This window comes from Lagopus leucura, unplaced genomic scaffold (genome assembly GCF_019238085.1).
Source record: "Lagopus leucura isolate 7727_CA_CO unplaced genomic scaffold, USGS_WTPT01 Super-Scaffold_100001, whole genome shotgun sequence".
Lineage (NCBI taxonomy): Eukaryota > Metazoa > Chordata > Aves > Galliformes > Phasianidae > Lagopus > Lagopus leucura.
Genome location: NW_024962262.1, coordinates 3,446,215 through 3,518,303, shown reverse-complemented (window position 1 = coordinate 3,518,303; position 72,089 = coordinate 3,446,215). Strand labels below are relative to the sequence as shown.

The 72,089-nt window shown below is 39.2% G+C and overlaps 2 protein-coding genes and 1 non-coding gene across 4 annotated transcripts in view; 2 read left to right on the top strand and 1 right to left on the bottom strand.

The window, feature by feature from the left end:
• Positions 1-163, top strand: part of LOC122177588 (mitochondrial intermediate peptidase) — a 67,327-nt gene extending 67,164 nt beyond the window's left edge. The window contains exon 19 of the mRNA XM_042867137.1: positions 1-163. This exon is cut by the window's left edge and continues 89 nt beyond it. Coding sequence (XP_042723071.1) covers positions 1-6 — 6 coding nt within the window. The 3' untranslated portion in view covers positions 7-163.
• A 9,459-nt stretch (positions 164-9,622) lies between these two features.
• LOC122178435 lies at positions 9,623-9,724 on the top strand. The gene has a single exon (XR_006178327.1). It is a non-coding gene; the product is annotated as a U6 spliceosomal RNA (small nuclear RNA).
• A 5,290-nt stretch (positions 9,725-15,014) lies between these two features.
• On the bottom strand, positions 15,015-71,197 carry TNFRSF19 (TNF receptor superfamily member 19). 2 transcript variants are annotated; one of them, XM_042868319.1, is made up of 11 exons: positions 71,182-71,197; positions 70,944-71,031; positions 59,189-59,269; positions 58,381-58,491; positions 48,661-48,839; positions 46,597-46,682; positions 23,571-23,735; positions 22,477-22,602; positions 21,586-21,688; positions 19,354-19,757; positions 15,015-17,342 (listed from the first exon to the last, which is right to left on the bottom strand). In XM_042868319.1, exons 3-10 carry the CDS (start codon positions 59,252-59,254, stop codon positions 19,361-19,363), a joined length of 1,233 nt encoding a protein of 410 aa, XP_042724253.1. In that variant the 5' UTR covers positions 59,255-59,269; positions 70,944-71,031; positions 71,182-71,197; the 3' UTR covers positions 15,015-17,342; positions 19,354-19,360. The 2 variants fall into 2 exon arrangements, with proteins under 2 accessions (XP_042724253.1, XP_042724254.1); XM_042868320.1 differs by lacking the exons at positions 70,944-71,031; positions 71,182-71,197 and adding an exon at positions 66,407-66,463.
• Between the last annotated feature and the right edge of the window lie 892 nt (positions 71,198-72,089).

Sequence of the window (72,089 nt, the reverse complement as noted above, 5' to 3'; positions counted from 1 at the left end):
TCGTGAAGTATTGAACTGTATTCTTTAATGGGAGATAACATATATCTTTATAATTGTGTTTACAATGTTGTTGTGACTGGTTTTGCTTCTTGGTAAACACTTGTATGTGTTTCAATATTCACGTTGGTGGAACAGGAATAAAAAATTTTATTGGATGATGTGATTTTGTTTATGAAGATGATGGCTTTCCATTCCTTAAGCACAGAATTTGAGACAATAAATACTCCAGTACATACTGTTAGAAAATCTGATCTTGTAGCAGCAGATGGGTAAGAGGGAAGTGAACTCATCCTCAGGGTTGGTGGAGTGGCATCTTTCATTACATGCACTGGTTTAGTGTTAGCATAGTGTTAGCACATAACCATCAAATGTCACCCAGAACTGGTTGCATGGGTCCTTCTTACATGGCAATGGATATTCTTTAAAATCTTTTATTCCTTGTGGTGCTTCTGAATTGGGGAAAAGCAAATTATGTTTGCAGTGGAGAAGAGAAACCTGAAAGAAAGCTGTAAATTGCAATTGAAAATTAGGAAGTATCTAAGAGAGGAAACAAAAAGATGGAAGAAGAAAAGCTGTGGTTAAACGGGTGTGTGAAGGAAAATGTTAGGATGAGGGGGAAAGAAATACCGCGCAACATGAGAAAGAGGCAGCGGAGTAGAAGAGGAAGCTTGTAAGTGCTTCGCAGTGAAAGATGACATGGAAAGTAGTCGTGCTATGATGATCCAGTCAGTATAAAAATAAGTAAAAATAAAAGTGAAAATAAAGATACAGACACCTAAGAGGAAGAAAAATGAATGTCTGGGAAGAGACCAGTAAAGATGAGACTTGTTCAGGTGGTCGGGGCCCATTTTTTAACAGAATTTGTGCTGTCAGATATTTTTTTATAACTTACACTCTCTTGCCATCTTTTCCCTTTGTTTTTCCATAGGGGGGATTTATCTTTTGTGATTAGCACTGCCATTCTATTAGATCTGATTTTGGACATTTTTAGATATGTTTTGACTGTAGGCAAACAGACCTATTTTCAGATGTGCCACAATTAAGCCTCCATGTTGTGTCTGACTGACTGCGTTCTGCAGCTGCTCTTGGATCCTAAGAGGAAAGAGTGTAACAAGTGAGGTGGGTATTTCCCTATAAAGAAATACATTTAATTTTAGACAGGAGTGAAAACACCTTGTGAAGATGGTAGTTCTCAAGAGGAAACAATAACTTGTGAATGTAAGCTTAGCAGCATCTTATATTCAGTAGAAGTGTGGGAATTAAAGGGTGTCACCAAGGGAGTTTTGTGTTAGTTGCATTTTTTTTGTACTAAGCAAACAGCCAATAATGTTTATCTGGAGTTGGCATGTGTTAAAAGATTCACTGAGACAAAAAGAACTTAGGAAAAGGAAATCCTAATGCTAACACGAACCTTGGAGCATTACTGTAAAGAAAATAGAACATGACTATTGGTGGAATAAGAGCATTTTAAATTAAGAGATTGCCCGTAGGTTTTAATTTGAAAGAAACTGATGTTGATTGTATAATTTACATACTTTATCAAAATGTACACAGTAGTCATTGGTTTATGCCTGTGGCCTCTGTTGCTTCCTTAATTTGCTCTCTCATGAGATCCTCCTGTAAATAGCAGTCCTTGCAAGCTCTTGTCAGAGTGGCAGCAAACAACATCTTCCTCATACTGGAATCCATGCAGACAAAGAAATGAAGAAAACTTTGTCTTTTTCCAGAGTGAAGTGGACTTTAGCTTGTTGTCACAGCTTCATAGCTGTGGGATTTGGGGACATTTGGCAAAGATGGGAGCTGATAGGAGAAGAAATGTAACTCCAAATGACAGTTTCAGGGTTTTTTTGTGAAGAAATGGTGTGGACGCCACTGATTTTTGTTTTACAAAATATCCTCTGAGCATTGAACAGTAGACATCATTAAGCCTCTGGAGAGCCTATTGTATCACCGCTACGATGCTTACTACAGAAAGGGAAATATTATTCTAAATGATTTTTTTTTCTCCTGTTTCGTAGTTTCTGAAAATGCTTCCAGCTGTTCAAATGTCTGATGCTTTTTTCTTTCTTTTTTTTTTTTCTTATTCTTTTTTTTTCTTTGGAGAGACTCTTATTTTTCAGCAAATATGTGTGCCTTCAGTAACGTGAGATCTCTCTTGTGACCGGCAGCGTAGCTCTTCTTAAATGTGCTTGTGTTAAATTCTTAAATGTAAAAACCACTGCAGCCCTTTTCCAGCATTCCTGATGTTCCCAATGGGGCTGCTGAACTGGCTGCCTAAAAGCAGCTTTAGAGCCATTCCGTGTAACTCTGTGTCTTGCTTTTAATCTGAAAGCATACTATTATTTAGATTTCAGCTGCTATAGAAAATAAGTAGCAAACATCTTTAGAGAAAATTATAGCCTTATGCAATTTGGAGATAATAACATGCAATTAAGATATATCGGAAGAAGCACACATGGATTACATTTGATAGTCCAAGGTGTCAGCTGTGCTTTTTTTCATATTGGATGTGATTGTTTTCCTGATTCACCTACTGTAGACTGAAATAACACCTAATAATTGCTTTCTGGTGGAGTAAATGCAACTGGTGTGGCAGCTGAGTAAAGAAGGCAGGGAAGGGAATGGAAATAGAGCAAGGAAATGTTGAACATAAGTTAGAAACCAAGCATGAAAAATAGTTGATGCAGAAGCAAAATGACGTCTGGGTTAGAAGCAGGGAGACTACATTGGGGAGTGTTTCTTCCACGTGTATTCACAGTCTAATGTGGAAGTTACAGCACTGTTGCTAACAAAAAGGTGTTCAGGAAGATTTCTGCTTTGTGTGCAGTGAAAAGCCAGGTGGAAGAACTCAAGCTACATGTTGATAAAATACTGATTCTAAGATGTCGAGTAGCACCTTGTACCGTGGGTCAAGTATAAATCAGCGTGCAAAATTAACAAGGAATGTCATCAAAGTAATGGAGCTTAGTACCATGGATGATAGTGAGCTGTAAGTGAAGAGTGTGAATCACCGTAACAGTAGTGTTGATGGCTCAGCAAGGATGTATTACAGATTACCAGATGATTAAAATACCTAAATCGTGTTACAGAGTTTGAAAGGTTGAACATTGGTTTTGTGAATAAGAGTCTAATGAGCTGATAGGTGAGATTAGACACATTTACTCCCTAGTTTTCTTTTTTGACAGCAGGAACAACTGAGCACTGCAACACATGCAAAGGACTGTGCTGGTTGATCAGCATGAGACATGTCCATCCAAACTGGACAGTTTTCCTCAGAAACATGCCAGAGTTCGGGTTAATTCACAGAAGCCCCAGAGCCTCAGTTCCAAGTGGGCAGTCATCTTTCCTGGTCCTGGGGGCTATAGATGGAGTTTTTGGAAGGACCGCTCGCTGGGTTGCCGTCCTGCTCACAGCTTTGTGGCTATGAAAGGGTTGATGAGAGCTGGAAAAGCAGTGGGAGCCAAAGTGCTTCCTTGCTGCTTGTTAAGTGGGAGGCTCTGCGCATATGGCATTTCAGAGTGCTTCTGGGCAAAGTTGTGGAGATTTTCTTTTCCCAGAGCCAGGGATTTATTTACATGGTGTTGGGAACATGTTCAAGTGAGTGCTTTACCCTGGCATATTTGCTGTACGCCAAAAGAGGAATATTACATTAAAATGAGAAGACAACTTGAGAGCCTAAAATGAACAACTGCAGAAAGTGAACTCACGGGTTTCCCGGTGAGAAGCACCGTGGGAGCACTGCTGGTGTGCTGGGGGCGAGGGGAGGAGATAAAAGATAAGGCTGTATAAATCAGCACGGCAGGACAACAGCGGCCCTTCTGATCTGCCCCGGCTGAGATTTGTTTGTCTTTCACGTTTCTGTGGCTGCTCTTCCCCCCATGGCTCCTGAAGAGCAGCTCTGGAGGTGTAGGAAATCACTGCAGCTTGTTATTCACAGGAAGTATCCAAAAAATCTGTTAAAACCAAAATGCTTAAACCAGAAGCAAAGTGCTGATAAAGATCTGTTTGGTGCTTTGCTGGTCTGTAGTTTCAAAGACAGGGGAATGTTAGTGGGATTTCTGCTGCCATACAGTTGCCTGTAAGCCTGTAGCCTATGGAGCACCTTGCAGATGGCTGAAGTTCACCATCTGGTGTTCTTTGTAACTGAAAGGATGGACCACCCTGCTCATGGCAGTTCTTGCTCCAGAACATAAACTGACAGAATACAAATTTAAAGGCATCCTTTAAATTCAAAGCACCTGGGAGCACCAAACTTATTTTGAAGGTTCCATTTTTCATTCATTTTTTTCCGGTCTGTCACATGTGACTGAGTTTATACATTAATAAATAGTATCATGTAGCTCTATTAAAATGGTTACAGAAGGTGTTCTTAATTAATCTTCAGGACGTCTTAGGTTTTAGGAAGTGGCTTTTGGCAGCTGTCCCTCTGATTCCTTCCTTTACTCCTCAGCCACCACTGAATGCCCCACTTCTCCTCTGTGAGCAGGAGAGGAGCTGCTGGGGCCGTGGCCAGGACCTGGAGGTTTTAACAGTGTCAAAGAGAAGGCAAAATGGCAGGTGGAACATTCTTCCCACCCTGCTCATAACTGGCACGTGCCCACGCAGCCTGAGGTGAATCTCTTGGTGGGAGGCAAGAGTGGGAGAGCTGGGACTTTGGAGGAACTGTCCCAAAAGTCACCTGCTGAGAAGGCAAAGCACTGCCAAGTTGGTCAGAGCCGCCTGATGTTGCGTGCTGTGGGACAGCGGCTGCCAGTGAGGTGTAGGCAGCTGCGTCTGATAACAGTAGTAGTTTATTGAGTTGGCATTTGTGATTGTTGGCCCGTGTTTGGTGGATGCAGCAACCCATAACACAGGGTTGTGCAGGCACATTGACAGTACATGCTGCTACGTACCCTAGTATCTACTGAATCACAGACTCATAGAATCATGGAGTGGTTTGAGTTGGAAGGGACTTCAAAGGCCATCCAGTGCCAGGCTGTGCCATGGGCCTTCCTCGCCAGACCATGGTACCCAAACCTGAAGGTGGAATCCAACTAGCTCACCTTGCCCTTCTTATCATGAAGCCAAGTGTTCACCCACAATACATTTCCACTGTTCCACTGAAGTTAAGGACCTGCACTATTATGGCTGTTGAGCACTCTCTCCTGAGGCTCTTTGAAGGTACCTAGCTCCCAGGAGCTGAGCTGCAGGATGGGCTCAGGACAGCGATTAGACACACAGAGGCATCTCATTGAGCATATGGGAGGAAATGAAAAGTGATCTCATTTCTTCCCATGGGTTTTAGAAATAAGAAAGACAGCAAAATTGACTTGAATGTTAAAATGCCTCTCTTCACATCCAGAAGAATACAGTCATAGCAAAGTCATTTTATAAGAGAGCCCTAGGGGGTACAAGTGATACGGCAAATTTTATAACACTCTAAAACATCTATAAAACTAATTATACATGTTATCAAAATGATTCATACTAGCCGTGGTAAATCCCATTCATTACAAGTGAGAGTTTAAGTCGCAGTTTGCTGCCTCTTAACAGCTGCACAAATAGTGCACTGTCGCCATGGGGTTGAAAAAGGGATAGCGTGTCACCTTTCAAATTTCGTAAGAATGTGAGATGTAATTGCATGCTTCGAGACAGAGGCAGTACTTCTGGGATCTGTAACCCAGCTCAGTTGTCAGAGACGGGAAAACAAATAAGCAGAACATAAAAAAGCCTCCTGTGTTAAGAGATGTCTTTAACCACAGAGGCTTTCTGATCAGACCTGTTTCCTCGCCATCCTCCTTATTTTCCCATAACTTGAAAAATAAATAAGGTTAATTTTTGCCTTTGCCTGGCCTGCTGCCAGCCTGCTGAGCATGTCCCTGGAGCAGAGGGGAACTGCATGTCTGCTGTACGGCTCTGCTGAACCCAGCTAACACCGCGGGTCGCCTGCTCAGCACAGAGCTGGCTTGCTGGCGGTGTTTTTCTTAAATAGGGATTAAGATAACTTGTTCTACTTAATCAAATTAGTTATCTTTGATTCAATCGGGTTTTTAAGCCAAATTCCCAGGACAAGGTGGTTTTAGTAGTTTGTTTGGTTTGTAATCTGTTTTCCAACGTAATCTGCTTAATTCTTCTTCTGCATTTGGTTTCTGGCTGACTCAAATGTATGTGTAAAAAGGATATTGGCGGGCTTAATACAGGGAAATAGCTAACTTAGCATCCAATCTCTTGACAGTTCCTCACTCCATCAGTAAGTCATTCCGTCTTCCAAGTCTCTCTCTGGGTCATTCAGGAGTACCAGTCTAGCTGCTCTGAGGGCTGTGTTTCATTGGATTTATTCCTGTTCTTTTCTTCTTCTGCTTCACATTTGTTTCTCTCACCTCCAGCTTTATCTGCTTCATCTCCCATGTGAGGAAAGGCTGAGTAACCTGGGTCTGTTCAGCCTGGGGAAAAAAAGATTGGGGAGAAATCTGTTTGGTGTTCATAAATATCTGAAAGGAGGTGAGAAGCAAATAGATGAGGCCAGGCTCTTCTCAGTAGCGTGTAGCATGGAACAAGGAGCAATGGCCTAAAACATTAGCATAGAAGTTCCATACTAACATGCAGAACTTATTTACAGTGAAGCTGACGGAGCACTGGAACAGGCTGCCCAGGGAGGTTGTGGAGTCGCCTTCTATGGAGACACTGCAGACTCGTCTTGACACCTACCTGGGCAACCTGCAGTAAGGAAGCTGGTTTAGCAGGGGGTTGGACTCGATGATCTCTTGAGGTCCCTTCCAACCTCTGCAATTCTGTAATTTTGTAAAATAAAAAAAGAAAAGAAAATTCAGTTTTTTTTCTGCCTATCACCTACCAATGCAGCTGCCCTTCTGGACACGTTCCTGGGCACCCAGCTCTGGGTGTCCTGCAGGAGGGGGTTGGACCAGGTGACCTCCAGAAGTCCCTTCCAACCCCAACCACCCTGAAAGTCTGTAAAAGCTCAAGTCTTATCACAGCTCTTTCTCTCTTTATCGGGACCCTTTATGCCAACTGAAAGCATTTCAAATTCCAGCCACCACATCCTAGATAACAGGTTGTTTCTGTGTAACTAGTTCAGAAAGGCAGGCCTTGTTTAAATAAACAGGACCTTTGAGCATTCCTCTTACCTTTTCATTGCTCCCCTAGGTTTTTAGGCTGGTTTGCAGCAAAAATGGGACATGCGGCCATGCTTTACCTCAGTTTCCTCCAATATTTTTTGAATCCATTCTTTCAAAGAGATAAAAGTCGTAAAGATGCTGATGGATCTTTGGAGAGAGGAGATGGAGGCATTCCCTCATGCTGTGAACTCCTCTTCGCCAGAAGACCTGGGGGGAGTGATGACCTTTTGGTGCTACAGCTCCCCACATAAGGGGCTTCATCCATGCTCTCAGCCAAGCAATAGACCGTACGTTTACATTTCATTAGCCCTGGTGCTCTGATGAAGTTTTCAAGGGCCAACATTAGTAAGGCACTGGCTTTTCCCGGGAGCTGTTAGAGGTGAGATCTACACAAACAACTGCTTCATTGAGGCCTGAAACGGCGACAGCACTGCGCACATGGAAGTGGGAGACATACATAGGTGGAGCTGGTGGTTTGGCTGCAATCCCAGAATCTTATTTCATCTCTCTCTAAATGCTGGGTAAATGATTGAGTGGGTGAGAAGCTTTGCTTTCCTGCCTGTCTGTCGGAGAAAAGCCCCCCTCGTGCCAAATCCCCTGAGCTGCTGCTTCTAGGGCCCTCCCTTTTAATCTGTTGCTGCCTTCACTTTCACTGACCTGAAATCTGATTTTGTTAATCCTTTAGGTTACCTTCGAATATATTTTCTTTGTTTTCCTTTCAGGATCCAGAAAAGGATTTGAGTCCTCCCTGCCCAGGAATACTCAGCTCAGAAGAAATCCCCAGGATAAGTTCGTCATTAGGAAAAACTTCTCCAAAAATGTGGTTGGGCAATGGAACAAACTGCCCAGGGAAGTGGTGGAGTCTCTGCCTCTGGGGATGTGCGAGAAACTTGTAGATGTAATACTTAGGGCCAAAGCTGAGTGGGCAGTAGTGGTGGTAGGTGGACAGTTGGACTAGGTAATTGTAGAGGCCTTTTCCAACCTTAACGATTCTATGCTTATAGGTTCAGGCTGACCTATCCTAAAGAGAAATCCCACCTGGAAAGCAACCAGTGCTGTCATTCCCATTGTAAATTGTGTCTGTTTAGCCAGTGTGTTTGTGTCTGCCCTTTTGGTACACTGCTATGGGAAGTACATAGGTCTTGGCAAGCTGGTGACCAATTGGGTGACCTAGATAAGTCTGTCAGGGCTGATGTGCCTCTGTCTGTAGCCTCTCTTTTTTTTTTGTTAGTACTGTTCTGGTGCTGTTAGCACCATTAAAAATGTTAAACAAGCAATATGCAGAATACTAAAAGAATTTACACCTGTAATCTGACTTTCAGAAATGCCACAGGTGCTCCAGAGCACAGGAGGTTGGTGTGTTGAGTGTCATTATGAGACTTCAGGGATCCCCAGTATCCCATTCTGGGAAATGGTTGGATTTCAATGGCGAGGATCAAGTCTGGATATTTGATTGTGAGGGCATTGCAGATGTTGTTCTCTGACTGCTACTCGATTTGCATTACAGTCTGTGCTTGATGGAGCGAGAAGCAGCTCCATTTTTATGGAAGCACGTGGGATGATACGTGTTGGAATTTCACTTCAGTGGCTGTTATATGGGTGTTCAGAAGTGCGTAGAAGCATTTGCAGCCAAAACCTGTGAGGATGGGTGGGGTTCACAGGAATTATTTCCATCTGGGTAATGCAAAATGTACTGTAATATAAAAAGTCTTTGTACTTCATTAAAATGAGACTTTCTCACAATTAGACTTGAAGAACTATTTTTCTAAAAATGAGCAATCCTTTTTTTCTTTCTTCTTCTTTTTTTTTTTTTCCCCCTGAAAAGAATCCTAAATTCTTTGCTGACATCCAATGTCTGCAGATATCCCGGAGCAGCCAAAGCCCGCCAGCAGCTACACCAGGGGCAGCTCCCTCACCCCCAGCCGCCCTCCCCTGACGCAGCTCCATGCCGTTCCCTATCGTTGTCACACAGAGCAGAGCTCAGCGCTGCCCCTCTGCTCCCTGTGAGGAGCTGTAGCCACCATCAGGCCTCCCCTCAGCCTGCCCTGCTCTGGGCTCAGCTGCTCTCACATCACTGTAGCCCTCCTTTGGAAGCTCTCTTACATCGTGGCACCCAAACTGCACCCAGTGCTGGAGGTGAGGCCACACAGCACAGAGCACAGACCCCTCCCCTCACCCTTTGGGCCCCTGTGCACAGTGCTGGATCGTGTCAAGCTTGCTTTTTTTTGTTGTTGTTGTTCCAAAAAAGAAAAACAGAGAGATCATTGGGGGTGCATTTAAACCGCCTTTAGCTCCTGCAGCGTGAGCAGCAAAGCCAGACAGAAGGGTTATGTCTGCTCTGCAGGGATGGAAAAGAGTTGCAGGAGCATCCTCAGAGCTGCAGACAAAGTTTGCAAGCAAACATCCGAAAGAGCAGAGGCCTAAATCTTAGGATTATTATTATTATTTTTCTATTAGTGGGAGACATCTCTCTCTTTTGCTTATAGCCTTCAGCTACAACTCTGACACTTCTGCAGAAGATGCAGTATTGCAACTGGAAAGATTCAGAGAAGATTAGCACAACCCCTGTGCAAGGATGAATTTTTTAAACAGAACTTTTAAAAAGCTGAAGGTTTTGAGACAGTGGCACAGCTGCCCAGAGAGCTGTGGGTGCCCCGTTCCTAGAGGTGCTCAAGGCCAGGCTTGATGGAGCCATGGGCAGCCTGTGCTGGTGGATGGCAACCCTGCTCATGGCAGTGGGTTGGAATTAGATGATCTCTAAGGTCCCTTTCAAGCCAAACCATTCTATGATTCTGTATTTAGGCTTCCAAGCATATTTACGGCTGATCTCTGCGCAGCTGGAAGACCTACAGGGTGAATCAGATGTAGCAGGCTGCAACAGAAAGGAAATCACAAGGCTGCTTTTCTAGGACAAGAAATTGTCTGGTTCTAGCTGTGTGAAGAAGCATCATCTGGCAGACAGATACTTTCAGGAATCTCTATCCCAGCACTTTGCCAGCGCCTTGAGTAAGCTCAAACACTATTTATTTGTTGATGAAAGCCACAGGATATGTAATTTATGGCATTCCTGAGATCTTCCTTGTGGGTCCCATAGCTTGTTGAAATAGCAAGAGCAAGTTGAACATACAGGCTTTACGCTTTTCAACATGTCAAGAGAAGTGGTATTTTTCCATCGGAAGGATGTAATTTCTTCTGTCTGAGTCCATCTGTCCCGTTAGTTAAAAATCAGTGCATGAAAATAACTTTTTCATGGAAGGAGAAGGAATGACTCCTTTTGAAATAACGAAACCTCCAAACGCATAGATAGAGACAGAACTGAAGTTGATACTGAAAGCTTCAAATCTTTGAGAGTTCAGCATGGAGGATAGCTGTACAAACATGGAGAATGTACTCTGATGGGGGACTCCAAAGCATTTTTTCATCATGCAAATATTTTTTCAAGTATGTTTTTTTTTTTTATTCACATTCTTAAAATTTCAAAAATGGTGATCAATTCTGACAAACTGTTTGCACTGCAAGTGGTATTTGGTATTTGGTGGAATATTATGGGCCTATTTTAGTAGCCCAGTCAGAAAACTGGTCTCCCCTTGCACAGATGTGGTGCACCCTTGCCTTTTGCTGTTGAACAGCCTTAGTAGAAGTAAGTGTAATGAAGCTGAAGCTGTGAGTTACCCGTGACAAAGGTGCACCTCTGCTGTTGTCTGTATCGATGTGAAGTGGCATCAGGTTGGGCAACAACTTCCTTCCTCTCCTAAAACAAAGCGAACCAAATTGCTCAAATGATGCTTGAATTTCCTCGGGTTAAACTCTGCTGTCATATGTACTAAGAGTCAACAGAAGTGTACAAGAAAGCAGATTTGCAATGTATGAACTAAGATGGTTTAGTATATGCTATGATTCTAAATATTTAGTATCTTCCTCAGTTTGCCAGGTGCAGAGCTTAAGTGCATAAAGTTAGAGGAAAAGTGGTTGTGGAATCAGTCTATACTTTGGCCTCTCAAATATGATTGTGAGCAGAAGTGTAGTGAAAATGACAAAATGACAACTAGGGTCCTTAACGTGTGTGCAGGCATGGCTGTTGGTCTGCTTGGTCAGTGCAGCTGTACCATGTTCCTGCATTTACCACCCATGGTGGGGAGGTGGACTGGTGTTCATCAGCCCTTTTTTGTCACAGCAGGTCTGGCTGAGGTCTTCAGATGCCACCAACCCTGGTGGAGAAATTGCATTCGCTTGGTGAATGTTCCAGTCTGTTCCTACTAAAGAGTGAGAAATTGCAGCTCTAGAAATTCTGGGAGGGATCCACAGAGTCCTGGCTGTACATCCTAGAAACTCTATGTTGTTGTTTATAGCTATTTCTTTTTTTTCTAAGTCTCTTATGTTTACCTTCAGGCTGTCTGGGACATTTGGATTTGTGCACTGAAGCACATTTTTAAGAACTGAAATAAAGGATTTACTATTTTTTTGTCAGTTCTCACTTCGTTCTGTAAACTCTGCTGTATGCAGAATAAACACTTGTGTAATACAGAAGTCTCACCTGAATTGTAACTTTTTGTGTTTGAGTTGAAAGGGACCATTAAAGGCCATCTGGTCCGACTCCCTGCACTGAACAGGGACACCTGCAGCTCCATTAGGTGCTCAGAGCCCCATCCAGCCTGACCTTGAATATCTCCAAATCTTTCTTTCCTGGTGCTGCCACTGAGGCTGCGCCACCTGCCAGGACCACGGCCCTCCATTAGGCCCCCCATGGCCACGTGCTCTTACAAAACATGGCCACTAATCCCTCATTCACCGCCCTGTGCAGAGCAGTGGGCTCCCTCCCCAACCCACCCATGCTTATTTCATCCTATTGAGAGTGCTGCCTCATCGGGCGGAATCAAAACAGCTCACGTGCAATATGAAGAGCAAGTGGGTTTGACCAGTGCTCACACCAAAACTACATATGGATTAAAGCGCGCCCTGCCAGCACAAAGTGTGCGTTGTGTGGCTTTGCTGCGCGATCCCCAGCCTCAGCTCCGTGGCTGTAAGAAGCTGCACCCTCGCTTTGAGGATAAAACAAAGCAGCAGTGTCTGAAATGGAATGTGCTGCAGGTAGCGAGCTAAGCCTCCATCACCAAAGGCAGCGGGAGGATTAATTAAGCGCAAGAAGGCTGTTGCTTGGAGGGACTTCAGAGGAATGCAAACCGAAGGCCCTCAAAGAGCCCACAACAAAGGGCAAAGCCATGCGCGCTGCAGCTCTGCCAGGATGAGCTCTGTGGGATTAAGGGCTTGGTCTGCCTTGCAGAAAGGGAGGAACATCGCTGCCCTAGAGAGCAATGTGAGCAGGAAACAGATTTTCGGGTGGTTTTTCCTTGGTAGGGTGGATTAAAAAATTGCAGCCTCGCTAATGACATAAATGCTGTATCTGATACAATCAAACGTGTTTGAAAGTCTTAAGATCACATGTAATTTGTTTTGAATTGTGGTTTGCTTCCAAATAGAAGACCATAAGCACCTGTTTCAATCCTTGCTACTTTCTTGTTTTTAATTCTGATTTTTTGTGTTTGCCAGGGCCAAACCACTGTGACCCTGGTAGCACTGGCACTCCTGGAGCTGCCTTTAGTGGTACAAAGGGGCAGAGGGGAGACAAAAACTTCTGTTTTTCAGGTATTACAGTCAACATTTGCATGGGATCTACATGCCTGTGTGTAGCTGAAGCACCTGTACTGCTCGGCTTAGCTGTGGCTCTCAGCACAGCTCCGTGTTGTATGCATTCACACTCAGCTTTCCACATCAAAACCCTAACTTTTCTGGAGCAAATATGAATCTTCACATGTGGCATGAATCACGCTACAGAGCTCCCCACGCCCTTCACTAACTGTTCTGTATTGAATTACTCTGCTTCAGGTACGTGCCTTATGTCCAGTTTGGAAACATTCAGTTTCTCCTCCCAGAGATCTGGAGATCTCCAGTATTCTTTCCACACAGACAGCTGTAAGTGAGTAAGACATAAACAGACTCATTTGAAAAGCTAAGTTAGGCTGTAAGGAGCTGGGAGTGAAGGAGGCTTTCTAACAGCATCCTGGAAGGATATTCATTCATGTTATTCCCCGACAGCCACAGCAGAAGATGAGCAGGAGACCACTCAGGAATGCAGCACATGGGTACAGTCACATAAGAAAACCTCATTGTTCTGGGGAGCTGTTTGCTGGGTAAGCTCTGAATTAAGGATGTAGCAGACTAGGAAATGTGATAGAAATGTACAGAAAAGAACTAATTTTAAGTTTGCTGGAAAAAATGAGGCCCTTCTGAGGATGGAGGGAAATAGCCTTATTGTTTTCTCTCAGTCATTTCCATAAAAACCAATAGTGCTAGAAATTGTCTCACACAACAACCTGGCTTTTTATTACCTACCATTGTCTGGATTCAGCCACAGCTGCTTCTGTCTTCACTATAAGAAGTCAGGCACCTTTCCTTTCTATCAAGTAGCAAATTACATGCATGGTTCTTTCTTTTCACACAGAGGGTGGTGATGCAGTGGAACAGGTTGCCCAAGGAGGTTGTGGATGCCCCATCCCTGGAGTCATTCAAGGCTGCATGTGGCCCTGGGCAGCCTGGTCTGGTGATCAGCAGCCCTGCACACAGCAGGGGGGGGGTTTCAACCCAGGCCATTTCACAATTCTATGACTCAGTGACTCTTCTGAGCCCACTGCTCACCAGTCAAACTACGGCACCCTTCGCTTGTTTGAATTTGTGTAGACTTCCCCTTCATGGCATCCCATTTCTGTAGCATTTTCCTGAATCTCCTCAAAATATAAACCTCCTGGAAAGTTCTCTAAAACGGCCGAAACAAGCCCAGGTAATTAGTCTTGGCTATCAATAATCCCTCTTCCTCCAACCAAGGTTTGAAGCTTTTTCTGCTGTGAGGCAACCCTGTCTGATTGCACTGTCTGCAACACACTGATTGCGTCCTTTGCATTTCAGAATCACAGCTACTCAGTGTTTAAGTACAGCTACTCACTTCATTATCTAACTTGTCTAGCACTCTACTGCAAGAATACTTTGTTTTCTTCTCAGTACTGGTTTAATTTCAAAGTCATAGGAGGCAATCTGTGGTGCCCACCAGCTTTCTTTTTTACATTTCTTTCTCAATAGGTAAATTTTTGAGCTGACCTGGAAGTACTGCGTCTTAAACCATTGATGTTAATTTACTGCTTCTGCACGGTCCTCCAAGCCTACAGAACGATGCTACCATTGAACAGCAGGCATCTCAAGGCAAAAATGTACCAAATTGTTCTGTAATTTTAATAAAATTAAATTAATATGGAATTGTGATAAAAATAATGGAATTGAACACTGACTTTGTTTAGAATATTATTATTAATCTGAAATCATAGAATTGCAGAATCACAGAATGGTTCGGGTTGGACTTTAAAGACCACTCAGCTCCAATCCCCTGCCGTGGGCACAGCTGCCACACACCAGATCAGGCTGCCCATGGCCCCATCCAGCCTGGCCTTGAATGCCTCCAGAGATGCAGCCCAGAACACAGTTGGCCTCCTGGGCTGCAATCGCACACTGCAGGCTCGCGTCCAGCTTCTCATCCACCAGGAACCCCAAGTCCTTTCTCCGCAGGGCTGCTCTCAATGAGTTCTTCTCCCAGCCTACGCTTGTATCTGGGATTGCCCCCATCCAGGTGCAGCACGCTGCACTTGGCCTTGTTGAACCTCATTAGGTTCTCACGGGCCGACTTTTCAAGCCTGTCCAGGTCCCTCTGGATGGCTTCCTTCTTTCTATTGTATGAAGTGCACCCCACAGCTGGGTGTCATCAGTAAACTTGCTGAGGATGCTCTCCATCCCACTGCCTATGTCATTGATAAAGATGTTGAAAAGCACAATAAACCCACAAATCAACAAACTGAGAATGGTTCAAGTAACAATTTATTCACAAGTAAAAAAAAAAAAGAAGTAATACAAAGCCATTTATACAAGGTTTTAATTTACATTCTTTAAAGGATCATTTAAAACAGCACTGTAAGTCCTTGGATGTGATACGTGGGCAGTCAAAATGTGGTGTAGAGTTTTTCTGTTGGCATGTACAACATCTCTTGCCACAGGCAATATAAAAAAGACCAATTTGGTTAAATTAAGGAAAGAAATATATACACAATATACATCTATTTGAAAAGCACTCTTCACTTTTCCTCCCTCTTTGCTCCGAAGCCATCTTCGCTCATGTGAAGACAGGAGTCCTTCCATCTGGAGGTGCCGGACAAAAACATTACACAAAGTGTAAATTCCAATGGGAAAACGTGGTTACTGTGACAGATGCTGGCAAAATTTTTGAACACAGTATTTTAAAGAAGCCTTAATAATGAAAAGTTAAAAATCCACACGTTGTAAAAATATCTTGCATGTAATGAAATGCACATTGGATTTTTTCTATTTACAAATATTTACAAAGAAGCACACATCTCTTCACGCACACTTAGTGAAAAATAATATTTCAACACTTCTTAAATGTGTGAAAGTATTCAAAGAATTTATTCAAAACTATTCTTATTTGAGTATACACTTTCCAGTAGTTATGCAATTATACTCCCATAACTGACTATTATTCTACGTAAGAGATCAAATAGGAGTAGTTACTGATTAAAATAAGCCCCTTGTGTAGTTTCTTCACTTTGGCATGAATTTGACAACTGTTAATCAACAGTTTTTGCACACATTAATAATCTCATTGATTTTGGCTGCCTATACTCGACCTAACTATTGTGCAGGGTTTGTCATCCACCGGGTTCTTCAAAGAAGAAGTCTCTTTTTGTTACGGAACATGATTCTCTCATCATTTCCATTGCCATACAAACCACGTGCAGAAAGATGAGTAATATTTAATGCAAATTTGCATTTGTTTGGCTGATTGCTTTGCTTTTGTCAAGGCACATTGGGGATTTCTACAGAATGATTGCTAGAGGTCACAACCAGCAGGTTGGAGCCTGTTGAATTCAGTGAGCCAGTAGAGGCTGCAGAAATTACTCACAGAAGTTAAAACTACGTTAGGGAAAAATGGCTGCAGAATCCACATTGTTACAGGAAGCGCTACAACAAACCACAGTCATAAAAGTCATAAAGAACAAACAGGAAAGAAAGTTGATATTTATGAACTAGGCACGTGTGTAGCTCCAAAGATTCAATTCAGAGGTATTACAAACAAGTTAGGAATCTCTTTTTATGTGTAATATGGAATTTACACAAAACGCTTCAGTGAGGACAGGGTGACGTGAATTAAAAAAACAGGAGGTCTACCAAATGAGTGAATTAAATCATAATGAAGCTTGAGACCATCACTTTAGTAATGAAAATAATTCATTATTAGTAACAGCTCTCATAGTATGAATAGTGGTGTGACACACCTGCTGACTTCGCTGTCTTGAGTTGACTGCATTTATTTCAACATAAAAAACACACATTATAACAACAAGTGCTGTGTTCCAGCAGTGGGACGACCAGCAACATAACATCCCTTTCTATGCAGCTGACTTTCACTAAACCTAATGCACAGCTGTTCTCCTGCTACACTGAACAAAACAATGTTCCCTCCCACAAGCAAAATGATTGGGTGAGAGGGACTTCAGCTATATCATCTGTCACATGCAAATTTTGTAACTCTCCAAACTAGCTTCTTGATTACAAATGCAATATATAATAAAAGCTTCAGTTCATCAATAGATGATCCTCACATAAATAGAAATGTTCTGTTTTTAAGTCCTTCAACACCAGGAAACTGAGTTAAAAACTGGAATCAGAAAACAATATCAAATGCATGCATAAATCTGCAAGCAGAGTAACTGGCAAAGTCTTGTCCCAGGCCTTCTCACAGCTGCAGCCATACTTAAGGTAGCCATGTAAACACGTTCACACATTTGTATTTCTTGATATATTGACAAACATTTGTATGCTCACTCCATTGGACTTCTTGAGAATCTCAGGGACTAAAAGGTTCTTTTTTAATAAGAGATGCAAATGTTCATAAATCCACTCTCAGGGTTCTCCTAGGATGCTCCTTAAAGTTCCACTTTACAGCTCTTATGGCTCAGATGCAACTGCTTCGATTGTGTGAAATGATGCCATTATTTTCCAGCAGATTTTGAAACTGTGTGACACTGAAGACCAGGCTGTATTTGATGACAGCCAGCAGACGAGCATTAGGGAAGCATAATGTTTTAGTGCTGAGAGAAATGCCCCGTTTTCCTAAATGAAATTGAAAGAACAGTGGTTACATAAACTCAAAAAAATCTGTGTTTTTATACTCAATTAAATGATAAAAAACCCACTGCCAAATGTGAAAAGTCATGTAAACCTGAAGACTGTACCTGTATTATTATAACTAAGTGCACAAACATAATAATGTGCTATTGCCTTCTGATTATATCATGTCACCATGTGTCCTGCAATATAACAAAGCACAGCCCTATGCAAGACTGTAATCCATCCACCTGCACTAAAAAGACTGTCCTTCTCTCAGAATACTTCAACAAGACACTAAAGAGCTTTTGACTTTTTCATCATGTTAGAACAGATATTTAGTCCCTTAAAAACTCAATTCATTTTCCATTGGTAGCCTCTGCAAACTGTGGAATAGCAGCATGAAGATTTGCAGCCATAACCATGCCCATGTTCCTTCCTATATATTCCTGGAAAATGGCTGTCACCTAATGATGGCGTGCTCCAAAATGAGCCTGTGACAACTGCCCAGTGACACGTGGGATGTTAGTGCCACACATTGACTATTCATCTTCCAACGTCACACACAAAACTGTTTGTTTCTAAACTGCAGGTTGTAATTATGTATTGAAGAACCTGTGAGCCATCTCGACAAGGTCAGTATTTTTAGTGATTGCAGTAGGCTTTCAGGGCAATATACAAATTCTATTGAAGTCAATAGCAAACAAATCCTTGACTCAGCTCTGTTTTCTCTTCTTGAAAATGTCACATAAAGAACTAAAGTTTCATTTACCAAGAATTATGCACTTAGTGCTTCCAGGATATGCATATTTTTGTTAAATACTAATTACTTTCTACTTCTTATTTAAGAACAATATGAAAATGACATGCAAACTGAATGGAAGAGGATCAAAGGAAGGTCCTTTATTTCTGCAGATGACCTGAAATTTTCATAATTACAGGTAACAAATATTTTTAATTAAATTTGGTGGATTATTAATGCTATTAATATTAGTGGTAAATGTTCCTGCCTCTGACTACTGCAGCTTTCCAGCCACAGCCCACACAGCAGGTGGCATGGTTGAATAACACCCCCAGTACACATGCCATGCATGGGATCCTTTCACAGATCAGCTACGAGCTGCTCTCCTACAATCACAGAATCACAGAATGGCCCGGGTTGGAAGGGACCTCAAGGATCACAAAGCTCCAACCCCTGCTACAGACAGGGCCTCCAACCTCCACATTTAATACCAGACCAGGCTGCCCAGGCCCCCATCCAACCTGGCCTTTAAGTTACTTCCAATAGTAGAAAAAGGCATTTACAAACAACAACAAAACAAAATAGATCACAGCTAAAATTCAAGATGATATAAAGATCACAAAGTACAGTGACTCCCTGTGATGCTTATACTGTTATGTTTAGAGGCAGTCATTTATTTCCATGTCTCATTTTGACTTGAGACTTGTGTTTGCACTGAGATTTTGCAGATTAAGCTGTACTCCTATTTTAGGGACAAACTGATGATACGGGAATACAAATGGCATTTAAGGTGTTTGAGATTCTCTTCTGTTTCTGCCACTTCCTTAAGAACCTGACAGAAGGCTTTGTGCATATTTTTAGAGGAATGCTTGCATGTCCTTTATGCTTTAAGATAAGCAAAGACATTTTCACATAAACAAGAACTAGCCTCATATAATTGCACTCATATAGTTTTGTCATAAGACTATTAATGGATATTTTCCCCCTGAAATGCAATTAGAACTTGATAAAAAATTATTGGTGTACAGGCCTACCCCTGTGTTCTAGTTCATATTAGCTCAGCATTACAGCCTGAGTAATTACACCTTTCAAATTCAGTCAATCATTTGCAAACATGAAACTTGGATCTTTTGTAGAGCTGTCACTTATTTCAGGAGCATCTAGGTGTAACCTTTGGAGAAACATAACTATATACCCTCCACAATTCTATTTTTATCTAGCTCTGCATGCCTGGGGAACTCATTCTCACTCCTTCTTTGTAGTTGAATTTCTTACCTCTTTATCAGTCCGTAGAGTCATCTGCTGTTCCATTACACTTTGTCTTTGGCTCGGTTTCAGCAGCAGCTGAGTTCTGAAGTGATGAAACTTCTATATATGTTCTATCCTTGGATATTTCAAAGGACTTTGCAATGTTTCCATCAGGAGGAGACTTAGCTGAAGTAAGTACATCACTTAGCTCCTGGTTATTATCTGACTCAATGGCAGTTGCATTTTCAGTCTCCAGACTGCAGGATTTTGCAGCAACTCCAGCCAGTTCTGAATATGATTCACAGAAAGAAATGCTGTCACAACAAGCTGAGTTTTGCATCAGAGGCCAAGCATCCGAAATGTCTCCACAAGCAGAGTGTGAAAGAGAACCAAGGAAGGCAGGAATCATTTCTCCAATGGAATCAGAAGCCCTGCAAAAAGATAAAAGGTGTGCTGTTTCAAAAGCATTCCAGCAAATATTATCAGTATTGTAATTATCGTCATTAGTGATTACAGGTATTTCAGACAGATTAAACAGGGTCATATTTAGCCAGTACTCGAGAGGCACCTTGTCCAAAAAACTCTTTTGAAATGGAAGCCAGGCTGTCCTTCCTCTGGAAATGAAGAGAGCTCTGGAGATTATTACTAGAGGTAAAAAGGTTGCCTGAAGCCCTTCACAACGTGAATTTGGGGTTCTAGAAAATATGAAATACAGTTGCAATGTTTAGTCTAAAGAACAAAACTGTGATGAAATGTATTTGTTCTTCAATGTGTGTGTATGGTGGGGGGTTAAGGCAGGATATAAAAAGCTCAAATTGCAGTAAGAAAGATTTTTGGGAAGACTGACAATGATCTTTAATTGTTAGAATTATTCAGAACACAGGGAAGAAAGCGGAAGTAGAAAATCTGTCTCAAATAAAATGGTGACACTGACATCTCCCAGTGCCTGCATGTGGCTACTGAAGGCCCAGTGAATGATCTACTAACATGTTTTGTTCACACGTTTTATTTCAAAAACTGTCTGCAAGGTTTACAAAAATGTACAGGCTATCTCTGATATAAAGTAATAATTTGTGTGACCAAAACTTTTCACACATTAATATTGCCTGCAATGCAATTTAAGCAGCTTTACTCATTTCCAAAGCACGATGTTTGAATAGCTTAGATAAATACACAGAGTGTTTCTGTAGATTGAGGTGAAAAGTCAGGACATTGAACCACAATTGAAGGAAATACGGCATTTTGGCAAAGGAAATTGGAGCAAAATCCACTTCTACTGGAAGGAATCAAGTACCTTTGATGTATCCACACAGATATGTCATTTATTTTTAAAGACTTAACCAAAAAAGGATTCTCAAAAAGTACACAACTCTCAATTTGTCAGCTTTGGTAATACAGAAGGGTGATTCAAACTTCCTGGTAGTTAAACAAGTTGTTACAGAAAATTTAGGTGTTTTACATCTCCTGCTTGGGTCACCAACCTGCCTTCATAAACAAAATCTACGAAGAAGCTGCTTCTACATTTTTAGTTAAACTTGGCCAGAGCAAGAAAACAGCTGGAAACCCTGTATGGTAAACATTAAAGAGTTTAAAGAAATAAACAAACCCAGTGTTAAAATCTGTAACTAGGAAACTCTGCAGGACACCATAAGCTTTATATTTTTAGCTCAAGGCATTACTGTGTCAATAACAAGTTCTGGATTTACACTCAGCTGTTTAGCAGAAAATAATGGTAGAACCTCTGAATTACTTAACATTTCAAGTTTCACAGTCATTTAGGGTTTCTAAAACGGGAAGATTTTCATGATGCTTTTAAACAGTAATGAATCCCCTTAGATTCACAGGTTTATACAGCACCTTGCTAACACAAAGCAGGAAAGGAGGTCACCAAAGCCTCTACGGTACCACACACAAGAGAAAGAATGTCTGCTTACGACAGAAATGGGTCACTTCACAAAACCACAGAATTGTAGGGGTTGGAAGGGACCTCCACAAATCATCGAGTCCAACCCCCCAACTTCTAACATGTCAGAATTTATTAAGTAATACTTAAACATTACATATTTTTTTTCCTTATTTAATGGAAGTATGGAATTTTTAACCATAAAACTATTTTTGCACAAAACAGGAAGATATGGCTACAATTCAAATAAAAAATCCAGTATTCCACTCCAAACAGCTATTGTATCCTGTGTAAATATTGACTTGATTGCATACAAAATAGCTAATGTTTAATAGACTTACATAACATTAAATTACCTTTCATTAAGTGTAGTCTGTGAGTGCAAAGCACAACTGTGACTGCTGTGCTCCATGCTACAGGTTTCATCACAACACAGTGAAGGAATCAAATGAACAGGCCCTAAGAATGAAAATTGATTTAATAGTGTTAAATGCATTGAAGTTGTGTGTAAACCTGGCCTCTGTACTCTTTCAAGTTTGGGTATTAGTTTACCAGTTACATTGCAATATATGGATTAAGGAAAGAGATCTCTTCTTGCAATAAGTAGGCTAATTTATTTCTTTAAAACAGAGTTATTTATAAAAGCCAAGTCCTTCCTCCTGAAATAATACAGATGCCTGCCATGAAAATCTCCATGAAAATATCCATTCTTCAAATTAATTTGCTTTTTAATTAGGTACATAGAAGAGGAAGTACTTCATTCTGACAGCATACTAGGCATTTAAGCTTGTGTTCAAATTAAATTATGTATCTGTCAATATCATAAGCACATCTGTTCTGACAGCACTTCACAAAATCCCAGTGATTCGAATTGTTCAGGTTTTCAATGTCCTTCAGAACTGGTATCATGTTCTTACTATCTGTGAAATGCTTCATACCAGTTTAAGTCTCCAAGCCAAATGCAATGCTATTTTTATCAGAAAGAACTGAGATAGATATTTACTGCTTTTATTTAAGTGAATGGTCACTGGAATGAAAACAAAACAAAAAAATCATAACCAAATAGCTGCTTAGAAATCCTGTGCTTACTGAGAAATTAACCTGGGACAAGGGGTAGTCTGACAATGTTTACTTCGTAGTGAAAGCCAAGCGTCGCAACTGAAGAGTCAGATAAATGTTAATCATGAGTTCTTGTAGCTTGTATAACTGCTGTTCCTTACAGTGACTTTTAAATAGAATTAACATACCACAGGTCTGTGATGTGCTTCTCTGGCACTGGCAGCATGTTCTGCGGTTGTATTCATTTAGCCGTGGTCTATCAAAACAAGACAGTTCAGACCCATTGTAATGCATGTCTTGTGATCTCAGAGACCCTTTTGATAAAAAGAAAATATTTGTTAGTAAATGATACTTCTGTTCCTTTTCAGAGTCTCTATCTCCACAGAACACTTAAATGCCATAATACACAGCATTTCCATACATTTTCCAACCAAAAGATCCACCATGATGATGGGGTTTGACATCATGCATACCACAGGTTTTGTAACGAGCCCTAGAACAGCTGGTTCAACTACAGCCTCTCTTAGGAAGACATCTGCTCTTATTTTGGTGAAAGCATATCGTATTGCTTATTTGAAAGCATATCGTATTCACTGTTCCATTTTCTCCATGGTAAATGATTCTCAGTGATATCAATCTGAAATATACATTCAGCTGCTTTGTTTATGTTATCTTGAAGAACTTGATATTAATAGAAGACTTCATTTAGCCTGTATCTGTAGGCCAACACAAATGAATCACTAAATTTCACTAACTGAAGTTTGAACTCGCTGTGCCTGAATTTCTCAAAACTTCTACTGTCAAGGTTAAAATTTCATCTTAAAAAAAGATAAACCAAAATCATTAATGAAACATCTGCTATCCCCACTGGCCACAGTCATTAACGCAGCAAGCTAATCCGTATTTCACAAAGGCATGTGATGCACAGATCCTCCATGATGGTATGTCTACATCAGTATTGCAATTCCATAATGGCATCCTAGCTTAGATTTCCAATGCTCCAAATATATCTGCACCATTTAACAGAGCATGGTGTATAATGAGTGCAAAACTATTTCTGGACATCTGCACAGCATTTTCTCAGAAGAAGCAAGTACATCCACACTGAGTTTGCACACATGTATAGGCTTCTGCTAGCTTTTTCATCTCAATGATAAATTTGCTTAAATGCTGTAGACATAACAATCCTAGGTTTTACTTACTTATTTATATCCGGAGAGATTTGCCAACCAAATACTGATGCATAAATATTACAAAGAAACAGTGATAACTGGAAACTTACAGCTTGGTTTCTTCTCCATAAACTGCCTCTTGCAATAGATAACACAAAGAATAAGAAGAGCCAAGAGCACTGTTGCAAGTGCACTGCATATAACAGCTGCTAGAGCAGTGTCTCGAGGACTGGAAGCAGTTGATGGGATCTTCACAAGGTTTACTTTGGTGGTACCTGAAATGTAATTAAATAATAATTAAGGAAAGTTGTGCAATGTCAGAAATGTACAATCATGTGAAGGAAATTCGAGCTAGCAGAAGAGGCTCTCAGCACAGGAAAAAAAAAAAAAAAAAAAAAGAATGCTCCATCTACTAATGTATAAGCTTTATGTAGATAAATAATCAACAGCTACATTATTTATATATATATTACATATATAAATGAGTGATAATGAGATGCACACAGAGGCACTCCGACTGTCTCTGGGAATGGAATCTTAACCATGAAAATGAAGACCTCTCAATTTTTAATGTCAAAAATGATTTTAACTATTTTCTAGGCTATAGTAGAGAAAGCTGTCCACTAGAGGGAGTCACAATTACATGCACTTCCATTCAAAAGATCCTCTTTGAGAGCTTGAGATGCCCAGAAGAGTTCTAATGCTGAAATACCATTTTGCTTGGTTGCATAAATTGTCACAGATTTCTAGAATCAAGCCAAGCATTTCACCAGCACGACTTTTTTTTTTTTTTCAGTACTAATTTTTGAAAACAAATAATATCTTCAGAGAAAATTCAACAGACTGACTTCATACCTGTACTGAAGGCTTATGCAACGACTCTAGCTTTGACAAACATGACTTCCAAATGGAAAGTAAAAAAAAAACCACACAACCGAAATCACTGAAGATTTAACTGCAACTACAGAAACTCTTAAGTTGCAAATGATCTTTTTAAAGTAAATTTTTTTAACAACTTTTTACTCCTGATAGTTCATCTTTTTCAATCCACTCTGAAAGCCGCATCACTCAGCAGCATCTTATGAGGAAAGGAACACAAATCTGAATATTTATCTAACAGTAAACTTAAAAAAAGAAAAGGTATTCACTTATAAAAATAAGTCAGACTGTCTATTTCCCCCCCAAATTCTTTTGCTAAAACCTAAAGACCAAAATTTCCTAAGAAATACTCCACACAGTCATGTATAAATTGGAAAATAGATGTCTGCCAAAGTATATTAGAATCACTAATTAAATTGTATGTAACTACAAATGTTTGTTATCCTAACTGCCTATAATAGTAGCAAGAAAGAACTTGCTTACTTTCTGACTTAGTGGAATCAATGGGATTGTATTACTCAGGAATGCTTTTCTCACATAATTATGCTATTTCCTCTACACACATCAGACACTGGCACCAAAGCATTTTAAGCACTCTATCACTTTGTTATCATGGTCAGATATTTTGCCAAAAATCTAGACCTTTTGAAAATGAACTTCCTTACATCCAGTTGTAATACTGCAGACTTTATACCAAGGAAAACACCAACTCCTCGGAATCCAAATTTAAAAACCAAAAATGAAACCCATGCATTACATGAATGATTTGTACTACTGCACCTCATCTTTTTTGCACCCTTTTATTATTCCAAATCGGACTGAGAGGGGATTCTGGAGGGTCCAGTGAAGAGCCATCAAGATGATGAAGGGACTGGAGCAACTCTCCCATGAGGAGAGGCTGAGAGAGCTGGGACTGCCATAAATATTTGAAGGGAGGGTGGCAAGAAGATGCAGCCAGGCTCTCCTCAGTGGTGCCCAGTACCAGGACAGGAGGCAATGGGCACAAGCTGGCACACAGAAGGTTCCCTGAGAACACCAGCAGCACTTGTGTGCAAGTGGCAGAGCAGTGCAGATCTCCCTGGAGACCTTTCAAAGCACATGTGGCACTGTATGTGGCACTGGGCACCCTGCTCTGTGTCCCTGCTGGAGCAGGGATTGGGCCCAATGACGTCCAGGTGTCCTTTCCCACCTTAGATACACTGTCATTCTGATATATTAAAAAGCAGTAGATCCTAAAACTTATTAGTACAGAAACTAAAATCTTCTACACAACTGAGAAACATATTTTGAAACTGTCCTTCTACTGAAGTTTTATTATTTTCTTTATTATATCAAAAGGTCTATTATTTCTATTTCAGCTAATAGAATACAAATCCAATCCATGGTTACAGGTAATTTTCCTTCTTAAAAAGTATTACCTGCCCTTCTCCTTTTTTCTGTAATTCCAGCTATTCATAGAGTTAAGTCCTATGATTTCTTTTCCAGACCTTCGTTGGTGTTCAACATTACAATCTTCCAGAAAGAAAACTTTTCATGCAGCCATGTTTGCTGGGTCTGGTATGGAAATCATGGATATCAGATTTTCATTTTTACACAACTGCCTGATTGAGTCCTTAGAAAGTTACAGATAGTGAGGACAAGCATTTAAAAACATGAAAATAAAAGAATTATCGGAATGTCTTCAAATGTTTTTCATGTCAATCTATCTGCATGCTTCCATCTGCCTACCTAAAAGCACTGATCACTTCTTAGAAATTCACCTTCATAGTTAATAGAAAAAAAGAATTGTTATTTCTGACAGGATGAACAGAACAAATCACTGGATGTAGAGCTGCTACACTTTTGACTTTCTTCCTTTGCTCACAAAACAAATCTATTTGCAAGTATAATAATGTATTAGATTCTGTTCTGGGAAACTGCAAATGATACACAGTTCTTTAAGTTTCATCAGCAGCATCCAAACTGGAAATACGACTTTATATTAAATTGGGATGGCAAAAAATGAAATTCATTTTAGGCTACTTAAGATTTATTTTGCTGATTTTTTTTTCTTTTCTTTTCTTTTTTTTTTTTTTGACTTGAGAAAGCAATTTTTAATTCCTGAGAATGTCTACCACTCATCTTCACCTTCAAAGAACTTCTTAGAATAGCTGCTGTGAGCAGTCCATTGTACTTTAGCTCTAATTATAATGATAGTGATCTTCCCTGCAGAGACCAACACTTCAGAAGTGGATTGCTATTGTAATAGCGGCCCGTTGGGCACTGCTGAACTTGGCTTTCAGTGTTACTCAGATATGTGTGCATTTTCATAAACTCTCACTTTTCAGGCTCACAGACTATATGGTCCCATTTCAGTAAAGCAAGGAGGTGTACTTCATGCTTGTACTTACATCTGTTAAATGACTAACTTTAAATATGTAATTAAGCACTGAATTGGACAGGATACATTAAGAAAGGAGGGAGGCGGTGCACAATTCTACAATTCTTGAAAGCATGTGCATATTATGCATTAAAAAAAACCAACAAAAATGTATTTTATTTGAGAAAAAGATGTAACGTTCTAAGTTTAGTTTCAACATATTCTGAAAATGTTCTCATGCTAAAAAAGAATTAACCAAAATACCAAGCTGCCTCCTGCGTAACTTTGAGAAGTAAGCCAAATTATGTATTCTATCCTCAATTAAGGAACAGTACCTTGTAATGTCAGTGTGCAAATACGCGGTTCTTAAAAGCAAATGAAGTTTTTGCTAAGCAAGATGGTTAAATCTTGGTAACTCTGCTACTACTGAACATACAAATCCCAATTGTATCACTATAAATTCTGTCAAGAAACAGAACAGTTGAATTTTCAGCCAGTCATACCAAAGAACCAGAGTCTGGGCAAAATGTAAAGACACTTCTGTTATTATTTATTTCATACTTATTTTCTTAGATTTGTTTTTTTCCTTAGAACTACAACCAATTACAGCCACTACTGAAATCAGCATGCCAGACAAAAAATAATTCTGTGGTAGATTAACCATCTGAAATCAGAACTTGCAGCACTTCACATTCCTTCCATGGATACAATACGTACTTGCTGAAGTTGAGGATGATAAAATGTGGAATTTTATGTCTGGGTTTTCTTTGGAAATTACTATTAACAGTCAAATCAATATTAGCCTCAAGAAGGCTTACTCATTAAGACACAGCTAATCAAAATTCCACTGAAATAGCATTCACATGATAACATGGTAACAAAGTGCCATCTTTTACAATCAGGACTGAAAATAAGATACAAAAGTAAAATAAAATGTGATTTAATTTTTGGAATATTGATATTTCTAACCAAGAAAGAAGAAAGGAGCATTTGCCTATTATAAAAAGTGTTTGTTCACTACCTTTACATTGATTTACGCTGATAGATTCAACTTGGTGTAGCAACCTCAGTTTGACAAGAATTAAGGGCTCAGACATACCCTCAAATTGCAACAATTTAACAAGCTATTGCCTGTCAGTGGAACTGCAGCATCTATCTGCATGACTGCTCTTGATCCACAGGAAACACAGAGCAGCGTGAGGTGACAGCCCTTCACTGTGAAAAAAGTTTGAATGATGTTATGTTCATTTAGAAGGAAAAAAAGTAATGACTTTATGTAGTATAGCACCCAGCTGCCCAACAAGAAAACAACGTATTGTGTATAAACATATAGGCAGTACAGGTATTACATGTATTATTTGTATATATACATAAAATCCATTTGTAATATATATCACTGTGCATTAACATCAATGAAAGTAAGATGTCCTGAGTGTATTCTTGAGTCTTCACAAGAGAGAATATTGCCTCCCTTCTGCAGATCTTTCATGTAAGAGGAAAGGACCTTTATGAAACAGGACTGCTGCAGACTGTGGTAAACACTGGAGAGAATCTCCTGACAGCTGTGAAGGGACGGCCATTTGCGTGCATGGCCTACGCCCAAAAGTTCCTTGTGTCAAGCCACATCTTTCAAATGTACAGCAACTGCTGACATTAAAGCCTTGAGTTTCCAACTTAGTGCCCTACATTTTTTTTGTTTTGCTTCATTTCGCTGCTCTTATTTTTTTAATAAACATACCAAGCAGCCTTAAGGGAGAAAATGACTATTCAAGTGTTTATCCTTTGTTTGGAAATCCTGAAAAATGTGTTTATAAATTCAAATTTTGAAACCTCATGTATTCATTTCCAAGCTCATTTCTGTTGCACTGCACATTTTATAGAACTCCAATTGTTGACAACCTTTCTATGATTAAAGTGGTAGAAAACTACATTGCGTATGGGAATTTAAAATACAGTACTGGATATATGCTGCTATGTCTATAAGGCACAGTCAAATTCGACACCTGGTTTTTATTTTGGTAATTAAGACGTGTTAGTTCTTGGTCCTACTGTGGTAATCTTGGTCCTACTGTGGTAATCTAAATTGAAATTATACATAGGCACAAAAGGAACCTTGATTCGTACATAAATTTTCATGCAGATGGTGGTGGCACACTGGAACAGGTTGCCCAAGGAGGTTGTGGATGCCCCATCCCTGCAGGCATTCAAGGCCAGGCTGGATGTGGCTCTGGGCAGCCTGATCTGGTGGTTGGCAGCTCTGCACATAGCAGGGGGTTGGAACTTGATGAACTTTGTGGTCCTTTTCAACACAGGCCATTCTATGATTCTATGATCCTACGACTCTATAATAAAACTTTCAACTTTGAGAACTGTCAGTCTATTGAAAAACAGACCTGAGAATAAACTTTCAAGTAACCTGGAAAAAAATCTGGCTTTTGCTTCCAGCAGCTTTGCATCCTCAGCAGCTGAAGATTTTGCATAGAATTCCATTTCTTTTTCTTACTCTTTTTTCACTTTTCACAAGTGTTTGCATGTATTATTAAATCAGTAACATAATAATGTCTGTGTCAGAACACATAAGTAGAAAACCAACTTTCCTACTTCACTTCTAATGTGTCCAATTAATCCAATTTCTTTTTAAAGAGAAAAATTGTTTTGGGAACAAGAACACAGTATTTTAGAATAATCTCCTGTTCAAATCTAAGTACATTATGCTAGTGCCTATGCTTATCTCTATCTTTCCTCACAGAAATCTAAACTGATTAATAACACCTGTTTTAAAAAACTACCTTCTCCTGTCACAATGGAAAGCAAAAGAGTTTTGCTGCTTTTGGATAACTATTAAAGTCTCTAATGTACCTACAATGAGCAAATAGAGAACTACAAAAAATCTGTTTGAATCCCACGCTATCATAAATTCTGACATTTGAGATAAAGAAGAAACAGAGGATAAGCCACTCCACCAAAATCTTAGTAATGATAACTACAGTAGAGCTCATAGTTTATATGTGCATCAAATCTTGACAAATTATATTTATATATAAATTATAAATTATATATATATATAATAAATATATAAATATATATATATAAGAAAACATCCTGCTCACAAATTCCACTTTCAGTGGTGTGAGTACCATGGATGACATGATTAAGTATGCACAACACAGGATGGAAGCTTTCTCTTTCTGTGGAATAGCCAAATTTTCTATTATTCTATATATATCCCTATATTCTTAGATTACAGGCTATGTGCTTTCTCACAAAATCCTGCTGCTAAAACACTTCCTCCTAAGAAAATACGAGCATATGATGATAATTCTGTGAATGTAGATGTCCCAGAGTGCCAAAAGGGGATGGACTTCTTCTTGAAACATATCATTCTCTTCTCACTCATATAAAAAGATGAAATGGTTCTCAGTTCCAAAATTCTTATGAAAGTTATTGTCCACACAAGCAGACCAAGAGTATGTGCTGTCTACAGAAACAGTATTTTCAAATGGGCAGCTATTGTCATAACATGATTCCTGAAACAGGAGACAAAGACCACACGTTCTTTAGAATTTAATCATAGAATCATCTGAATTGGAAGGGAGTGTTACAGGTTGTCTAGTCTAACTCCCCTACAATAAGCAGGGACACCTACACCTAGATCAGGTTGCTCACAGCCCTGTCCAGCCTGACCTGGAATGTCTGCAGGGATGGGGCATCCACCATCTCTCTGGACAACATGTACCTCATCAACCTAATCATAAAAAAACTTCTTCCTTATGTCCAACAGAGATCTCCACTCATTTAGTTTCAACCACTTCCCCTTGCCCTATCACAACAGACCCTGCTGAAGAGTTTGTCCCCTTCATTCTTAAAGTCCCCTCTCAGATATTGAAACATTGCTCTCAGGTCTCCCTGGAGCCTCCGCTTCTCCAGGCTGAAGCACCCCAGCTCTCTCAGTCTGTCCTCACAGGGAGGTGTTCCACCCATTGGATCATACATTCACTAGTTAAATGACAATTGCATGCTTGTTTGTATTTAAAAATAATGAAGGTTGTGTCTTTAGCTAACAGAGATTAACTGGTTTGAATAATCAGAAGTGTAAAGGAACAATGTGAGTTCCTTATGAACAGTGAATCGCAGATTAGTCACAGAAGTTTTTGTTTCCCTCTGATCCAATTAGAAAAAAAATTGCTTTATTTGAAAATATTTGGTAAATATTGAAGATAATAAAAGTATTCAGCTTTCTGACTTCTGTCTGCTGACTGGATGCCTATTGTGGCATTAGAATCACAGGGTATACTGTGACCATCTTCAGTCATAAGCAAATTATAGCTTTTGCCAATGCAACCTGCCCATTCAAAAAACTGCCTAAATGATGTATAGCTGACCTGCTGTATTTGAATATCAAATTATTTTCAGGCTCGTTTGCTCACTTGGACTAAAATTGAGGTTGCTGGATTGGCTGAATAATATTTAGTCCAGAAACCTTAGAGTTCTAGCAGCAATAAGAAAATTCAGCAAAATTCTGGTTCCACCAAGGTTGGAAAAGACCTCCAAGATCATCTAGATCGACCATCCTTGTACCATCAATATTTCCCCACTAAACCATGTCCCTCAGAACAGCACCTAAACGTTCCTTGAAAACCTCCAGGGACGAAGACTCCATTGCCTCCCTGGGCAGCCTGTTCAGTGCCTGACCATTCTTTCAGGCCATTCTTTCTCATCCTACCACTAGTTAAGCGAGAGGAGAGGTTGACCCTCACTTCACCACAACCTCCTTTCAGGTTGTTGTAGAGAATGACATGGAGCCCCTGAGCCTCCTCTTCTACAGACTGAAAAATTCCACTTTGCTCAGTTGCTCCTCTTAAGAATTGTGCTCCAGACCCCTCACCAGTTTTGTTGTTCTTCTGTGGGCATGCTCCAGGGCCTTGATGTCTTTCCTGTAGTGAGAGGTGCAAAACTGAACACAGTGGTCTGAGCTGAATAGAGTGGAACCATCACCTCCCTGTTCCTCCTGACAATACAATTTCTGATGTGATCCAGGATGCCATTGGCTTCCTTGGTCCCCAGGACATGGCTGGGTCACGTTCAGCCAAACCTTGACAAACAGCCCCAGGTCTGTTTCTCCCACACAGTCTTCCAGCCACACTGCCCTAAGCCTGTAGTGTTGCATGGGATTGTTGTGGCCAAAGTGCAGGACCTGCCATTTGGTCTTATTGAACTTCACCCCCTTGCTCTCAGCCCAGTGATCCAGCCTGTCCAGATACTACCTCTGAAGTGCCTTCCTACCCCCAGGCAGATCCTCCCAGGTTGGCGTAATCTGCAAACGTACTGAGGGTGCACTCAGTCTCCTTGTCCAGGTCATCAATACAGATATGAAAAAGAACACACCCCAGTACTGAACTCTGGGGAACACCACTCATGACTGGCTGCTGGCTGGATTTAACTCCAGAGTGACCACCACTCTCTGGGCCCAGCCCTCCACCAGTTCTTTACCCAGCAAAGAGTGCACCTGTCCAAGCCACGGGCTGCCAGCTTTTCCAGGAAAATATTCTCTTAAAACTGCTGAAAATAAAGATCTGTGATCTTACTTTAAAATAAGAGGATGGGGGAAAAGTCACAAACAAGGCTTGTAACCTTTTTCAGATTAGTTTGTGGAAGAGGAAGTAGTGATGGGGTTTCTCCTTTCAAGTAAAAGCTTAAGAGCTCTTTTCCAAGATGCATGAGATTGAAGTTCAGCTCCATCCTCTGCAGCCTCCTCAGAGAGTATTTTAGAAACTAAGATATAAATTGTTGTGAGTAGAAGATTATTTTATCTCTCTAACTGAATTTGGCCAGTTGTAAAACTTCAGGAGAAGTAGTAAGCACCTTTCTTAGGGCAGCCAACAGCCACAAGAAATGTGTTTGTGAAATGTAAGAAAGTTAAGAAAACCATAATCAGGTTAGTGAACCAAAAGCTTTTCCTGTCCATAATTACATTAGAATATCACTAGTTTAGAAAAAGGGATCAAGGCAAGGCAACTACATCTGATTTTTCATTTTTATTTTTAAAAAATATCATTACTAGCTATTTTCATGTATTGGTGGGGAAAACATGTTTTTACTGTGGAAAACTGAGCGTTTAAATAATTAAGACTGTTTCATAGCACTTGTACACAACTGGGATGAATTACCATTCTGAACTACAGTGGAAGTTAAGAGCTGCAGAACCAACACTACTGGTATTTTCTAACTTTTTTTTATGTTCAATTTTGCAATCTTCAGATTTAAAAAAAGTTAAATGCATGTGATCTGAAATACATGGCATTAAATACAATTTTTTCATAATTTTCTAACATAAACCCTAAACACCTCTAGAAGCTGGACATTCGTGACCATCTTCCTTTAATACTGCATATATCAAAGTAAATTTCATTGTTTACTGCAACGAAAGTTACCTGTTGTGTAACGTTATGCATGCACAAGAATACAGTGGAGATGAAAAAGATGTAGCTTTGAAGTCTGAAATAATAATGGCTTATATAAAGCAGTTTTAATTTACTACTTAAAGCTTTGAGGATATAGCAAAGCCATACAGAACAAAAGGCTGCTGAGTACAAGCTCCTAACTTTGCCATTTTACCTAATCTGACATATAACTTCTCCTTTCCTTAATAGAATTCAGAAGGAATTAGTCAAAGAATATAAAAGATACAGTGAAAGGCTATCTTCTTTGAAAGGTCAACCTCTATTGGATTCATCTGATCAAAGCAAACATCTATATCTCAGTGGGTCACCTGAGAGTTCTCTGCAGTTTGGTGATGATAGCTAAGTTTATTAAGAAGGAATGAAAAAGTTTTTAATCTAAAAAACTATTTTCCTCCTTAAAAAGGAAAAAGTAGAAGGGTAAGAGGAACATCAGGTATAAGGAAGCTGGACAATGTTTCTTTCATCTAATCTGACACTGGCAACTCATTGAAATAAACTCTAACTTGGAAAGTATAGAGACAAAGTCAAAGCTACTCACTTTAGTGTCTTTTTATAAAACACAGCTAGAAAAAGAAATCTCCAGATAAGTGCTTATTTTTTTCTGAAACAACTTTGTGGGATCACAGGCTTGAAAGTCTACTTCACATTAGTTATAGAAGCTTAACTTACCCATCTTTCCTGAACTCTTGGGGTACTTAACTCTCCACCGATTATCAGTGGAAGATTGGGCTGACAACTTCAGTGTTAAGCATGAGCTTTTATATGCCTAATGGGGGTGCACAAATTCCATCCTAAATTTCCACAAACACATATGGTAAGTAAAAATATATGTACATTCAATAGCATGCACATATAATTTAAGTTCATATATGCATACTTATATACACACACACAAACTACTGGACTTGAATGGACCATCATTAAAACTGGTGGATGCAACCTTTTATTAAAAAAAAGAGATTATCTTTTCCAGAAATAGTCACGGTCTGTATCTCAGACAAAGACACAAGTCACTGCCCAAAATAACATGTAGGATTGCCTCTATGACCTTTGTAAAAGAGCTGGTTGGCAGGGTACTGCTTCTGCAGAAGTGAACCAGTAAGAGCGAGACTTGTGAAAGGCCTATCACTAGAAAAGCTAAAGGGAAGTAGAGAAATACTGGAATCATACCACTGATGAGTGGGAACACCAGGTCTTTCCAGCTCATAAGATGTTACTTCATAATGAATCATCATTGATAAGGCCTTTAGTGCATCACTCTTATTCTAAGGCTACTGCATCCTACTCTATTTCCAGCACATTCTAGTCCTCCAAGCCTGTGATTTCTTCTAGGTGCTTCAGTGCTGTTACACTTTTTGATGATTTTCTTAATAGACAGTTGGCAAATATTGAAAGTTGCAGCCTACATGGATTCCCTGCTCTCTACTGGTTTTGTTCCTTTGTTTTTATTTTGTTTTACCTTCTTTTTACCTTCTACAGGAGGAACACAGCCCATATATTTTTGAGTCAAGCCACGTACCAGCACAAAGTAGGATAAGAATAAAAAAATCACAACACACTATCAAGCATTTCTTTAGGAGCATTTTATGTTCGTGTCAGTCACAGTTTGAAGGCTGTGCAGCCAAAAGGCACAGCAATCAGCATGTATTTATATGGAAGGCAACAAAACTCAGTGCTGTTGGGTTGATCTTATTGCAAGCATTTCCAGAATTAGCTGGGTTTGTTTTATGAGAGAAAATGAAGCTAATATTTTCAGTTTGAATATAGCTTAGAAGCATAATATTAAATAAATATATTTAAAGTAATCTTATACTTCTGTAATTAGAACATGACAAAAAACCCAACAGAAAGTTACTGGAAAGGTGTAACTGTATTTTCAAACTATTCTCAAACACAAAACAAGCAAAAGTTAACTGAAAAAAATATTTTTCACTTTTTCCACAATGCATGCAATACTGCAAAAAAAATTTGATCAACAAAAATGGCCAAGTTGAATCAGAACTTTGCAAATTCACTCTACAATGAGCAGACAATTACTTTTAGCTATTGCAAGACTGGACTAAAAGACTAGCCACATTGTACACACATTTAAAAAAAAAAAAAAGAAATAGTACTTATTCAGTGCAGGTCAACGATTAGCCTCTTCTCTGTAACTCAGGAATTTCAAGTTCACTTTAATCTAGTATAATTGAGCTAACCAGCTCTTACATTAAAAAGTAATGATTAAGTTAAATTTCTTGCAGACATTCTGCACCTAAAACAAACATTCAGTATGCCTCTGGCAAAGAAGGATACTAATTATAGGATTGACTCATAAGATGAAAGGTTGCACAAGTTACTACTAGAAACAAAAGTATGGTAAACTGGTTTGAAAAAACATATTGAAATTCTCATACTCTGCAGTTAAGATGAGAATTCTGTTTTGTAACTGTACTTAACATTGTCAAGGAACAAAACTAAATATAATTACAAGCTGCTTTATTTATTTTATTTGAACAAACTAGAAGCAAATACTACAACTACAAAGCTCTTCATCCTATACACTACATAGTTTTCTTAACCTAATGAAATGAGATCTCTACAACAAATTTTTACTGTCCAGAAATATGCAGAACTAAGTATTTGGTCACTCTCGATTTTCTTGTTATTATGCTCTGAAGATGCATATTTTAAGGATTCACTGCATTACCAGGCAATGAATCTCTAACTTCACTGTTCACCAGCAATGCTTCAGTCCCTGATTTAAAAAGAATCATGAAAGAAACACATCAAGGCTCCAGACATCTGTGGGGAGGGACACACAAGTTCAAAAGAAGTTTTGTATTTCAAAATGAAACTTCCACTGGGATTAACAGATAGAGTTACCATCTGTGAGTTAGAACAAAGATAGGAAAACCTCAGATTCTGCTCTATATGTCAACATATATTGATTCAATATAAATATAATGCCAGATGAGCACCACATATGTAAGCTTTTGTTAACATTTACATGAGCTTGTGGTGTGAATTAACAAAGTAATAGAATGTAATTGTTTTAAAAATGTCCCCTTCTGATTTTAACCTCAAGTTATATATTTTTCACCAAATAGTAAGAAATGAGGTGTGTATTCTCAAAAAGAACACACTGAAACTTTCTTAAGTACATTAATATATGCTGTATTAGATTAAATTGGATTACAGATGATTAGTGAAATTCCTACACTGTAACTAGAAGGGCAGTGTGTTTCAGTGCAATCCGGCTTGGTCAAATACCACTTAACTTGACACAATCCACTTAAAACATTATTGAATTATGATCATATTTTATAAGTTGTATTTTCAGAGATTATGAATCAACAGTGCAGCAAAACACCATTCTACTCCTAATTTATTCTATGATTTCCATTTGTATAATGAAAGCCATTCACATCACATCCATTCATTCTGGAAATCATTTAATAACTATGTTGCTAACAGCTTCCTAAGTAGGTACTGCTAATATAACCTATAAGAGATCGTATATAGACTTTTTCTTTCTTATTTAAGATTTCAAACTTTGTCGTCCACATGTTCTCATTTCCTTCCACAACCATAACAAACAGGTATTTTTCAAGATGCTTGGAAATTATTATTTTTAAAAACTTTACTTTCCTCTCAATAGATTTTCTGCTGATAAAGAATATGGCAGAAGCTTATGTTACAGCCTTCTCAGTGAGGGCAATAACACAGCTCCCTCTTCACTATTAGATCATCCACTGGAATAAAAACAGAAAATTACTCCTCTGAGGCCTCTGTTGCCCTATCAGGGTGGACAGATATTGGCCGTTGGGGTCAAGAGTTTTTAAAAGGTATAATAAATGATGCTACTGTGTATGTTGTGCTCAATTCACAGAATCACAGAATCACAGAATTGTAGGGGTTGGAAGTTGGATCCAGAGATCATCGAGTCCAACCCCCCTGCCAAAGCAGGTTCCCTACAGCAGGTCGCACAGGTAGGCATCCAGGCAGGTCTTGAACATCTCCAGAGAAGGAGACTCCACCACCTCCCTGGGCAGCCTGTTCCAGTGCTCCGTCACCTCACTGTAAAGAAGTTCTTGCGCACATTTGTGCGGAACTTCCTATGCTGCAGTTTCCAGCCGTTTCCCCTTGTCCTGTCTCCACTCAACACTGAAAAGAGTCCGGCCTCACCATTCTGCCCCCCACACCTTAGATATTTATAGACCTAGATCAGGTCCCCTCTCAGTCTTCTTTTCTCAAGGCTGAACAGACCCAGTTCACTCAGCCTTTCCTCATAGGGGAGATGCTCCAGGCCCTTCACCATCTTCGTGGCCCTCCGCTGGACTCTTTCCAAGAGATCCTTGTCTTTTTTGTATTGGGGAGCCCAGAACTGGACGCAGTACTCCAGATGAGGTCTTACCAGGGCAGAGTAGAGGGGAAGGATTACCTCCCTCGACCTGCTGGACACGCTCTTTTTAATGCACCCCAGGATGCCATTGGCCTTTTTGGCCACAAGAGCATGCTGCTGGCTCATGGCCAACCTGTCGTCCACCAGGACACCCAGGTCCCTCTGTGCAGAGCTCCCCTCCAGCAGCTCATCCCCCAGCCTGTACTGGTGCATGGAATTATTCCTCCCCAGATGCAAGACTCTACACTTGCTTTTGTTAAACCTCATCCGGTTTTTTTCTGCCCAGCTCTCCAGCCTGTCCAGGTCTCGCTGAATGGCAGCACACTCCCAACTTTGTATCATCAGCAAACTTGCTGAGGGTGGCCATTATCCCCTCATCAAGGTCACTGATGAAGATGTTGAACAAGACCGGACCCAGCACAGACCCCTGAGGAACACCGCTAGTTAGAGGCCTCCAACCGGACTCTGCACCACCAACAACGACCCTCTGTGCTCTGCCAGTCAGCCAGTTCTCAACCCACCTCACTGTCCACTCATCTATCCCACACTTCCTCAGCTTTGTTATAAGGATGTCGTGGGGGACAGTATCAAATGCCTTGCTGAAATCAAGGTAGACTACATCCACTGCTCTCCCCCCTATCCACCCAGCCAGAGACAACATCATAGAAGGCTACCAGGTTGGTCAAGCACGACCAGAACAACATTAGAACAACAGACTGAAGAAGATAATTCTAACATTATGTTTCTTGAGAAATGGCATCTCTAAAATATGATGTGTGTGATAATACTTGACTCTATAAATCTGAAATTATATTTTAAGCAGCCAGGCAAGAAAAACAACAGTTGTCACTCCTATAGACCACTGGCAACACTATCACTACGTTTCAGTATGCTCCAAATAGTTAACTATTAGAAGCAATAAAAGAAATTTTCTGTTCTCAGGAACACGACTTTAAGTGCACAGTGGGCACCCCTGTATCCAGTGCTTGCAGAAAGTGTTCAGGATCATCCATGTTATGATTATGAACTGTATTTCTTTAATTGGGATAAAGAATTGAATTCAGTTAAAAATATACATTTGGCATGAATATAAATGGTGGGCAGAAATGAGGGAAACTTCTATTTCTGCCCAGATATCTACTATCTGTAATACCTATTTAATGATAAACAGCTACATAACAGAATGCTTCTATAGACACAGGCACAAAAAAAAGTTGTAAATAATATGAGTTAAAAAAACAGGTTAGGATTGTATACACCAAAAAAAAAAAAAAAAAAAAAAGGAAGGGAAGGGAAGGGAACAGGGAACAGGGACAAAAAAAAACATTACCTGATCCAGGCAAGAGGAGTTTGGGAAAGTAATAAAGCTGTGCAATGAATCTGCATTTTCCTCTCTGTTGAGTAATGTTTCAGAATTATTATAACTGATTTTAGCAGTAACACCTCTTTTACTAGAGAAAGGAAGAATCTGCCTCCTCTTTGTTTGCAACTTTTTGTTTCAGGAGGAAAACCCAGGAGGCAAACTGATTTCAAAATAGGAAAAAGAGCTGTTTGGCTAAGATGTGTGTGAATCTTTCCCCCGTGGGTCAGAACCTCTGCAATTATCAATGCCAAGAAAATGGAAGTATTTAGGCATTCTAGGTCAACTCGTTTTGATTGATGATGAGTGAAAGAAACATTGTGATAAAATTTTACAAGACATGAATAGCAATTCTCATCTTTCTGAAACACCTAGTAAAATTTCTTTCAGACTTGCTAAAGATAAGTTGCTCTGCCATCAGGTCACATATGGAAAATATCAGAAAGACTTATTACTTTTTTTCTTTTTAAGTGTACAATTGAATTATAAGATAATGGAAAGCTAATGGCTTTGTAATAAAACAGTACTGATGTTTATAAGCTAGTGATGCTATTACCTTTACTTAAATTAGCTGTCAGTTCTTTTGTGAAAGGTTTATGCAGTGTTCCAGCTGCTTTCTATCACAGTGTCCAACACGGATGAAAAGATTATGAGATGCTATGGTGTAATACCAAATCAAAAAAATACTGAAATAAGATGGACACACATGTAGTAAAAGAATTAATACACATAGATAGCCAGCAAACTTCTAGCCACCTCTATTACTTTTTACCAAGTATTCTAACACCATCCTGAAGACTGTAATTTCTAACTTTTCATTTTCTGTCATAAGCTACTCTGCACTGAAGTACAGTCCTTGTACATCCCAAATGCATATTACATTCATAGAATCATAGAATCATAGAATCATAGAATCATAGAATGGCCTGGGTTGAAAAGGATCACAATAATCATCTGGTTTCAACCCCCTCTGACTTGGGCAGGGTCACCAACCACCAGACCAGGCTGCCCAGAGCCACATCCAGCCTGGCCTTGAATGCCTCCAGGGATGGGGCATCCACAACTTCCTTGAGCAACCAGCTCCAGTGCCTCACCACCCTCTGTGTGAAAAACTTCCTCCTGGTATCTAACCTGAACCTCCCCTGTCGCAGTTTAAAACCATTCCCCCTTGTCCTATCAATACCCATTCTCATAAACAGCTCTCCCTCTCCTGTTTATAAGCTCCCTTCAAGTACTGGAAGGCCACAAAAATGAGGTCTCCCCAGAGCCTTCTCTTCTTCAAGCTAAACAAGCCCAGTTTCCTCAACCTTTCCTCATAGGAGAGGTGCTCCAGCCCTCTGATCATCTCAGTGCCCTCCTCTGGACCCGCTCCAAGAGCTCCACGTCCTTCCTGCACTGCCTGGACGCAGCGCTGCAGATGGGGCTTCACAAGAGCTGAGTAGAGGGGGACAATCACCTCCCTCTCCTGCTGGCCACTCTTTTTAGGGCAGCCCAAAACACAGTTGGCCTTCCGGGCTGCAAGCGCACACTGCTGGCTCTCGTCCAGGTTCTTGTGCACCAGGATCCCCCACTCCTTCTCTGCAGGGCTGCACTCAAGGAATTCTTCCCCCAGTTTGTACAAATATCTGGGATTGCCCCAGCCCAAGTGCAACCCTTTGTACTTGGCCTTGTTAAACCTCATTAGGTTCACATGAGCCCACTTCTCCAGCCTGTCCAGGTCCCTCTGAATGGCTTCCCTTCCTTCCAATGTATCGACTGCACTGCTCAGCTTGGTGGCATCCACAAACTTGCTGAGGGTGCACTTGATGCCATCATCTATGTCCTTGATGAAGATGTCGAAGAGCACCGGTCCCAAGACTGACCCCTGAGGGATGCTGCTTGTGATCAGCCTCCACCCTGACACAGAACCATTAATTCATATGGAATTTTACAAATCCAAATTAGTAGATTATAGCAAATCTTACTTTTCCTTATCAGCTGCATTTTCCACCAGGAAGAAGGAAATACTATCAGATTTTAGCCCTTAAACAGCACATTTCATAATTGAAACAATGTACCTTTCAGATTTAAAGGATTCAGTGGTAGGTTAGGACACTTACAATTAATTCTCAGGAAGAATAAACTGCAAACATACAGAAGTAAAGTAAGAAAAAACTTTGCAGAACAAAACTGAGTAGGGAGCTTTGTAACCTTAGTGAAAGTGACAAATAGTCTGTAAAATAAAATACTGAAGTGGATAAGGTATGGACACAATAAAAGAAAATGATGTTTTCATTATAATCTGTTACATGCATTTTGTCTCAACAAGCCATAATCTTTACTTTTATTCCTTATCTAAGTAAAAATTGGTTGTTGTCAAGTGTAGAATTTTGGGAAGATGTGGAAGAGATCTGGAGCACAGGTAGTAACCCTCTTGTTCCTCCCATCTGGAGACTGAGAAGAGCCAGCAAACACTGTCACTTTAGGAAACATCAGGGGAAAACCTCAGATTTGTCCCAGAGGAATCTGGGAAGACTCCTTAAGGAAGACAATATGGCCAATAGCCCAGCTGAGGTGCATGCAGCATGAAAAATAAGCAGGAGATGGAAACTGTGGTGCTATTAGAAAACAGTGACCTAATTGTTATCAGAGAAACCAAATGGGATGAATCATACAACTGGAATACAACAATCAAGGTCTAGAAGCTTTTTAAAAGAGATAAGGCAGGGCTAGAGGGGCTGGGAAGTTGCCCTCTATATGATGAAGTAGATAGATTGCAAAGGGCTGCCTCTGAGAAACAGCCTCAGGTTGAGACCTTGTGGATTAAAATCAGGCACCAGATCAATAAAGCACATCTAGTAGTTGGGGTCTATTACAGCCACCTGATCAATGGGAACCTCTTAACAAAATCTCCTTGCTTCAGCTACAAGAGGTCACATTCACAGGCTCTTATCTATCTCTTATCCCCTGATAGGAGATTTCAACCATCCAGACAGGGATCATTAAAGAAACCATCACAGGGAGATCATTAAAGAAGACTGGAGGCAGTCTGGGCTGTAATGACTATGGCCTGGTTAAGTACACAACCTTGAGGAACGTAGGCCTGGCAACAGAAGAGTAAGGACCCTGAACTTCAGGACAGTAAACTTCTGGCTATTTCAGGAATTATTGGATGAGCACCCCTGAGAAACTGTCCTTAGGGACACAGGAATGGAAAAAGAGCTGGCAGCAATTTAAGGATGCCTTTCTCATAGAACAAGGGCTCTCTATTCCCTAGCACAAGAAAAGAGAGGAGGCAGAAAAGAAAAGTAGAGGAGGCAGAAAACCAGTATGACTGAACAAGGACCTTCTGGTCAAACTGAACGATAAGAAGGAAAATACAGGCAGTGGAAACAGGGATGAGTGGCCTGGGAAAAGAGATGGCCAAAAGAGTATATCCCCTCTGAAATAAGAAGGGAGAACTGGCTTCAACAGACATGTTGATTACCTCAGCCTTCCCCATGTTCTTTGCCTCAGTGAAGGGGGTGTGGGAGGTGACTGTCCCCTTCTGCTCCATCTTTGCAAGGCTTCATCTGCATCCAGGTCTGAGGCCTCCAGCATAAGAAAGATGCAGATCTGTTGGAGTGGGTCAAGAAGAGAGCCACAAACACAGAGTGCTGGAGCATTTCTCATAAAAAAAGAGGAGACCTTATCGAAGCCTGAAGTACTTGAGGAGAGCCTATAAGTAGGAGGGAGACTGACTTTTTACATGGGTTAGATAGTGATAGGACAAGGAAGTACGGCTTTAAACTAAAAGAGGAGAAATTTAGGTTAGATGTTAGGAAGAAATCCTTACCCAGAGACACCTCATCCCTGGAGGCACTCAAGGCCAGGTTGGATGGGGCTCTGGGCAGCTTGATATTGTGGTTGTAAACCTGCCCACAGAAGGAGAATTGTAGCTGTGTAAACTGCTACGAGGCAACTATTTATTTTCATGGAAACTACAACAGATACAAATAGCAAAATAACACTATTTGACAGAGCAAATTCTGAGCCACAAAACACTTTTTTCAACAGGGTCACCACCATTAGCTATGCATTTTTGCCAGCAACGAAGATGAGCCTGCATGCCTTGCTCATAAAAATCTGCCTGGCCCTATGGAAAGTGGCTTTCACATCGCTGTCACTACAGCTGAAAAGCACCACCCACCACCTCACTGTGCTCACATTCACTGCTTGATCTCCATAAATACTCTGCAAGCATCAATGAATGTCCATGGGTGTAATTTATTCCACGTGGAGGAATTAAATTCCACACCTCTGCTTCATACGCACTTCCATATCAGACACCATCCTGTCAGACTGCCCCTTCTGCTGCCATCTGTCACACAGCAGCAACACGTAAAGAAATACTGGTGGGAAGGTTCTGCCTCTACTGCCATACCACCAACATCCGCCTCTGAAATTAGTGAGCATAAGGGGACAGTACTTTTGGAGCTGTGCTTACAGATGATCTTTAAGATGCCTTCCAACATAAGCCATTATACAATACTATGAAATCGCTGTTATATTTAAATAAGCTGTCATTGAAATGAACATAAAATGTAGCTCATGATATAAACACATTTACATCTGTTTGTCGGGTTGTTTCAAATGCACATGATGTTACCATCAAACTGTAGATATTTTCCTGCTGTGATTTATTCAACAAAACATTACTGCCTCATTGATGCAAATGATGCATTTACTTCCTGTAATACGTAGAGACTAGTTTCCCAAGCTACATGGAATAGTATCCCTGCTCTCTAATCTGCCCAATGCTGCTTGTTTTATGCCATGAAGAAGAAAGCAGAAGAAATCATGACATCAATCTGACTTGGGTAGAACATACTATGCTTTGTTGTTGTTAACATTAGAGTATAAGGGGTGCTAATGTGATGCTGGCTTTGCTATAAATCACTCTTAGTGTCTGAATTTTAACTTCATCTTGTGAGTTATTCCAGTTTGTTTGTACAACCAAATTCTATAATGTATTTGCACAGAGTAGGAGTACAATCACTGATTGTAGATTGGTCCAGAAAGGAACAGTAGCATGAAAGCAGTAGGAACCAGATTTTGCAAACAGTTTAAAAAATGTTTACAGGTTCTTCTACTCAGTAGAAGCCTTATTCAGAGGCTAGAGAAGTCAGGTGATATTCAGATGCAGTTCTGTATTTTGAATTGAATGATACACTTGTAGGAATAGCTGACATAGCCAAGCTGATCAAAATTGAAGCAATACAATTATTTTATCTGCCACCATCATGTGGCCAAAAGACAACAGAGTATGGTTTGTTACATTTTTTGCTTATTTGCTAATACAGCCTAGCATAAAACACAGTACTTGCTCAAAGAAAGCAGTGAGATCTTTGAGAAATCTTCTGCTTCTTACCCCAGCCTTTTGAACATTTTTCCTTCAGTTGTGCCAGCACAAATGCTTTGGTATTAACAAACTCATCAGATTAAAAAATAACCTTAATAAAATAGTTGTTTCTAACACCATGGAGGGATCCACAGTCTAGCTAACTGAATAGTTTCATGAACAGTTTCAGAGTAGTCAGTGATGTAGCACAACACTGGTCTAGACAGTCAGAAGGGAGAATTCTACAAGCCTGAATTGTTGCTGAGAAAAAAAATAATCCATCATCAAACCTGGGCATTCATCTTTGCTGAGCAGTCCAGTTTGGGACAAGCTATGCTATCTTACATTTCAGAAATTATACCTGTGATTGACTGGGATTGACTAGTTCCTAGTTCATATTATTTCTTATCTGTCATTCAGTGGAAAATTAGTATCTACAGCTGAAAGCGACAACTTCAGTTTAGAAAGTGAACATAAGCAGTCATTTAAAAAACATGCTTTCATTTCTAATGTTTAAATGCTTCCCCTATACATAGTATTGGTATTTTCAGTTTATTTACCTGAACTAAGCAGAATATAACTACATAATGGTGCATTTAAATTTCTGGCATCCTAAGACACACAAGTTATTGTCTCCCCTTTTAAGTTTAAACAAAGGTGATAGCAGTTCTCCTGGCCTCTAATACTCTCTTTACTTGTTCATTATAGAATCCTTTCAACATCACCTTTAGCAATTCACAAACTCATTTTTTCCTGAGTAAATATTTAAACCAGATCTGTTTAAAAATGTCTACAGAAAGAAAGAAGATAAAAGCAAGCATTTAGATTTATAGCTAACTGGGTAATAATCAACAGCTAGTAGTGCTGAAAGGACTTCATCCATGTCTCAGCTTAAACAGGAACCTTTAGTCCAGGCAGGGGGCTGTGAGCCTTTGTGTCCTTTTGGTAACATTCTTAAGCAAATAAAAAATTCACCACACACCTCAGTGGACAATTAATTCATTGAAACAAGACATTTAAACTTTTCCTTTTCATCTGCAATATAAGAGTTTGCTGCACTAATATTTGTCTTTCTGTTTCATAGTGGAAAGAAAAGATAAGAAAAGTAGAGAATTAGAACTTAGCCTGCTATAATTGAGAACCTGCCCCATACACCTAGTCGTTTGTCTCCATTTAACTTCAATTAATGCAAACTTAAATTTTAAGCTATCAAAATGTATTAATGAGTGAAATAAACTGCAAGCATTTTCAGCATTAGGTTTCAAAAACTGACTTTCACACACTGTTATTTATACTTTCTTGTAGAAACACACTTTCTATTTAGGCTTAAAACAGATATTTCCTGTTCCCTGTGATGTTCAGTAAAATTCTCATAAACAGGTTTAAATTCATTCTGACCACTTTAGGCATAACTTCATAGGCTGCTTTGAGGACAGAAGATACACTTCCTTAAACTGAGCTATCTTATTTCAGAGAACTGAGTTAAAGTCTCTGAGAACCACAGTGAAATACTGTAATTTCACTTCATGGTAGGATTTCAGTTTATTAAGATTGTAGTAGTTGTTTTGTATTTAAACATGTACAACATGGTGCATTTCAGATACTTGACAACTCATGCTTTCTATAAAGAATTGCTTCTGTTTGGAAAAGGGGAAAGCTCCCAAAACATAACATTTACAGAAAGTGACACAAGTAAACCCAACGTTTTCCACAACATTTTGCTGAAGTAGTATTATTTTTCATATTATAAAGCATACAATAATAAATGCTATGAGAAAAATCCACTCCTTTTATTGAATTAAGAGCTCAATGGGATATAGACCATCAATTATCTTAGAAAAAAGTGTTAAAAAGCTGCTGTTACAAAATGAGGTGACTCTCTCATTTCAAAAAGATTCATATCCTCTCACTGGCCAAAAATGAAGAGAGAAACTGCGTACCTGTTTCCTTCTTAATGCATATAATATTACTAATTTATGTATACCATTCTCCCTTGCTATAACCTTAGAACTTATTTTAAAGATATCATCAAATAATCCTTTCTGCATATCACAAACTTTTATTCACTAATTAGAACTGGAATCAATCATGTAGTAGGACAGAGGATTGTTTATCCTCCAGTGTTTGGTTATATAGCTTTGTAATAACAGTGCTGGGCCTGTCCAAAAGTATTCACAAAACAATTTACTAACAAAAAAAAAGAAAAATAAGTATAAGAATAATCATGCAAAGAATTCTTCGCTACATCATCAACATTTTTTTGCCAGACTTTCAGCTTAAACATTCTAAAGCAAAAAGTTAATTCTACCCCAACAGGAGGTGAGGAACACTTACAGTGGGGCTCATAGGGAGGAGGAGGATCACCACAGGGAACACACTCCATGTCTTGAAAGCCTCCAAGCTTGGTCTTCCTATAAAAACTAGAAAATAGAAGAATAATTCATAGTGACAAAATCTTTCTCAGACATTTGAATGATGTCATGCTCTCGTACAAAGGACTTATCTAAAATACCTTCCTAATCAAGGAGGTCTGGCTTTTTTTCAACCATAGTATTAACCTAGCAAAATGTTTTCTGTTGAGGCACATTAAGTAAAAAGTACTAACTGTACTTTTGTTTAACTACTAACATAAATATTCCTTTAAAATATGAAAACTATATCAGCTAAAACAAAAGCTTTCCAATTGCTCAAGAACTTTCACACTAACAACATGAATAGAAGCAGATTTATAGGCTCCAGGACTGAAGGTACCAATTCATTCACTCAGAATGAAATCTGTTAACATCTGTTTGTAGCTGACACAGCTACTGAATCATTTTGAAGCTGAAAAATAGAAAATGATGCTTTGGAAACCAGTGCAAAACAGATACCATCATATTTTATGAGAGATAATAGCTAAACCTTTAGTTTGACCAGCTGTAGATTACATGTACACCCATTTTCTTAGGCCACATCTAAGTGATGGGTAGGGTATATAAGTGGTGTCACGTTCTATAGCTCTACTCCTCACACGGTCCAGACTAGAAACTCAGTGATTCCTCTACTCATGTTTCCAACCTTACTGTCAGCAAAAGCACACTGTGTTAACAGCTGCCATCTCAACATGTACCCAAACACATGGATCTAGAGCAGAATACTTACAAGCAAGCTCAAGTAAGGTTCACTCCTAAATCATGTTTTACTCAGGCTTCTTTTTTCCTTCCTTTTCCATCTTACAAAAATACAGCTTATATTATTTACACAAGAAAACTGTCTACTGTTTCACAGCAAAATAAGTCCTACAGTACATATGTAATAACATGCAGTAAGAATGTAACCAGTCATTTGGCTTTAGGACTTTTCAGATGCCACTGTCAGTAATATTTAATCTAGAACTGTGACTTAAACTAATACTAGTTACCAAAGCTTTATTAATTGCTTTTTAAATGAAGAGGCCTCACTTCTGTCTTGAGAGGAATAATACAAGGAGCTTCAACAGCATTCAGGTAATTGTTAGCTGCTTTGAAAATAAGTAAATATAAAAATTAAATTGCAATGTGTATCTACATCTATATATCTGAAATACATATCCTGAAATTATAAAACCTGCTACAATTACAAATCAGTTCTCATAACCTACACCTACCAGTTAAACTACCAACTGATAGTTCAAAAAGGCATGAAATATCTTTTAACAAATTCACAGCAAATATTGATAATAGTGGAACTTGGCCACAAAGAAAAGAAAAATCTTTTAGAGACCTTGCAACTAAGTTCTATAAAAGGAGAAGATTAGCAACAAAGATCAAACAAACAAAGCACAGCTCCTGACTTATACCATAGCTATTTGATTAAGTCTCCACACTTATAATTTGCCCCAGAATATTTCCTTTAGATACACTTGTGATTTTTCAGTCAGGATCATACTCTATGAATTTACCAAAAAAGTAAGAGAAATTCAGGAGCGTGAACCAAAATCACTACTCTAGTCCTGAAAACATACATGTATGAGAACTTTTACACATTGACCCAAGGAAAGGAGAAAAAAGCCAAAAATAATGTGTTCAGTCCTTCAAGAAGGTAAATATCAATGTTATAAAAAAGTAAATATTCTGAAACAATGAAGGAACTCGCAAGTAACAACATTTGTATTTCACTCAGGCATCGCACAGACAGTTCTCTAATAAATCAAGTAGGTGTTTATCAGACTATTTTGACAGTTGAAAATTAAGACAGAAATTCTGAAATTAGTTGCTTGGATGATATAAAAAGTTATTGGCAAAGCCAAGATTAGAACACGTGTCCTTCATAGTTATGTAAAGGATCTACCCAATCATTCATCTGGAAAATATCATCAATCAATGTTAATGCAAATAAGCTTTGAATTTGTTCAAGTCTCATCTTCAGAAATGGCCTTACCCTGGTAAACAGTCTCCACATAGTGCATTGCTGGTGGCAGAACAGTTGGCCTTCTGAAAACGGTTAACTAGTGCACAATCCAGACAAGGCTTGCACTTCTGAAAGCCCCAGTCTTCCTTGAATCTGTTTGGCCTGCAAGTCATGCACTGTGCATCCTCCCCATATCCAAAGCCGCATTCCTGTAGGGATTAACAAGCAACAGTAAGCTATTCAGTCACTGAAAGCATGAACAAGAAGAGAATGCTGGGATAAAATGAAGACCTGGTATAATTATTACTGAGAGTAGTCTTTCCAGAGACAAAAGGAATCCATTCAGCAAGTTCAAATGTGTCTTCCACTGCTAATAATCTCCCTTACTTCTATAAGTAATACTTAGTCAACCACTTTATTCCAGAAACCACTGTGTATTTAAATGATAAAGGGCTTCAAGGACTCCCACAGTTTCATTATTACTAGCTTATGGTAGAATTATTGAGCTGTCTGTTTTTTAATTAGGTCAGTCATGTGAAAGTGCAGGAACTGGGACAAGTGAAGTATAAAGGCACTTACTCAGTTACAAATGCAGCAGAGAAGCACTTTGATATTAAGGTTCACAGTTAAGGTGAACAAAGTTAATTGCTGAATAGAGTGTACTGATCTTCAAAGGCTTAGAAATTCTGTTACCAAATAAAACAGAGCTGGTTAATGACCATTGGCTACACACAAAACGTTGCTTAGCCATTAAGAATTTCAGAAACTCAACCCACTCCAGTTCTAACAGTACTTAGCCCGTCAGATAAAATTAATAGCTCTGGGAATCAGAGGGATGCATAATATTTGACTATATAGGGAATACTGTTATGGCTGGTGATTCATCCATTTCAAGAGATTCTCTCCATTCATTTGGAAAAAGACACATAATACAACTGATTGGCAACAAAGAGAAACAATTTACCAAACTATCCATAATACTTTGGGGATTGAGTTCTACAAACTAATTACATAGAACTATCAATCTATTTCATTTTTCCGTCTCTCTTTTTTTTTTTTTTTTTAAGAGCTATATCAAGTCACTAGGAGTTGTTGCTTTAATTACTATTAATTGGTGCAGTAACTTGACTAAATGCATTAGTGGCACAACACTAAAGCAAAAAGGATGCAACAAATTGTTGGAAAGGACTTATGGGGACAGAAATAGATGGGAAAGACAGCATGAGGATCTCTTTCTCCAGTGTGCAGTCTTAATGGAAGTATAGAGCAAATTCCCAACAGGAAAACTTCAAGAGTTCTTCAACTGGAGCAACTTCAGGTAAGGTTTCCACCACTTTCCTCCACAAAGCTCTGTGTTCCATGCATGCAAATCACTTTTCCCAGACAGTCATCTAAGCAAGCCTGCTGCTGTAAATGGCTTTGAGCCTCACAAAGGCACACAGGATTCTCCACGGCTTTATTTTGAGAACATTCATGAAACTCGATCTGTGATGGACTTAGCTAATATATGCTTTTAGTGCCTTAGATTTGTGATGATATGGTAAAGTATCAGAAAGAAATAACCTCTAAGGATGCATTTTACTGGACGCTCTAAGAATTTTCTAATTTTCTTTATATTAAAAATACTGCCATCTGGAGAATAAGCAGTCAAGTACACACAAAATGAACACTTCTAAGAAAGTAACTACAAATGGATATGAAATATCTTTCCTCCATCTCTAGATCCAAGAACAAAAGAGTACACAGAGGGGATAACTTAGAAATAAGTTTTAACTTTTTCTTCTTTTTTTTGCAGAAATGCAATTATTTGCTATTATTTTTCATATTAAGGAACAGACAATCAGTGAATACCAAAGAAAACATATTAGTTTCATATAACGTACAGCATGCTCCTCCTCCAACATATTGCCCATAATAATGGTAGTATGCAAATGCAGATACAAATACTTCTCTTTTGTTTTTTAACTGATTTCAGCCACAGAATGTTTTTCTACCACTTAATTCTTGGTCTATTGGCTTCTGCTAGGAATCAATGTCAAAACAAAACAGAACTGCTATAATCACCAGTATGTTGTCTAAAAACGTCTCAGTGTATTCAATTTCATTTACGCAATTGCAAGATTTCATACAAAGGCACAATTACCACAGAGGACCAGAACCAGACTAACTTCTGTTACAACATTTTGCTTTTCCTAACTCCAAATAAACGTTTTCTTTACCACATTCCTTCTACTCTATATTCTTTCTGTTTAGATCACCCAAATAGCAGTGTTACCTAATATACAATATAGCTCAGACAAACTTTATACGTTTGGATCCTTTGATAAATCACTTCAAAACAGTCCCTCCCAAGTCCTAAAAATTTTCAAATATAAAACCTAAATTAGCTTGATTGTAAGTTTTCCTTTCCAGACTACCTTTGAAGTTTCCAGTTAAAAACAAGCAAACACCAGGAAATGAAGTTAAATACTTTTAACTCATTAACCCAAAGTATTCAGGTTTTGGTAAGATGTTTCTAGATCTTACAGATCTGCTTTGCTGTAGTTAGATATATGGACAAATCCTAGTGATCTTTTTTAACCTGGAGTGGTTTACTATTAAGCAGTAAAAATAGCAGATGCAATATAAAGAAATCTTCCGCCCAAGGGATTTTAGCATCTCCAGTCTTTTCAAAGATGACTTCTAAGTCTTTGCCAGGAATTCTGCAGATGTGATCCATAACAACTACAAGTTTATGTATGTGCTTTTTATGTTCGCATAATATTTGAGGTAGTTAACTGCCTGGCAGGTGCAAATAAATATTTAAGCTTGTAATCCAGGCAGAACTTCAAAGAAATCTGTACTCATAATTAATTGCATTCCTTAAACTGAAGGATATTATTTAGGTGATGGATTCAAACCTTTTGAATATTTGGATTTTACGATTTATCAGCCCCACAAAGAGACAAACAACTGACTTTTCATCTTCTATCGGTACACGTGCAAAACTGAGGTGCATCAGTTTTCTGAGTGCTGTATTTACAAAGCTGGCAAGTCGTACGGCTGATGAGAACTCAGCCATATAGTCCTCAGCTCCCCTCATCCCTTCTACTCTCCCACCCATGCTCAGAAATAAGTGCTCATTTCCTGTGGTAGTTCACCTCAGGACTGCAGGAAAGAGGAAAAGCTTATAACATCCATTAGTTGGATTTCAAACTATTATTTCTGTTTTCGTATCAGAAAAAAAAAAAAGCAGGTAAACACACACTGTATTTGTCTCTCTTTTTGCAAAGCAGGCTGTGAAGAACACTTTGCCCATTTTTTTCTTTTTGCTTCCCCTTACAGCATTGCCATCAATGGTAATAGTTAACAGGAATGAAAAATTCCTCTTAAATAATACACAGTACAAGCTAAGAAAAGAGAAATATTAATTTAGAAAACTGTATTAAAACTCATTGAAAATATCCTCATAATTCAAATACACTTCCGTTTTATGGATAATTACAAAACCTTCACTGTCACAGTACTTGGCATCTCATCATCTTGAATACATTGATCCCCAGAAAAATTTTGTTCAGATGCCACCAAAGCACCTGTAGCAAGACAGTACAATAAATCCACAACTTAGTTTGAAGCCAAAACATATTAAATACATACAAAACAGGCACTTAAAAATATTGTATTAGCAGTTTTAAACCTTTTCTTTCAGTATATACTACCCATATACTGACTCAGACAGAAAAGCCAAAATTGCAGCAGACTATGAAGGGTAATGGAATTAAGTGGTGTGGTTCTTCCCTAGAAGTTGAGTGCAGCACAGCAAGTAAATGAACAGCGAAGTAGAGTCTTTCAACTAAAATAACTTCAAATTCCATTTAAAAATTCTTTCAGGCATCATGAAAATCATAATCTGACAGTACTTTTTACAGTTTTTTCCTTTAGTTCTATTGATTATCCTCAACCTAAATAAGTCCTTATATTGTACAACACTAAGAAGATCCACTTGGTCCATCATGACTAATTGAACACTTGGATATTCTCAAAAAAAAAAAAAAAAAAAAAAAAAAAAGCCTCAGACATAAAAAAAATCAGGTCACATAACAGGTTGCAGCATTACATCACGGCTGGGATCTGCCTCATCTACAGTTGAGTAATCAGATGCCAACAGAAGTCATGGAGCAGGACAGGATGCAACAGTGCACTGCAAATGAGAGATTTAGCTCCTGTGGCAAAGTTAGTGTCAGAAAAGTTTCACGTTTGGTGAGTAAGATTTGACATGCCTACATGCATCTGCTCCAGCGTCCAAGAGACTGACCTGGAACACGTTAGCCTCTACTGCACTGAAGTACGGCAGTCTTCTTCAGAAGCAGCCCTCTAGCTTTAAAAAGTTATGCTGTCACAGCTGAACACAGCAACAGTTGCCCTCAGTAACTTCACCAGGATAACATCAGATGCAATACCACCTCATTTTCTTTGTAAGGACAAATTCACAAGCAGATGTAAACAGCACCTTTCTGATTAATTCATAATTCCTGTTCTGAGCTATGATGCAAGCCCCTCTTTCCTTCATCAAATACCTAGCACAAGGAGGTAACCTATGATGCAAAGAATAGCCCTATATCAGCAGCACTCAAGGTGCCTCTGCCCGCAAAGTCAACAGTCTGCTAGCGATGGCATTTATCATCATGTATTTGGTGACATAAATGGCTTAAAGCATTCTCTCCCTTTCATCTGTGCTTTTTCTTCCTTGTAGTACGCTGCCCTTAACCACTGATACAACGGAGCATGAGGCTAAACTGTAGATCTGATCATGAGACAGACTGTGATCAGTTCAGAAATCTGTTTTCCAGTACATTCTAAAGATTTACTGTCCTGGCACAACTGTATGCTCGGGCAGTGCACTATAAGAAATAAACACTATTGTCAGCTCAATTTTTCTGAACTACAACCTCAGGTGTGACCTGTTGAAAAAATCATTGAATCAGAGAATGACCTGAGTTGAAAAGGATCACAATAATCATCTGGTTTCACACCCCCTGCTACATGCAAGGTCACCAACTACCAGACCAGGCTGCCCAGAGCCACATCCAGCCTGGCCTTGAATGCCTCCAGGGATGGGGCATCCACAGCCTCCTTGGGCAACCAGCTCCAGTGCATCACCACCCTCTGTGTGAAAAACTTCCTCCTGGTATCTAACCTGAACCTCCCCTGTCTCAGTTTAAAACCATTCCCCCTTGTCCTATCAATACCCATTCTCATAAACAGCTCTCCCTCTCCTGTTTATAAGCTCCCTTCAAATACCGGAAGGCCACAATGAGGTCTCCCCAGAGCCTTCTCTTCTCCAAGCTAAACAAGCTCAGTTCCCTCAACCTTTCCTCACAGGAGGGGTGCTCCAGCCCTCTGATCATCTCAGTGCCCTTCTCTGGACCCGCTCCAAGAGCTCCACGTCCTTCCTGCACTGAGGGCCCCAGGCCTGGACGCAGTTCTGCAGATGGGGCCTCACAAGAGCTGAGTAGAGGGGGACAATCACCTCCCTCTCCTGCTGGCCACCCCTTTTTTAGGGCAGCTCAGAACACAGTTGGCCTTCCGGACTGCAGCAAACACTGCTTTCTCACATCCAGCTTCTTCTCCACCAGGGTCCCCCAAGTCCTTCTCCATAGGGCTGCTCCCAAGGGGTTCTTCACCCAGTCTTTATCGATACCTGGGATTGCCCCAGCCCAAGTGCAACCCTTTGCACTTGGCCTTATTGAACCTCATTAGGTTCACATGAGCCCACTTCTCCAGCCTGTCCAGGTCCCTCTGGATGGCTTCTAGATTCACAGTTAAAATTCTGAATTGTGAAACAAGCTTTACAAAGCTGAGATATGGATTACTTTTCACATAGAGGTAAAAAAAGAAAGTAAATGCATTGGAGCTACAGAGAGTTGTGGGAAATGTGTAAGCAAATTATGGTGTGAAGACTGGAAAGAATTAAGCTTCTCACTTCTGAATGGGCACATTTTCAAGAAATGATTGTGTCTCAGTGTAAACCAAACTATCTCCATTTATTTTTCCTATGCTAAATGAGATTTACTTGAATTTGAGTTGTGTGTAAGGTTTGATCTGTACTGGTATGATAGGATAAAAAAAGGCTATGTCAATTTGAGTTCACTTAAAGAATGAAAGATACTAAACTAGTTGCTTAACTCGATGATGCTTTATTTTTCACTATACAAATGAGAACTGAAGTAGTGTAGGAAGCAAACAGTTCCTTTTCTGAATCAAGACAATTTTTGTCTCCCTCCCCAGAAGAAAGCAGTCTTGAAAAGGCACTCAGAAAACACATCAAAGACGTTTCAGTAGTTCTAAGCCTTCACAAAATTTTGTCCCTAGAGGTAATTATTAAAGTGAAGAACACAGGTTTTTTTTTTTTTTTTTTTTTTTTTTTTTTTAAATGGGCAAATGCTAGTAAACAAAGAGAAGGAAAATAAGAGCTGATGATTTCATTCCTTTCCATGTTAGCCTGAAATAATTGGTAGAAAAACAATTGTGGCTTACTTATTACTGTAACATGTTATAAGTGCTCTATAAAAATACAATGAACAAAAGTGAACAATGGATTCCAGTTGTAAGATAATCACAGCACTATAGAATAATTTGGGCTGGAAAGGAACTTCCAGCCCACCCAGTTTCAAACTCCCCCACCATGGGTAGGGTTACCTCCCACTACATCAGGTTGCTCAAGGCCCTATCCAACCTGGCCTTGAACACCTCCAGGGATGGGGAAATCCACAGCTTTTCTGGGCATCCTGTGCCAATGAAGCATTCAAAGAGCTGCTGTTACAGCAGTTCTAATGGTTAGTAGGGAGCAAGAAAAAAAAAAAATCTTGAAGGGTACTATTTTTTTTTTTTATTTTAAAGAAATAATTACTTTAATAAACATTTCTGAAAAAGAGAGTCTCATTAAAACAAAATAATAAAAGCAGAAAAGAATAGCTGCAGCATGACTCAGAATCATAGAACACCCTGGGTTGGAAGGGACCCACAAGAATCTCTGGGTTCAGCTCCTCACCCCACATAGGATGATCCAACATTTGAATCCTGTGTCTGAGAGTGTTGTCCAAATGCTTCTTGAGCTCCATTCAGCTCAAGCTTATTTCAGTACCCAGTCATTCTCTGACGAAAAACCTTTTCCTAAGCCCCAGCCAGACCTCCCGCTCATGCAGCTCCATGTCATTTGAAAGTTCAGATCCAGCCAATATTGGAAAGGAGAATAGCAAACATTTCTGATAATTACCTAGAAACTTATTAAAGTACAGCATAATTACTAAATAAGTAAACACTGCCTCTGTCATGTGCTGCAAATTACTTCAAGTATATCATTAAATCCAGTTTCCCATTGTATTCTGACCTTTGACTTCAAATACTTAGTTCATTCAACTTGTAGTTCAGTAAGGCTACTTTTCAACTACATTTCAGTAACAATCATAGCATTCCATCCTCCACCAAGATTCACAGGAAGTTGTACATTTGTTTCTAAGGGAAGTTATGTTTTCACTCACATTCAGGTTTGAGCAAAACCTACTCAGTAATTTCAGTTCTGATGCGGTGGGATCTAAAACGGTATGTGGGAGCCTATTAATGTCTGGGGAAAGTAATTGCCTGAACACTGAAATCCAATTAAGCATTCATATTTTTAGAGAAATTAGTATTAAGAATGAGAACTGTCAAACTGAAGAAAAAGTTAAAAATATAACACAAATAGCACATACTACTGCAAACTGTAACCTACCTATTTTAGTTTACTTTCAATTTAATAAATAAATGCTAAAGCATAAGTAATTAGTGAAGGTATGAGTTTCTACAGCCATTTTTAACTTGACAGGTAAGCATGACACAGCAATGTATGTTAGAACTACAACAACTGCTTCACTTGGACTGCTGTTACAGTGTCATAATCATGAATGCATCTCTATATTACCCCCCTTCTTCCCCACTCTTTCATACCTCAAGCTTAAGTCCAGTCAAATAAATAAATAATCTAGCAAACATCCCAAAAAATCACATTTATACTATTAGTCACCTTCAATTAAATAATACCGTTCATGTACTAATAAGACAAACTCTAGCTAACTGGAACAGGTTGCCCAAGGAGGTTGTGGATGCCCCATCCCTGCAGGCATTCAAGGCCAGGCTGGATGTGGCTCTGGGCAGCCTGGTCTGGTCGTTGGTGACCCTGCACATAGCAGGGGGTTGAAACTTAATGATCATTGTGGTCCTTTTCAACCCAGGCCATTCTGTGATTCTGTTGCTGATTCTAACACTGGGTAACATAGAAAGCAATCCTTACTGAAGTACTAAAGTAAATACTTCATTGAATGCTAGCAACAAGGTGTGGAGGGATGGTGAGGACATTTCAGTGCTTTGTAAGGCAATCACCTTTTGCTGATTAATAAGCATTAGAATTTCTTCAGGTAAATCTCTTCACCCTTGAACTGCAAAATGTTACTTGTGAATGCTTTCAGAGTTGACCATTGGAAGAAACATAAAGAAAACAAGCTGAACGCTTTTTTTTTCTGTTGTTTAAAAATAGATTTAGTAAAGTTTCAAGTTAAAAAACCTTCACATCTACATAACGTAGTTGCTTACAAAAGTTACTCTGAGAATTAAATTTCACAGCTCTTAAATAACACCCTAAATTCTACTTTTAACATCCTTTTTACACTCACAGTTTCACACTAACTGGCAAGATAGTCACTGGACACTGGTGCAAGTGTCACACATAAGGCTGAGAAGTCTGCTTATACTTCACAGTATAAGTTCAAATCCCTCCAAGACTCATGATTAGTTTGGTTCTGATCTCTCCCATTTCTTGTTTCAACTGCATCATCATTAGCTATCCTTACTCATTCACAACATGTCCTTTCTCTGCACTGAAAACAATTAAAATCCCCCTTATCACTTGCATTAATACTTAAATATTAGCTTGGAAAAAACTTGAGCAAAATCCATAGATGCATTGAATCTCAGTCTGTAAACTACATCATCATGCATTTCCATTGATCCACTTCTGAACTCCTAAAAAAAAATGCCAACTTCAAAACTTCCAGATGGATTTTCTTTTGGAAGAGATGCAGTTGTGTTTTAAAAGAAAAAATAATTAAAATCAAACTCACCATAATAATCTTCCTTTTTGTTTTACTTACAGTAATAACAAGAAATTTTTACATGCTTTCTACATATTACATATATTTTTCCAGCCTCAGTCTTCTTTGTTATTTTACACAGATGATACAGACTTGATTTATGGCATTAATAAGGTGTAAAATAAAGGCACTTTGCCTTATTTGAAACCAGCTGCCCAACCCACCTATCTGTTGCAACCACAGAGCTAGTGAAAACACTGCTGACCTATTACCCAGCTGGTCTAGAAAACCATCTCATCTCAGATCTCACTTGAATCCTATTTAGTATTTATGTACTTAGGCTTTTATTTGTTATTATAAACTATTCTGTTCCGACAAGTCACTGTAAGGAAGATACATAAAGATTATCTAGGTGGAATTATCTCTATAAAATCTAGAAACAAATCTATTGTTTTATGACTTTGTTATCATTTTCTTTGCAGAAGATTTTACATCACGAGCATCACAACACGTTACTTGAAAAACCAAAAGATGTTTCAGAAGTCAAAACATCAGAAAAAAACCTCATATCATAGATACGTTTATTACGTTAGACACATGAAGATGCATTTATTGGAACAAATTCAAGAAAGCCTGGTATGCTTACCTTTGAGAGTTCCATTCCTGGTCCACACTGTTTGCAGAGAATACATTTCCCAGTATGGTCTCTAAATTCTTGTTCTCTGCAGTCTCCAGTCTCACAAATTACCCTACTTAGCTATGAAAAAAAAAAAAAAAAAAAAAAGAAAAAAGATTAACTTTATTTCTGATATATAATTTATACAAGCTCTAAGAGAAATCACATTTTTATCTTTAAAAATGATGGTCTGCTTTATGAGGAATACCATAAGCACTACCATCAGCCATGCAAAGGCTCAGTATAGTTAACTGAATCCTAGCCAGAAACATTATCAAACATGAGTGCTCTCAAGAGAACTTCAAATTCAATGTCTACAGACTTCTATCACAGGAATTGCTCTACACAATTGCTTCCAAATTCTTACTTTGTGTATTAGTCCTTTCAGAAAGGTCAAAACTTTTCTGATAGCAATGAAGCATTAATTACCCTTAGTTTCAGAGCTTGGCTCTGCATGTCAGTTCAGGTATGCCTACAAATGAATGTAATTGCATGCCATGCTAATATTATATGGATAAAATGGACACTTCAAACTCCTGAACTATATATCCACACAGCATAGTGTACTAAGAGATTGACATTGAAATAGCAGTACCAAGAAATGACACAAAGTAGATGACCAAGCTCACATTAAAATTGAAAAAAATATTTCATAGTTGTTTAAATAGGTTTGAGTCTTCCAGACTTAGTGGTTGCACACAGAAGACACCACTCCTGTGTCTGACACAATCATTTATTTCAACATTCATCTTGGAATAAAGCTGACTTACATACTTACCAAATATGCTAGTAAGATTATAAGCATCTTCAATTTGTCTTCTCCTTGAAATCCTTTAGGTTCCATTTCTTACAACTAAATCTTCACTCCCCACAAAAGAAAAAAAAGAAAAAAAAAAAAGAAAAAAAATAGCATTTCACTGTTTGTTGTTTAAATTTAGATCAAGCATACATCTTCTAGCTTAGCTATCTATTGACTGTGTTAAAATGCTTCTGATATTCAAGGAAGCTAAGTAACCTGACACAAACACATACAAATATATCTTCAATGTTAATAAATAAGCACACAATAAAATTAGTTAACAGGATTATGATGTTTCTGTAATAAAATGTTGTCTTTTTTAAGAAGATGCATGAAGTTTCTGTAGCCTTAATTCTTAAAATTCAGAGACTGCTACCGGTCCAGATCAGAGAACTTCAACATCTGCAGACCCAGTACCTCCTAACATCTGATGCTGACCCCTAACATATCTTGCTTGCTTGCTTGCCAGACACCAGCTTAGCATAGGGTCAACCGAAAATTTTCAGAAATTTTCAGAAAATTTCATTTTCTCCAAACATGCCACTTATCAGTCAGGATGCAGCTGATCACACACGTTCCTTCACACAGCTGATCACATGGTGTAACGTGGAGCAAAATGGGCTCTGCAATGAAGTGGAGGCAAACATAGGCTTTGTTTCTACTCCTCACCAACAGAAATTAACTTCTTAAAATGTGTTAATGATCATTTAAGATCAGGTAGGCAAAGACTGTTATGCAAGGCATTTCAAACAGCATAACCAAATCACATCCTACCTACCTCAGGAAAAGGAAGCCTATAAAGCTTTGCTTAATTAATTTAAGAAGCTCTAATGAGCAAATGATTAAATAAATAAATAAAGGGAAACAATCTGAAACTGCCACAGAAATGTGGGTTAGGTTTCCTGGATTATTAGACCAACAAACCATTAGTCTACGCCGTATGCCTACAATCATTCACAAGTCGTACGTGGCCAATAGAAAGTTTCTTCTCACTTCACTTTTATTTATTTGAGTTCACGTTCATTTCCAGGTTTTTTTGGTCACTAGACTAGAAATAGCATAGCATTTCGTGCAGAAATCCGTGCTGTACAGCAACAAGAAGAGAATAGTAAGTAAATTTAGCCTATGTACTATTATATTTGAATGTGACCCTAGCTTGCATATATGATAGTAATAGACTACGTTTCACCTAGATTATGTGAAAAATAATTCTTAAGTATTACAGGTCTACTTCAAAACTTAAGGAGAAGTGTTTAATTATGTTTTTAATATGTAAGATTATAAAAATTTATCATTTAGGAGTAGAAGATGTTGGCAAATGAAAGGATGGAACCCAAGCATAAGAAAAGAATAAAGAAAAAGATTAAGAACAGCTTTGAAGTGTTTTATGATATGGAACTATGACAAGCATAACACACATAAGAAAATGCAACAATCATAATGAGAACAAATCAAGTATTATAAAAGTGCTACATCAAGTGTTACAACACTCGGTTTCACGTTTCCCAGCATGAAAAGCCTAGTTAACAAATTCTAATGAATAAGAAGGAAGCGTACATCAATGACACTGTTGATGTATTTTAAGGTTCAAAATTTTATTTTGAAATTATTTATATATGAATAATTATTTATTTAAAAAAATAATAATAATTAAAGTCTGCCCAGGAAGGACAGAGCAGGCAGAGAGGTGCAGTCAGGCACTCCACAGAAAAGCCGAGATTCCATTCTTACTGCTCTTCCTCTCCTAGCAATGGTACTAGTCTATGTGTCAATTACATTTATCAGATTACATGCATGTCAACATGGGGTAAAAAGACAACCAAGTAACAGAGCTACAAGTAGGTACAGCATGCTCTAGAGGTTACTTCTTCAAGTCTGAAGGATAAAACAGTTCACAGTTCCTTCAGCCTCTCCTTGTAAGGCATATTCTCCAAGCCCTTCACAAGCCTTGTTGCCCTTCTTTGGACCTGCTCCAGCACCTCCATGTCCTTTCTGTACTGAGGTGCCCAAAACTGAACACAGCACTTGAGGTGAGGCCTCACCAGTGCCGAGTACAAGGGCAGGATGACTTCCCTAGTCCTGCTCACCACACCATTCCTGATCCAAGCCAGGATGCCATTGGCCTTCTTGGCCACCTGGGCACACTGATGGCTCATATTCAGCTTCAGCTGACCATCCAGCCAAGGTCCCTTTCCATCAGTCAGCTTTCCAGCCACTCCTACCCAAGCCTGTAGGGTTGCCTGGGGTTGTTGTGACCAAAATGCAGGACCCGACACTTGGCCCTACTGAAACTCATGCAGTCTGCCTTGGCCCATCGATCCAGTCTATCCAGGTCCCTCTGTAGTGCCCTTCTCCCCTTAGGTAGATCAACGCTCCCTCCCAGCTGAAGTCAAACTAAATTAGACCAAAGACAAATTGTGAGACTTTTAGTGACCTGGAAAAATCAGGGAAGACTTAAGTATTACTTCCAGCATCATTCTTTGAACTAAAGAAATTCTTATTGGCTTCTTGATGCCACATGTTAGTATTCAGTAAGGAAAAAAAGGACTATAGAAAGCAGAGCTTCGTGTAGTTGTGCAATCAGAACGAAGTTGTAAATGTAACTGAGTTGCTTAGGAGGACTATCAAGTGAACATTCTAAGCTGAATGAGGTGACGTTATTTCTTTAACAGTAATTTTAAGGAATATAAAACATAACAGCTCTAATTTAATTATGTTCATTTGTATAATACTACCAAAAAAATTAAAAATGAATTCTTTATAGCACTGAAGCATGTTTCATTTTAAATTCAAATATTTACTTGTAGGAATAGTGGGTGACATAAAAAAAAAAAATAATGTATTACAACAACTGTATATATTTATGTCAAGTTGCATACAGTATTATCAACACAAATAGCATCACTGAGCCGCAGTAAGCCTGATGATCTAAAATATGAAGCCATGGCAAAATCTAAACAGTCTGTAATGTACTTCAAGTCACTTGAAGGATGGAAAAAAAGGAAACTGAGAACAGCCTGATTTACTGGCCAGGAGATTCATTACTTGCCATACTACTGCAATTAAAATGTATTAGCCTTATGTAATGAAGCTACATTCATTCCAGACATTTTTCTAATGTGCGATTAACTGAACATTTAATATTTTAATAAAGTTTCTTAGCATGCAGGCCATTTATTAAAGATCAATATTGAAACAAGGAAACGATGCATTTTTATGTTTGTAATATTCTGTTTCAGAGTTGGATTATAAAACAAATGTTATCGTGTACCACCTTCTATTAAGAAGTGACAAGTTGGTCACACTGATATTTAATCATTTCTGTGTGACAGCTTCTGAAGTTGTCATACCAGTTATAAATAACCTTATTATAGCATTTATCTCAAAGATTTAAGACATAGAATGCATATGGAGAAGCACACTGTACTAAAACATATTTTGTTGATTTAGGTGTGGAAATTTTATTGCAGCTCTGAAATATTTTCCATTGAAAAGAAAAATCTACTGCCTTTATAACACTTGTCAAATCCAACACCTTCAATCATCAAGAGTTCCAAAACCCAGAGGAAACTTGCAAAAATCAAGCATTTAAGAACTGGTTTCAAACTCTCACGGACTTCTCCAACTCATCTACAAAGCTTAGCGTGCTTCAAATTTGTTGACTGATCACATACAGAGTGCAATCCCACAGCATTCAGTCTGTGATACAAGATATCTTTCAGAAAATACGCAATCAAATCTTTCAAATACGGTTACAGAACTCAGGGCCTTAAACTTCACTAGGTTTAGCAGCACTGAAACACATTCAAATCATTTCAGTAGATATGTATGTATGCCAGTGGTATTATATCATGGAAGTGCTGATAAGAAATAACACACACAAAAAAACCAAACCACCCAGAAGGACAATATATTGGCTATGACATATGAAAAACAAACAAGCTTGTATATATAAAGAAAACTCTCAGTTAAGGATATGGAAAAAAGTTACTTTTCATGATAACACTTCAATAAAAAATAATACAAATGGTTAAGACACATTAATAAATCATTGTATTGAAAGCAGGTCCCCAAGGAGACATAACTCTGCCAACTGCTTGTTTCCTGTTTCTGCCTTCATTTTTGTTATAAGCCCCAACTGAAAAGCAGATGCTGCAGCACTTAATAGCAGTTTGCCAATGGGTAAATTTGTTCTCTCCTAATACCAATTGTCAGTACACTGATGTAAGTTGGACAAAAGCTATTCATTTGTATTCAACTAAATAGCAACAAGAATGTTTTGCCTCTAAGACACTCACAGTCAACATATTGAAGTCAATACATTGAACCCCCATTAAGAGGTTGTATAGTTACAAGACTGTGCAGGGGCTACTATGCATTTGTATAATGAGGGCAATATCAAACCAAAAGTTAATAACATGCAATAAATGAATCACGGAAATAAGAACTTCAGCCTCCCAGGATCCTACAATGCACTATCTTCCAAAACATACGTCTACATTACTGTTCAAGCAAATGAAATGGAGTGGTGATCTACTCAAAGCCTACTTACCAAGCATTTCCTCCTCCTCTATGAAGAAAAAAAAAAAAAAAAGACATGAAAAAAGACCATGAAAGACACATCACTTCAAGATTCAAGGCAGCAAGATTACATTGTAGCCTACCAGCAAGTTTCTTATGCATACAGGCATGGAAACTTTGAAGTCACTACCCTCTACCTTGTAAAGGAACCTTTGTAATGGGTGAAAAGTCCCAACTTTGAATTTGCTTAAATTACCTAGATCTACCAACTACCTTAACTGATTTGACATTCACATTTGACCACCACTTTTCATGCTTTCCATAACACTGACAAAGAATGCTCCATTTAGTTCTGGATAAGAAAGAGGACTGAAAATATAATCATGTAATCTTGCCAACAGAGGTCTCTGGCATGCGATGAATAGGATCTCTGCTCCCTTCTAACCACCCTGCTTCCCACCTGCAGCTGTCAACTTCATGCAATAAAATGACAAGGATGGCTTTAGCAGAGTCAGTGCCCCACGGGCAAGAAATAAGAGAAGGGAAAGTACTTACGCTGCTGTAATGATAGAGACAAAGGGAATAAGCTAGGGACAAGATCTTCCACTACAAAGCTACACATTGTTATTCTGTCTCATGCCTCTAGAGCACCTTCTCTTTACACCCTGCCCACAAGTCTTGCACTCTTCCCCTTTGTAAAGTAAACAACGTCTTGTCTGACTTCATTTGCTCCAGCTGCTATGAGATGACCCACGTGGAGAAGGAAAAAAAATAAAAATGCTGTTCATCACATTAAATATTCTACTGAATAAATCCACACTTTTTGGAAATTGCCAGACATGAAATTGTACAAAATTAAGAAGCTATAGAATTACTTATACATTTTAAGATGGAGATAGTTAAATCAGAGACAGCAAATAGAAAGCAGGAACATCACTGATTATAGGAAATAGATATATGATTAATAGAGTCTGGGGGCAGAGAGAAAGGAGGTTTGCACACAACCAGAGAATATTTATGCTTTATATGCTTTGATTCATGGTAACTGAAGCACCTGAGTTTGGAGGAGCAATGATGATGATTTAATTTCTTCCCACAATTCAAAAAATAAAAAATAAAAATCAGTACTATGGTACCTTAGCCATCATATACACTACCTACAAAACGCACATATTCCAGTGTATCAAGAAAGGCACAATCAGCAAAAATTGAAAATGATCCACACAACTCATCCCAGTTTTTCTACCTGAAAGTGATGCTTCCAATCTGGGCTGATAAAGTGATGCAAAATAGCTCATGACTCACATTCTTCCACATGGAAGAACAGACTATTATTAATTAGAAATTAGCACAAAACATGGTAACAAAGATGTAATGGGGTGACATTTTTCCTTGACTTAAACAACACTTTACAGAGGGTTCAAGCCTGAGATTAGGATGAGAGGCACTAATCCCACAGAAGTTGATGAGACTACTCATACAAGTAATGACCATTCTGTGCTTCAAGATTAAAGCTTTTGTAAATAGAGTTGCTTCTTCTGTTTAATACATCTCATCTCAGTTTCTTGGAGACACCAATGTTCTACATGAAGCATCGACGTAGAGCTTCATTTGTACATACCTGAGTGTGTGAAATAGCAAGAGAATGAAAGAGGAATGCTATTATTACATTCATGTTCTACTTACACCGAAGCATACTAATGGTTCTTTCTCAAAGCTGCTCTTAAGAATCATAAAACAGTAAGTTGGTTAATACAGTAACCACTGTAATGTCAACGTGTCATATTTATCCAGCAACATTATAGCAGTTTCGTGTAGCATGCAATGCTTTAAAAAGCACAGACAAGTTCTTTCTCTTCTGTTGGCACCGCAAGTGCAACTTACAGAAACTGGGGGAAAAGTACTCAATTTCCTCCTTAACTGGAGATTTATCGCTGACCTAATAAAGTAAACCAGTGCAACTCCCTGAAATACAATTAGTAATTATTGTAAGAAATTACTGATCATAAGTAATTAACAAAATCAGCTTAATTCCTCCATCCCTGGAGGTCACCGTATCACAGAACGGCTTGGGGTGGAAGGGACTCCAAGGTTCATCAAGTTCCAACCCCTGCAATTCCACGAGACTTGTATTTCTAAAACCACCTCTGCTTACACAGCAAGCAGCACCCGCTCAGTCTGCCCAGCTCGCCTTACGGGTGATGCTGAAGGCACACTGTAAAGGGGTTACGCCAATCTGCCCCTCCTGCTCACATCAAACACTACCGGACCCCCTTTGTTAACGGGATAAAGTATTCGTTTAGGGTAGAAAACAAATACCAGGCACCGAGATTTGTCAAGGGTATCAGGTCCTGCGCTCAGCCCGAGGTCAGACCGATGGAGACAGACATCACGAAAGGAAGTTAAACAATCAAAGGCTTTTCGACAGAGCCTTAATCGCTCCTTCCCATCCCGTTTGCAGCCCTGCTTTCACCCCAACTCCGACGCCGTTCGCGGTGCCCAGACGCGTATCAGCGCTGCTGGCAGCCTGAGAGCCGCCCCCCTCCCGCCGCGCCTCCCTTCGCTCCTCCGGGGGAGGCTCCCAGCGGAGGCTCCCGGGAACTGCGGCGCCTCGCCTCGCCTGGCAGCCTCTCTCCTGCTCCTCCAGACGGTGAGACGCGGCTCGCTCAGACCCACCTGCCTGCTTGCTTGCTGCCAGCGAGCCTCTGCCCGCAGCCCGCGCCCTCCCTCCCGTCCTCTCGCTCCGTCTCCGAGGCAACGCGGCGCCGCTCCCCTCCCTCCCTGACCAGACGGGGGGCCCGGCTCAGGTGACCGCGGGCAACCAATCAGCGGCCACACGTGCCCCGCGGCGAGCAGGCGCGCGCTCCCTCTGAGGCGGGGCTGCGCGGGCGAGGCGGCGGCGGGAGCGGCAGCGGGGTCGCGTTAGGAGGGTGTCGCGTGCTACCGATAGCTGCCGCCGCCTCAGAGGGCGGGCGGAGCCGTGCTCCCGCCTCGGTGATGTGCTGGTGCTGTTACCAGGCATCGAAGGGGAAAAAAACAAACCAACTAAACAAACAAAAAAATAGCGCGGATGCTCTTCACCTCAGGATCAGTCCTAAGCACTGCTCGGCTTCTTGTTGCACTGAACAGGCGGGCTGTACGCAGCCAGGCACCACGTGTGGCTGCAGAGGTCCTCCAGTGATTCCCTGCGAAGTTCTCCCCACAGCGCTTAGGTGGGGTTTTCTTTCCTGCTAGTTCAGTCTGAAGTGTTTTGCCATTCTGTAGGCAGCCAAGCTGTGGCGTAACACCAGGCACAAACTCAGAAACCCAGCCCTTCACAGAGAAGAAATCGTTCATATTCACTAGAAAAGATGTGACTTACCACCACTTGTATGGTGAATTAGGAGCTGGGCTGGCATTAGCGACGCACCAGCTTTGGTAAAACCAATCTTGTGAAACAATCTTGCAAGGAATTCAGATCAGGAGTTTTAACTTTGAATTAAGAGATTAACGCTAGCACCATTAACTTTGATTAACACTACCGCCACAGTCCAAGCAGCGCTATGGGTACGCTGGGAAGTGAGGTGGGGCATGGAGATGGTGAACAATCAGATACACGTGGCAAGAAAGTGTTTTCAAATAAACCGTTTTGGGGAGTTTCTCACAGAGATAAAGTTTTGGAATTTGCCTGCTACATGGACTTCTATAAAACAAGTAGTGCCTGTTGTAATACAGCAAGTTGCTTGCGAAAAGATAAATGGTTGCAACAAAATGAGTTGTTCTCAATTAGAGGAAAAAAAAGAGCTAACTCAGAATTCACAGGGCTTTTTATTTAATTATCTTTTAAAGGGCCTGCAAAGACGAGTTCTGTTTCAGGCCTGCTGCCAGAAGGAGCTCTGTGAAAGGCTGGAATGTCTGCCAGGAATGGCACATTACAGCAGCGGCGGTGCATCTGTTGTGCATGGCAGCTGCTGTGCAGCATTGGGCTCTCTGCATCCTCTTGGTATTTACAGGCAGCTGCTTTGAATGTTAGGGTTTGTGTGGACACCTGTAAAACACACTGCACGAGTTCTTGTTGGAGTCGCTCTGTGTTTCAGGTGCTTGTTTTAAAGGAGTATAGTTACACAAGTGTATTAAAACATCCCAGAGCTCTTAAAACATTGTCTGAACATTGAGGACTACCACAGAAAGAAGCATTAAGACTTTCCCATCACACAGATGTTTACTTCCGCGATGAATTAAGAACAATGAGGGTGATGGAGTCTGGAATATTAAAGTGTGTTTAAGACCCTGTTGGAGCATGTAAATGAAAATGGATGGGTTAATTCCATGCATCACTGAAAGATGATGAAAATTGCAGGCCTTCTCTTTAGATTAGGATATTTCTTCTATAGAAATGGAAGTCAGCGGAGAGATTCTCAGTAGAGAAAGCAAAGAAGAAGTATTTGGAAAGTAGTTTTCAGTTGACCGCTTTGATAAGACTAAGTTACGTGACATATCTGATGTGGAAGAAGAAATTGTACAGCAATAGGAAGTTGTTATCTCCATATCTCAAATGCTAACACAGCTCCCCCAGTCAACTGTGAGATAGATCTACTCTTGTTATGACAGCTGCTGGAAACTGATGTCAGTATATCTGTACAATGTCTTTTGATACTCTTAACTGTTACAAATCTTAAAGTATGTTTATGATGTTATCTAAGACACACTGTTTGGAAATGGCTCTATTTATAATCAGAAATTGCTCATGCTTTTTTAATAAATAAATTACAGACTAGTCTGATTTTCTTGAACTTTTTCTTTCTGAAGACTTAAGCCAGAGGATTAATTAATGTTTATATAGCACTTTGTATACAGTCATAAGCACCAAGAATTATTATTATTTAATCTTTAAAAGTCAGATCAATGAAAAATCGAACCGTCAGAGAGCTGTTTTTTAAAACAACAAAAATGCTGAAAATCCCCTGCTTCCTGCCCATGCCCTTCCCCCCCCCCCCCAGTATGTCCAACTCTGCTTTCATTTCAGTCTCACATACAGACAAAGAAAGATATTTTTCAGTTTAAATAGGTTAACGCCCATCTGTGGGGACTTTTTACATAATGAAAAAAAAAAAAAAAGAATTCTTAAATGCAGTTCTAGGGCCTGAAAGTTGCAAATATGTTAATGTTTAAGTCTACCAACGTAACCTATCTCATTAGCAGTGTTACTTCTATGAGCAGCTTTATTCATCTGTGTGATTGTAGGGTCAGATCCTTACAGAGATAATTTAAATGCATGTTACTTGTAGCTATTTTGACTCCTGGGGAAAACTAAAAAAAATCCCTTCACTATGTTTTGCTGTTTTTTTTTTTTTTCCCTTCTTTCTCTTCAGCAAGGTAAGGTTTAGAATCACTTTTTCTCAGGAAATAAAAAATGTACATGTTAAAACACAAGCAGCAAGAAAGAGGAGATTGGAAAGGTGAAGAAGCTCATCAGTGAAGTATGGGGCTGGTTAATAAAATTAATGTTTCAAACTGTCTTTTCAGGGTTACAGGAACATGCTTTGGTACATCCTGAAAGAAAAATTCTAAACTTTGCTTTGGCTGTGCCTTCAAAAATATTCTTCCTTGACAGCTATATAGACTTTATTCATGCAGTGCTAATTACTTTCCTGAGAGTGTAATTGACTTATTAAGTTAGAATATGAATTAATTGGTGGTGTAGAAAATTAAATGACACCAAGTCAGGCCTGGTCTTAATCTGTGTCTGGCATATTATCTCTTGATAGTAAGTAAATTTTAAATTTATGTATACAAATATACTTCTAATTCGAATGAATCAAAGTTTTCTGACTAATGAAAGATGGCTACAGTCATCTGGAAGTGCTGATAACTTAATTTTATTCATATGTGAGCAGACTGTGAAAATTTGATTTTGCATGTTGCTGTAGTGTATGTGGAAATAGACATGAAATATGAACATCCTGAGGGTCCTGGACTGACACCCCCCAAAGAATGGTGTCACAACAGTGCTTAATAGCTACTAGTTATGCTTGCTTTTACTTGCACTTTGTTAATTACAAAGATGTACTTAAGTCTTACACACATCTAAGTTTAGATATAAGCACAGACACTTGAAGTCAGTGTTTCAGGAGAACTCACTATCCACCATTAAGACCTGATGTTCAGAGAGCTCACTGTCTGGGATGTTGAACTTCTTTGCAAGTCTGGCCCCAATTATGGGTCCTAAGTTCTTCTGAAAATCTAAATTATCTTTAAAAACCCGCAGAAGAAACTCAAGTCTTATTTTCAAATAATCCTGCTACAGGCATAGAACCACTCACAGATTTGGCCCATACTCACAAAAATTCTGGCCCTTAAAGGGCCAATGTACAGTGAATAATCCCAATTCTTCTAATGATTCTTTACAGTGAATTTCTGAAGTACTTGTCTTCTATTTTCTTGGGGTACATATTTGTAATGTGAATTGGAGGAGCAATGTAAAATGTTGTGAAGTAAAACTGCTTCACTGAAATAGTAGGAAAGCTTTCCTGGAGTTCTGCAAAACCAGGTGTTTGCTCTAGATAAGCTAAAGATTTCTTTAATATCCTTCTTAACATACCATAAAAGAAACATCTATCATCATGTCGAAATGTTAATTCTGTTATCGAGATTTCTTTTTGTATTTCATAGTTGAACTAACACCTCTTTTATGTTGAAATTTGAAAAAAACTCCATTTTTGTATATAAGGATGTGATATTTATAAATACAGTTCTAATAACTGGTGAAAGAGAACACCTTTTAATCTCAAGAGTGCAACCAGTAGGATAAAAAGTGTTGCTTGAAGAAGGCAGCCTTTAACAAATACACAGAGAGAAATAAATACACAATGTGTAGGAAATAAGGCTGGTCTTTTCTTAGAAAATAAACATTCCCCCAAGTCCTGTAATGCTCGTATTCAAATATCACTTTACAAAACTACAGACAGCTGAAATGAGCAGTGCACACAAAAGTATTATACACCCACCAATACTGAAACAAATTTGATTTAGCTTCAGTTTTCAAATGCCAGTATATTCTAGATATTTTTTTAAAAATATAGTTCTGCAAAAGTCACAAATAGAAATGGCACATAAGTTATGTATTTTAAACTATGTGCACTCAGTGCTGTGCAGTATTACTGCTTATGTGAACTTTAAAATCTCTTAAAGTCTGGCAAAAAGAAAACTGCAAAAAAAGTACAAAATCCAGTACCTGTTTTATGATGAAGTCTTCCTGTGCCCAGGCTTTCTGCAACTTAATTTCACACTGCCAGAGCTTCTGTATTAAATGCCTTTACCTCCTTAAAAAAAAAAAAAAAAAAGAAGAAGTATGTCAGCACAAGCCCAGACGAAACTCCAAATCCGGGAAAATAAAATTAACCATGCAGATCAAAGGCAGACGAGCACTGAGACCAAGTGCCTGTAATCTGATCAGTGATCAGTTGCCATACATCAAAGGCAGTGCTTTGGAGAGGAAAAAGAACTCTTTTTTTTTTTCTTCTTTTTCTTTTTTCTTTCCAGCAGGTAGCTGTGCTGCTAAATTCTGCCTTTCAGTACTCCAGTTCTTTTGTTAAAAATCGATCACTGGTTTCTTTCCCTCTTTTCCTTTCTTGTGCTGGGAGAATGCACATGATTCTGACATGCTTGCAGTTGAGTGGCTGGATCTGTAGCTTTTTTGAGTTCCCAAGCTGTGTTGTGGATTGTGTGTTGGAAGCTTTCCCCAGTGCCAGCGGGTTCCGCTTTATCCCTTTCATCTCACTGAGCTGCAGATCCCATGACATCATTCAATGCTGTGGGACTGGTTAGAGAGCTATAATACAGCCTGTGGGGGAATTCAACTAAAGAGCAACAAGAGTTTGCATGATTTCTAATCGGGTTAGTCCATTGTAACAAACCCAAGGCTCACTTCAAAGTTTGCATTACGTTAAAGTTTCCTCCCAAGAAGGCAGAATAGTGTAGCTATAAGGATTTCTCAGAAAGATGCTTTATAATTTGGTCTGCAACAGGAAGTTACAATTTTTCATAAAGCTCTGGAAGTCAAACATGTAGGTCAGTTTGCTAGGCAGCTGTAACAGATGACAGAAAGCTCCTCCTGCTTATCTCTTTGTAGAGGTTTGCAGAGGAGGAAGCGGTGTGTTTTATGCACTGGAATTGGTGTTTTACTTTGGTTTTGATTTTGCATTGGCAAAAGCAAGCACAATAGAGCGTGCTCTTACTCCCTGGTTTGTGTATTCACTGCTGCTTACTGTGTGGCCTTTGCAAATCATTTATTTCAGCCTGGTTCATCAGTGGCTTATGATCCCTTTATAGAAATGAGCCATAAAGCCACTGTAATTAACCCTCAGTAGGTTTTTGTTGT

Coding starts and splice junctions, on each gene's coding strand:
- TNFRSF19 (XM_042868319.1), bottom strand. CDS start 59,254: ATGGAACCTAAAGGATTTCAAGGAGAAGACAAATTGAAGATGCTTATA. Junction 22,603..23,570: donor TATGGAGAAGAAACCAAGCT/GTAAGTTTCCAG, acceptor TTTTATCAAAAG/GGTCTCTGAGATCACAAGAC. Junction 21,689..22,476: donor AAGCACATCACAGACCTGTG/GTATGTTAATTC, acceptor TTTCATTCTTAG/GGCCTGTTCATTTGATTCCT.